The 71,804-nt window shown below is 36.9% G+C and overlaps 5 protein-coding genes and 1 pseudogene across 11 annotated transcripts in view; 3 read left to right on the forward strand and 3 right to left on the reverse strand.

The window, feature by feature from the left end:
* Positions 1-3,745: 3,745 nt before the first annotated feature.
* LOC103713275 (UDP-glycosyltransferase 87A2-like) lies at positions 3,746-9,754 on the reverse strand. Of its 2 annotated transcripts, XM_008800145.4 has the most exons (3): positions 9,183-9,754; positions 7,729-7,804; positions 4,776-4,882 (listed from the first exon to the last, which is right to left on the reverse strand). In XM_008800145.4, the coding sequence occupies exons 1-3, from the start codon at positions 9,706-9,708 to the stop codon at positions 4,879-4,881; spliced, it is 606 nt and encodes a 201-aa protein (XP_008798367.1). In that variant the 5' UTR covers positions 9,709-9,754; the 3' UTR covers positions 4,776-4,878. The 2 variants fall into 2 exon arrangements, with proteins under 2 accessions (XP_008798366.1, XP_008798367.1); XM_008800144.3 differs by lacking the exon at positions 7,729-7,804 and having other exon boundaries at positions 3,746-4,882.
* A 10,077-nt stretch (positions 9,755-19,831) lies between these two features.
* Positions 19,832-23,518, forward strand: LOC120108655 (BTB/POZ domain-containing protein At2g46260-like). Its single transcript, XM_039122323.2, has 5 exons — positions 19,832-20,162; positions 21,391-21,494; positions 21,660-21,723; positions 21,801-22,077; positions 22,211-23,518. Exons 1-5 carry the CDS (start codon positions 19,946-19,948, stop codon positions 22,998-23,000), a joined length of 1,452 nt encoding a protein of 483 aa, XP_038978251.1. The 5' UTR covers positions 19,832-19,945; the 3' UTR covers positions 23,001-23,518.
* Positions 23,519-31,329: 7,811 nt separating this feature from the next.
* LOC103713277 (octanoyltransferase) lies at positions 31,330-43,733 on the forward strand. Its single transcript, XM_008800147.6, has 6 exons — positions 31,330-31,524; positions 32,816-32,866; positions 32,956-33,025; positions 34,256-34,296; positions 43,101-43,160; positions 43,251-43,733. The coding sequence occupies exons 1-6, from the start codon at positions 31,459-31,461 to the stop codon at positions 43,308-43,310; spliced, it is 348 nt and encodes a 115-aa protein (XP_008798369.1). The 5' UTR covers positions 31,330-31,458; the 3' UTR covers positions 43,311-43,733.
* Positions 43,734-54,867: 11,134 nt separating this feature from the next.
* Positions 54,868-55,476, reverse strand: LOC148714546 (uncharacterized). The gene has a single exon (XM_088713576.1). The coding sequence runs from the start codon at positions 55,474-55,476 to the stop codon at positions 54,868-54,870; it is 609 nt and encodes a 202-aa protein (XP_088569702.1).
* A 2,401-nt stretch (positions 55,477-57,877) lies between these two features.
* Positions 57,878-59,179, reverse strand: LOC120106366 (protein IRX15-LIKE pseudogene; annotated as a pseudogene).
* Positions 59,180-62,768: 3,589 nt separating this feature from the next.
* LOC103713278 (ATP binding microtubule motor family protein) overlaps positions 62,769-71,804 on the forward strand; it is a 19,205-nt gene continuing 10,169 nt past the window's right edge. For 2 of the 6 annotated variants that reach the window (XM_008800148.5, XM_088715269.1), the window contains exons 1-11: positions 62,769-62,960; positions 64,726-64,848; positions 64,937-65,039; positions 65,190-65,233; positions 68,953-68,982; positions 69,109-69,231; positions 69,308-69,333; positions 69,476-69,557; positions 69,649-69,690; positions 69,762-69,795; positions 69,930-70,005. In XM_008800148.5, coding sequence (XP_008798370.1) covers positions 64,735-64,848; positions 64,937-65,039; positions 65,190-65,233; positions 68,953-68,982; positions 69,109-69,231; positions 69,308-69,333; positions 69,476-69,557; positions 69,649-69,690; positions 69,762-69,795; positions 69,930-70,005 — 674 coding nt within the window. In that variant the 5' untranslated portion in view covers positions 62,769-62,960; positions 64,726-64,734. Of the gene's footprint in view, positions 62,961-64,725; positions 64,849-64,936; positions 65,040-65,186; positions 65,234-68,952; positions 68,983-69,108; positions 69,232-69,307; positions 69,334-69,475; positions 69,558-69,648; positions 69,691-69,761; positions 69,796-69,929; positions 70,006-71,804 lie in introns of all 6 variants that reach the window. The other 4 variants (XM_088715265.2, XM_088715268.2, XM_088715267.1 and 1 more) reach the window with 3 other exon arrangements.

A 71,804-nucleotide genomic window follows, 5' to 3' on the forward strand; every position in this document is an offset into this window, starting at 1 on the left:
AGCCAATATCACTATGAGTAGGAATTAACCCTATCAACCTCCAAATTCTTTTTCACCAAAATTCTTAATGTCTATGATCAATGCTACACATAATAACTCACATAAGCAATCTCAAAATCGAAATTTCTACTCAATTTTGTATTTTACAATGACAAAAATTTCTAGTTAGATCATAAACCGAGACTTGAGTTCAAATTAACACATCCAATAGTCTCCAACAATTATAAGAAAAATTCAGTAGCCCAATCTGAATATACAAATTCAAGTAATTAGAATTCTCCACCAATTTGCTTACTAGCCCTAAAAATTTAACCCACCAATAGAAATACATCTATTTAAAATATCCAAACATGTCAATACCAAATATAATTTCATATACAGATTTAACCTCGAAGAACAATTTGCTTTAATATTATGAAAAAATCGTTCTTAGCTCACTCCAATGCTATAATAGATCCATGCACAAACTCTACTCTAATAATTACCAACAAAACCAAAAGTACTATTACATCTGCACCCATATCATGTTTGAACTTTCAGATCACTTACACAACATCTAAACATGATATAACTAATATGCCAAGGCTAACCTTCCTATACATGCCTTAGGTCTACCCTCTCTTATCATGATCAAAGACAATTTATACTTTCCTTCCACACTCATCGAAAACCAAATCCGATGCATACATTTTATCACAATGCCCAGTGATCTCACACCTTAAGCACTGAATTTAATTATCATGTCCCAAATGATCATAACCTTAAGCTATGATATATTTCTGTCACGATCCCTAGTGATCTTAAACATATGCTCAGATTCCAACTGGTCACATTTTCCAATAAGCTTAAACCTCAAACTTTAATGCCACTAAGGCCACAGTCCCTAGTGGTCTTAAACCTTAGATTATAATATCATTCTTGTTATAATCTCAAGTGATTATAAACCAAATCTCTGATAGTTTTTCTATCATAATTCTCCACTGATACTCACCTGAACATAAACCCTAGGATACCTTAACCTTAAGCTCTGATACCACTAAATCTGTCACGCCCCGAACCCGAACCTAGGCCCGGGACGCGCCAGACGCCGCACACCCGCACGGCGGACCGCACGGGCGTGCAAGGCTGAATAATCAGACACTCAAGTCACAACATCAGATCACAATATCAATACTAAAAATCTATCATTTATGATAATCAAATCAATAATTCAATTTCAAATGTCTCAAATAAAGTTGATAACATTTATTTACAAGATCAATTACTTATGACAAAATGAATCTAAATCTATCTATGTCCAGTGTCATAAGTCCTTTCCTCCCGAATCCCCCATCAATCATCTCCTGCAATTATGTCAAAAACAGGTATGAGCTACAACAGCTCAGTAGGTAACAACATGCATAAAGTCACGATAACATGTATTAAAGCATATGCAATGTAACTACAGGTCATGTGCACAAAATAAATATGATAATCCGCAAACCAATCCGATACTCAAGTAATATATATATACCATCTCAGTCTATCACATCACGCATAACATAATCCACAGATCAAACCGCATGACTACGGCCACATCACCCAGTGGCATGGTCACACCGAAGTGTCAACACTCTGCTCCTAATGGAGCCCTGCACCGCAGTGCTGCACCCCAGGGTGCCCAATCTCTGCTCCTCAGAGCATGCTCCGCAGAGCCAAAACACCCCATAGTGCCGGAACTAGTTCCTCATACAAGTCGACAGGGCCAACGTTTCCACCCTATTGGCGGGAATCCTAGACAATAGTCACGCGGTCTCCAAAATCACATCCACAATTTCTAACAATCAAACTTAATATAAACATAAGTTTTCAAAACCAATATCTACATAATAGATTTTCATATGATCGATTTCCAGTCAAAAACATGCTTCTAAATAATAATGATGCCAAGAATATAAAACATATCAATATGTTGGAAATAATCATACACATATGCATAATACATGTAAATCATACTTTGAGCAAGGTTACCTACCTGGGATCGCTTAAAAATCCCTGCCACAGATATCACGAACCCCTGGTTAAACATAAATATTAATTATTTAATTAACTAAGAAACATAATTTAAATTATTCCCAATTCCTTAAATTTCTAAGTTCATGGATCCAAGAATGGGCCCCTAAGATCAGACATAGACCCTAAGAACAGGTAAACCAAAACCCCAAAAATCAGGATCCTTTAAACCCAAAACCAATTGTAGCCCAAAACAGATTAGGCCCAATTGAACCAAACTAGATTCAGGTCCAGATCAGATCTCAGGCCCATACCAAACCAGCCCACAGATCCAATTAGGTTCAACTCAGCCCAACACAGATTCCCCAACCCAACCCAAACCAGATTTGATCAGACCAGATTAGATCAAATCCTGATGAATCAGTTTATACTCACACCAGGCTAATCCAAATTCCTGACTCAGGTTCAGACCCTAACCAAAACCCATTCACTCCAATTCGGATCAAACCCTATTCACAGCATAGGTGAAACCGGTTCACAGTTTGAACCCGGTCCAAGATCTGGTTCACAAATCAAGCACGGAAATCGATGCAAGGAAAAACATCCAGCCGGAAGAAGAAGAAGAAGAAGAAGAAGAAAAAGAAGGAGAAGAGGAGGAAGAAGAAGAAGAAGAAGAAGAAGAAAGGAAGAAGGGGGGGTGGCTGGTGGCTCCGGTCGGCCGCCGGCCGTGGCCCTCGGCGGCGGCGCTCGGCCAGCCGCCGTCGGCCACTCCATCTTCACAGGCGGCGCCGGACGGGAAGAAGAAGAGAAGAAGGAGAAGAAGAGAGGGAGGAAAGAGAGGGACCGGGGCTGGGAAGCCCGGTCCCCGTTCGCCCACCTCCGGCCGAACCCATTTCGGCCGGATTGACCCCGGCCGGCCACTGTCGGCCGGCCGAATCCCACAATTTTTTTTTTTCTCTCCAAAACAGGGGAAATGAAAACCGATGAACATGCCCACATTCCTTTCCCTTAAATCCATAAAAATAGAAATAAGGTTGTCTTTCTCACCTCCGGTCGTCGACAAGTGGCTCCCCGGCGGCGATGGCGGCTCCGGCGGTGACGGGGCTCCGGCAATCCTCTCAAGAAAGGGGGAAAAGGAGGGAATGAAAGGTTGGGTTTTTTAGAGAGATGGGGAGGGGCTCCTCTGAGAGTTCACGAAGGGAGAGAGCGAGAGAGAGAGAGGGAGAGAAAGAGGGAAGGGCGTGCGGGGGTTTCGCTGGCCGTTCGGCCGGCGTGGTCTTCGTGGGGAGACCATGAAGAGAAAACTGAAGTCGGCATCCATTGCCGACTTCAGTTCTTTGGGCCCAATAACGGGCCCAAATTCAGATCCTTACAGGAAGATAGAGGATATTTTAGTTATTTTTTAATATTTCATGATTATTTCATTAATATTTCAGTTATTTTTTAATTTTGTTTAATATTTCATTAACGGTGTATAGTGCAGATAGACAATTGGGTTATACTGCAACAAAAAGCTTATCATGTCTAACTGAAAAAAATAAAAAAATGGAGTCAAATGTTTCTCGCTTAAATTTGAAGGGTGGTTGTAATTCTTTCATATAGTTTCTGTAACATAGAGGGAAGGCTTTTTTGAGCTCTGTTAAGTATTCTGATTGATGCTTGGATACATCACGAAGAAAAATAAGCTTTTCCCATGTCATCCTTGAGACACATGGACAGAAGATGACAATGAAGTTGGTAATAGATGGCTATGTGAGACAACTGCAAATTGAGCATAAATATAAATTGGGTATAGCAGTCATGACCTTGCATTATATCGAATTTAAGTGTGTACTAAGATAGGAATTGATGATGCCTGAGGGGAAACAAACCCTTTTGTACACAACCACAATCTTCGTTTGCTAACAGTGACCTATATCAGCTGCAAATCCACAATAGATTTAGCGAGGTAGTGAATCATACTCTACTTTGATAAGTTCTCACTCAAGTTGTCCTACTTGAGTTCAGGTGGTCTTGTTATGATAAGCGAACTTTTGCTTGCAACGTATAACATCTTGAAGAAAAGCATCAATGCTGGTGGTCGACGAACCACCGTCATTCGATGCTTTAAGGGATCTCTCTTTGAACTCTCTTGCTCTTCTTCTTAGCTCCCTACTATCATCTGCATCCAAGTCCATCAACTTCTGCACTACATTTGCTATCTGCTCTCTTCCAACAACACCTTCTTCCTCCTCATTCTTTATCCGAAATCCGACCTTCCAATCATCCACAATCAGCTTACTGTTTGGGTATTGATCCCACATCAAAGGGTAGGTCACCATTGGTACACCAGCGTATATGCCTTCTAATGTGGAATTCCAGCCACAATGTGTCAAGAAGCCCCCAACAGAAGGATGGCATAATACACTCAATTGATCACACCATGGCACCACAAAGCCCATTTCTCCACTTAGCTTCTTAATTTGTGTGCAGTCTCCACGCATAACCCATAAGAAGGGAACACCACTCATCTGAAGCCCAGTTGCTAGCTCAACCATATGCACATCTGAAATTGGTAAGAAGCTGCCTAGTGAGACATATAGAACAGAGCTCCTTTGCTGAGAGTCCAACCATTGGTAGTAGGGATCAGGGGGATTGGCCCCCTGTGTCATATAAGGGGTGCAAGGACCTACAGAATAGATGGGGATTGAGAGTTTGGACCTAAGAGTGTTTATGGCGTGGCCCTCGAGCTCATCAAAGGAGTTGAAGAGTAGACTTTGAGCTGTGCTGAACCAAGAGAGCACTTGTATGAAAGTTCTGATCATGTTTTGGCCGGAAGATTTTGAGAGAAAGTCAGCCAGATGTGGAGAGGAGTTTCTGGGAATGTAGTCCAAATAACCATTTGCTCTACCTGCCAGATAGAAAAAAAAACTGTCACATTTCATGATAACAGAAGTTATCGTAATTGCAATGCTTCTTTGATGATTTTTTTGAAGTTGATGAAACTTATGGAACTATTCAATGACAATAAGGCAAATTCAGCCACAGATAGGGCTTGAAATAAAGACTCCCTGGGTTGAGAGACCGGATTTACTTGAAGTCCTTTGGGGCATATGGTCAAAAATAAAATAATGGGCTGAGAAATATTTCATACCAAAATAAAGAAATAAAAGAAAGAAGAAACTCCTATAGGAATTGAAGCATGTGAACCGGACATGCAATATTGAATTGGTACGTGCAGAATTAAGTATATATCTTTTGATGATGACTATGAGTCAAATAATAGCATCAAAAAGTCACGTTTCAATGGTTTAATGGTTATACTAAGATGCCCTTGAGTTTGGCCATATTATTTTTAGTGTAGAAGCACATGCACTGGGGATGTAAATCAGTCCTCACAGTTGCCTGCAATATAAAATTGTTTTGAGTTGATTCCAAGCTATAATTTGAGCTCAGAAGTACACAATAACCTCCTGGTCATGCATGTTTTACGAGACCAGCTCTAACTATTTCCAATGGAACTGCTCAATGTGACTCTGTTCAAATAAGGTTAACTAGAGGATCTACACACATTCATTTAATTTATTCAATTGAATTAAGAAAGTTACATGTTCTTCTGTTTATCAAAATTAGTGAACAGTTAAAAAAGGTGATGACGTTTCCATTATAATTCGAAACTAAATACCGAGAAAATTGATAGAGTAAGTGGAAGGTTTGAATGGCCAAGGGTCAGCCCCCATCCTATTACCTCATTTAATACCCATGCAACAAACTTTTGCTTCTTTTAGGCCACCAATGGTCATCCGCGGAACCAGACACGAATGAAGTTCAAGGCAGGAAACAGCTAGTTTTGGGCTGTTAACTTGGACCAACGGCAAAGTTTTAAGAGTCTACAAAAAGTGAAGGAATGGGTCATGTGAGAACAGCTTGAACTTTGTAATGAAAGTCTTAGTGTGTGCTAGGTAATGCTTGAGTCCCTGTAGCTTGTGGCTGAGTCTTCAACAGTCCACTAATCATCCTTATAATCACATTGTATCAAGTCCTTGCTATTAATTAAATATTATTTTCCTTTTCCAGCCCATCTTGTGTGCTCTCAAAAAAAAAAAAAAAAAAACGAAAGAAATACTGAACATTGTCCACTGTATAAGAGTGGAGTTCTTCAACAAGTATACATCATATCCATTATCCAGACATGTCAGTGAAATACATGCACAAGTGGAGAGATCCATCCTTCCTTTTCCCATGTCATGCTTCTTGTCACATTACATACACAAGAAGAGTGACAGTGTAGAAGAGAGAGTCTTGAGTGTGAACCAAACTGATACCAGATTTATACCACAGAACTACCCATCTTTCATTCTTTCATGCTTGGGGTTGTGTCTATTTTCATTTCCAGATGCCAGTGAACAGTAAATTGTTCACCAGATGCCGGTGAACAGTAAATTGTTCACTTGTAATAAACAAGAACTAGTTAACAGTCTAGACCTTTGTATGGGACAAGTGGTAGGCCTTAGATCCCCTGAGAGGTAAGTTTACCATCGACTACAACTTTGCATGATGCAAATAAACTCCTCTAATCTCATTCCTAAACAGTTAAAAGACTAGGCTTAGTTTCAAGTCAGATGCTTGAGAGTGTTTTAGAGACGAGATTTTTATTTTGCCCTTAGATTTCATACCATTATTTGACAATTTGGAACTATTCACAGGGGAGCACACCTTTTCTTTTATGATGATCGTATATGATATTATCCAAGACCCACCATGATCTGTATTGGTTGTTGGATTTGACATAAGGAAGAACAAAACACTGAAGGCCTATTTGGATATTTCAACAGGATTGGGCTAAACATCTGTAGAAAATGGGCATGTTGGCCCATCTATCTTGCACTTTTTAGGAGTCTGTCTAATCTCAATCCAAATCCTAATCTTTGGGCTGTAGGAAGAAAAAAAAAATTATGAAGATCTTTTTTAAAATTCTCATAGAATTTGGGCTAGGTGGTATGTTTGGTGGATACAGAGCCATGCTTAAATAGATGGCCCAATCTACCTATAGAATTTTTGTTCCAACCCTATAGAAATTTTCAAACAGCCCGGAGGGCCCAATTTTTATATTCCCCCTGTCTTATCTTGCTACGCATGTTCACATGCCATCCACTGAACAAACTGTAGCACTTCAATAGGACAAATTGGGGGCCCCAAATAATTCAGCTTTTTCTATGACTGTCATTTTCTTAATGACGGTCATTTTCTAAATTATGCAACTTTGTCACCGATTTGCGGCCCCATCCAAGCACCGTAACACGCTAGGCTATTAGCCCACTTGCCAGGAGCCCCACAACATGGATGTGGCCCTAGAAGTTTGATTTCTCTCCAAGTTAGACATGAATAGGAGAGATCTAGTCTTTCTATCATGACCGTTCATATAGTTTATAACAATCATGATTAGATAAGTAATATATGAGATGCATGACAACAATATGGAATATTGGAGCTCTTTAATCAATATCCCAGTTGGAGAGGATCCTGACCAACGACACTTGCTAGTTAGCTAGAGTGCAGCCTTTAGATGGCAGTCAAAGTGTACATGTCATGGAGCAAAAGCACATGCCATGGAAACTAAGAATTCAGCACGCCAAACTTTGGTTAACGGAGCCTCTTAGTTTTATTCTCTGTTTGGGATTACTGTTGGTAGTAGAGCTTTTGGACCTTTTAGCAATAAAGTTTTTGAAAAGTAGAGCTTTTACAAAAGCTGCTTACCATTTGGTAACTAAAGTACTGTGGAACTTCAATTCTACCAGGTACGTGAGAAAGTGACTAGCAAACCTGCACGAATCTGAAAGGAGACTTCAGACAGCATTGGTACCTTCTGAAAGTACATTGTTTACTGTATATGTATTTGTAAAGAAATAGAATTTTCAGTTTCCTTATGATAGTAATGTTAAGCCTTCTTAATCTAAGAGACTAGATTATCTAATAGTAACTTAATGTAATTGACAATATATGTGTGATGTTGATGATTCCTTGCACATGATTCTAAATTCATCTTATATGAATCGGTTGTCGATAATACCTACATGTTGTCATATATGCTGTACATAAATAATGAGCAACTAGTATTAAGCAACAATTTTATATATATTATAACCGTTATGATAGCAACAGACTAATAATGGCAATGAAATTTCACTTTCTCATTGTCACAAAATATTAATAATGCAAGAAACTATAATAATAATATCCTTATGCAAATTTGGCTAATATGGTTAAATATAAAGTGGCAATTTAGTCAATTTTGTTGTTCTTGCTCATCACTTCTTGCAGCATGGCTAAAAGTGACAATTGAAACAAAATCATAAATAAAAAAGAGTTTTTCAATTTCTTAAAAAGTAATGTTGATAACATTTCATGGGCCCTTATTGATCTCGAGCCATGAAAGCTACATGAATTGTCGTACCTTAATGAGACATTCTAGACAAAGGGTTGATGAAGATAGGTTTGCTTTCTTGCTTGTAGGAAGGCTAACAAACTTGACATCCCTAAAGCATGCCCATCTACCGATACTTGATTAAACTGGCCCACTACCATATTTCAGATCCTTGCACTGGATGTGTCATCAACATTGCTCCCCAAAACCACTATTTCCCTCATCAATACAATGTGACATATGCTCAAGGAAGAGAATGGATCTATGTCTAACTATTAGATTCTTTTAAATTTAAACGATTCATTTTTGTACATCAATATCATATTAGAATTCATGTTTTATAAATTAATATACTAACATAACACTAACTGTAGCATGTAAACAAATGTAAAATATGTAATGCCTTTACTTATATGTTAGCTTTTAGGTGCAAATCACAAATCCAAATGGGTCTCTCTAAATGGCGAATCTAGAGAAGAAAGCTAAAAGTAGCAGTTTGTGTCCCTCCAAACAAGCTTTTATTTGTGCTCGGTTCAAAGATTTAAGGTATGAGTCTAATCTTCCCATCTCTCCCTTGACTTTCGAATAGAATATCCTATTTACAAGAGTCTATTTGGAAATCACTCTCTAGCCGAACACAACTTCATCAAAAGTAAAAGCAAACCTCCTTTTCTCTTTGTAATTCTTCTTTTTATTCTAATCCCAAACAACCAGTAATTAGTGATTACGTTCTAATAATGCGCATAATAAAATAAAATAAAACTAGACGGGAAATCTATGCACTTACCGGAAGCGTGGATCTCCGACAATGGGCGACCGTCGTCGAAGCTCCTGAACTCGTGGAGGGCGAGAAACACCGCCGCCGCCTGCGGGAAAAGCGCCGCCACTGGAACCCCTCTCCGCCGCCCTATCCCCGCCGCCCAAGGCAGGAGCGCGTCGGCCACGACGGCGTCCGCCGGGGGGTTGAGCGCCGCCACTAGCGCCTCCACGGGGCCCCCCATCTTGGTAAGCACCGCCTGGATGAAGTCCGCGTAGTCCTGCCCACGGGTGCTCTCAGAAGGGACGACGTCGGGGATGGCGCGGAGGCGGAGGTTCGACGCTGGCGAGGCAGCGGCGGCGGCGGAGGACGAGAAGGAGGAGAGGAGACCGAGCCATTCCTCGGTGACGACGACGGTGACGAGGAGGCCTTCGCGGGTGGCGAGACGGCGGCAGAGGCTGAGCATGGGGTTGATGTGACCGCGGCCGGGTAACGGCAGCGCCACCACATGGAGGAGGCGGCGGCTGGAGTTCCCGTTCTCGTGGGTGGCTTCCATTGGCGGGGGGAGACTAGGGGCTGCTGGGGGTGCGGAATGAGAGATGGGTTGGAAAAAGATATTTTGAGGCTTTTAATGACAAGAAAACGGAAATTTGGGGGGTGGTAGAAAACTTTTACCGATGAGTACGGTGAAACGTAGATACCGTATATACTTTATATTATAGATAGGATGGATCATTGCCTTTGCGTCTGTTACGTTAGTTAGGCTAAAAATATTATTAGGTTTATAGACTGAACCAATATAGTTAAAAAAATTATAACATTATAGACTGAATAAAATTTATATTTATAAATATTTAAAAATAATTTTGGAGTTCATCGGCTTAAATTTTAATGGATGAAAAAAAATTACCAGGATCAGTTGACCAACCTCTCGAATGGTATTTATAAATATACATCTAGTTTAGCCTGTAATTCTATAATTTTACTAATTATATTAGTTTATTTTATAAATTTAATAAAATTTTAAATTCAATCGCCTAAATATTTTTTTGGATGATTTTTTGGTAATTATATTTTTAAAAAAACAATTACACTGTATTATTTTTATTTAATTATAATTATTTTATTTTTTTAATAAAATGGTGGAAACTTTTTTTTACCAAGCTGCAGGAAAGCAATGACAACTGAAGGTACCATGATTTGATTCACCGTCCTCAATCATACTGCATCCGCTCTATCAAGAATCCAAGGAAAGCAGGACAGGAAGACAAGTTGTATAGTTGTTAATGTTTATAGGAGCTATCCTTGAATCAGAAGGATTTTCTATAATTTAAGTTATAAAAGTTATATTTCAACATTTTAAAATTCTAAATTTTAAAAAACTATATTATTAAGCTAGTAGTCATGTAAAAATTTTCATAGTCCCAGTCTCGTTGAAACTCTGAATTGGGGGTGCCAAGTGGATAACTATACTTAATAAAACAGAATTTTGAATTTGAAATAGGAATACAAGTTTCCCATAAAAAAATTAGAAAGTTATGGATGGAAAAATAACCCAATATCTTTACTAGATGAGCAAGTTGAATAATGTATAGACAAGAATAAGGTTGTAAATGGGTTAGATTTGGGTTGGAACCATTCCATATCTGCATCAGAACTCAATAAAAAAAATAATTTTAGATACGTGTTCACATCCATTAACATGAGTAAAATCCGAACTTACATCCAATTTTGACATTTCAAGTAATTGAGATTCAATTTAGCATTTGACTTTTAAATAGCTTAATTAGCTAAGAGTTATTAATAATACACAGAATAAAAAGGAGTCATATCATGATTGTTTCATTGCAAGCAATTCTTAGCCTAGTGATAGAAGGGGCCTAAAAGAGGTCATGACCAACTATTTTAAGAACAAGGCATTATGTGAAGTACCCTGTCTAACTTGAAGACCAAGGAGGAAACTTATGGTGAACCAGTCATCAGATTGAATCTGATAATAGTACAACTATAATCTGAAGTATTCTAACTAGTAGCCATAAAGTTTTCACTTGCGGCATTTATAACCCTCCATGTAAAAAAAGTTGCAATGTAAAAAAGCACCAGATTATTTTTCATCGCAATGTCATCTTTCCTATCATCTATAATCTAGCACAATATTTACAACAAAATGGTCAATCTATGATAAAATATTTTACTACGAAATACAATTTATCACTAATAACTACCATAAAACAACAAAATAAAAAGTGTGTCACGAAATATCATTTAAATAGTATTTTTGGCAATAAAATTATATTTCATCCCTAATTTTTATTACCAAATTTGTGGTACCAAAATATTCTCACTCTGACCTTTTGGTGAAAATTTTTTTGGTAACAATTTATGATGTTTTCATAATAAAAAGTTATTGTCTTGAATACCATAAATTTTAGTGATGATATATTCTTATCATGAATTGATTATTAATTTTGACAATGATATCATTCCCAAATATCTACCTATGGATATTAAAAAAAATAAAAAATATATGAGCAATCTTTTATGATGCATTAATTTCATCATTAATATTCTTATATTTGGTAACAAAATTATATTTCATATCAAACATATTTCTATTTTTTGGCAAGGACAACATTTCATTGTTGAATAATTATTTATTTGTGATGTCTACAGTTTTGTTGCATAATGTAGGCTATTTAGTGAGAGAATAGTATTTCATCATGTATTTTAGTATATAAATTTATGATGCAAATTATTTTTGTTGCAAATTATCTAATTAACTTTTAGTAATGACAATATTATATAGTTAATTATATTTTTATTGGCAACATATATTGTTTTATTGCTGAGTACTAACTATTTAATGATAATTTAGATTTTATCACCTATACATCATTATACAACTTTTATTAAGAAATAATTTTTCATTGAAAATTATTTATATATTTTAGCAATGATAGTATTTTATTGTTAAATATATATTTATTAGCAATATATGTAGATTTGTTGCAAAATAATGGCTATTTAATGACGAAATGGATCTAGTCACGTATACATCATTGTATAACTAATAATTTTTTATACTAATTATTTATAATTTATTTTTTGTGATAAATTATTTTTGTTGCAAACTAATTTGGAGTTTCTATTGCTAAATGTGAGATTGATTTTTTTTCAAACATATATACTTCAAAATATTTTTTATTAATTAATATTAAATATATCCAATATATTTTAGATGTAACGATCATATATTGACTATTATATTTTCTAAATATACTTAAAATACTTTTACCAGCTTAAATATGTCATTCACAACTTCATTCAACCACAATCTATTTGCTAATAGTTTTATATACACTAGTGATTATTAATTAATTAAAAGTGTATTGCAAATAATTTATTAATAAAGGGGGTGCATAATATATGTCTTTTAACAACTTTCATTGAAATAGAATCTTTATTGCTTATTAGTTTTTAGAGGGATAGTAAATTTAATGAAATTGATTATATATTATATTTTATTAAAAAAATTTGATAGGTTAAGTATGCTATTTAACTCAAATCATTTGCTAAACAAGTTATATGAGTCAATTTAGCTTTGACGATTAGATAACTATATGTTAGGAACGAAGTCTAGTATCAAATTTGCCAGAGTAATCTAAGATGTAATAATGAAACTTGCATGAAGACCGCCTTAACCAAATTTGTGTTAGTGATCCAACCTATTTTATATTAAAAGTATATAAAAATTAAGTTATTTATATAAAATATGAAATATAAAGTATTAAAACTTTTCTTTATTAAATATCATTGTTTCTAGTTTACAACATGAACAAAAAGAATCATAAATTATCTATTTTTAAAGAGCTTTAGAAAAATATATGCGATTATAAAAATATTATTCAAATAACTAATCATAATGAATTATTAGTGAAATATAAAATGCTATAATAAATTTGTAATGAGGATATTTTGGAACATAAATAAGTTTTGAATAAGTATAATAAACCATAACTTTATATTACAAGCTAAAGTGCTCATAGTGGCTAAGTGGTAGGTAGCAAACCAAGATATCTTTGATTTGATCCCTTGTATAGGTGTACGCATTTTGTCATGTACTTACTTTTAGTGATCTCACAAAAAATATTGAATAATATTGAATATTTTATGACAAATTATTATTTTCATCATAGATTATTTTAATGGTGAGGAATTGGCTGCAAGCCTTACTATGGAATTTTTTTCCTTGCTAAATACATTATGTGTCGAAATTTATTTGGTAGCAACAACTTTTTTTGTGGCTAAACATATAAATTCTTGTAGTTATTTTATTGCCCTTCATTCATAACCAAAATACGCTCCAACAACATTGTAAAAAGAGGTTTATGTTTTGTAATTGTATTAGGGAAATCCTTTCATCCCTTCCCCCCATCTCGACCCACACTAATCAAAAGGGAACCAACCCTTCAATTGAATTTATGGGAATTCGAAAGGCATTAGGAAGTTGATTGTGGTATTATTCAAGCCTTGAAGAATAGTTTGTTTGGATTCTTTACTCCGATGTCGAAAGGTATCCATTCCTTCACTCAAATGTCAATTAGTTTTCTCCTTCAATTTGATGATTTACATTCTACTTATTGGTTTTGTTGTAGATTAGCTTGATTTATAGGGTTAGTTTTAACAATTTGTCTAGTAATCATTTGTTCAAGCATGCATGGTGTTCAGAATATTAGTCTTTAGAATTTGTTATATGTTTGATGTTTTGGATGTACAATATTGTGTGTTGGATCATGAATTATTTGCATGTTATTGGATATGTTTATTTTTGGTTGATGTTTGGCTCTTTTTCTTGTATGGTAAGCTCAATATCATGTTACATAGGATCCCTATTTCTCTATGCTTTGAAAATATGTGCTTGAAATAATAGAGTAGTTCATCTTTTAGAAAAGGATATTGGAATAGGTTACATTCTCGTTTATCCCATGATTTCTGTCCACAAATCTTTCTTTTTGTAAATCATCCACAAATTATTCAATGCTAAGTTGATTACAAATTGCCACATGTTCCCTAAACTGTTAATTATTGCATTGTTTGATGATAAAATAATTTAGTTATGAGTTTGCGACCTTCCTCATATTTTGTTGAATTCTTTGTGATAAACTAAGTGCCATGAGTGGTATGTGGTCTCTATTTTCTTAACTATTCTTTATGCTTTGTACTATTAAATTCACAAGCATAGACAGTTATAAATTCATTTTGAACTTGCACCATTATGGGTGCCATAAATTTCTATAAAATTGTAGTATAGTAGGAGTTTTACTGACCAATATGATAATTGTGATCCAGATGAAATAAGATTGATTGAGACTGAGAACTTAACATGATCCAATCGAGAAGAGAAGTTTTTCTTTAACCTACTTAACTCAAAACTCTCAAAAGAAAACTCTCAAAAGTAGGATTAGGTCCTCTTTTCTCTTATTGGTGGTCTAGAAAACTAAAGTACATAGCATTTATTTATAATGGTGAGGTCCACCCTTATACAATTTAGGTTGAATTCTTCTTTCTAATTTTAGTGAGACTCTCTTTTCTAAAATAAACATCAACAGTAGAAATTTTCTAAACAAAGCTAAAATTTTTAAAGAGGCAGATCTCGACTTCTACATCAACTCTGCCTTCTGTCGCTTTTCTGATTCTTCTCAGATAGAGAGTTGCACCGGTTAAGTTCTTATCCAAAAAGAAACTTTTATTTTAACTGGTCCATTTCAGACCCAAACGATAGAATTTGGGCTCAATCGTTAGGGGTGTCGCCCCCTAAATTACAATAGAGGTAATTTTATCATGTTAATTGTAGGGTGATCACACTTTCTTCATGTTAAACTATCAAACACAAGAATTACAGTTGTAGTTTTCATATACGAACAAGCTGAACAGGTGCTTGCAAATTTAGATATAGTATTTTTAGTTGTAGGTACTTGGGTTCTAGAAATACAATAATGAAATAGTCTCAAGCCATTAATGATGATGACCCTAAAGGGTTGATTTTGATAATACAAAATAATTGAGTTAGAGATAAATAATTTATTTTTTCGAAGTTTGATTAATTTCAGAAAGCCTTCAATTACTCTTAAATAAAGATCGTCTATCTGAAGCTCCACATCAAGAAATTGAACTCTAAAAAAGCAATGAAAATAATCCTTGGAAACTCACTTGTAAAGACAGAGAATTTCATTTTGAGATAACTCAAGAGTCAACTTCAAGCTTGCAACAAGTCGACCCTGGCACACTGTCATTAACTGATATGCCTTCATGAGCTGACTCCAGTAGAAAAGCGAGTCAACCCCCAAATGGCCATAGGAGAAAGAGAGAGAGCCAAAAAAATAATCGCTTTGGTGAGTCAACCCATGAGAATGACGAGCTGACTCTTATTAAATAACAGTCGGCCCCAGAAACAAACAAATAAATCCTTGAACAACCATAAAAAGTAGTAAAACTTAGTCTGTGGAATAGTCAACTCCTGAAAGTAATAAGTTGACCTCAGGCATCTAACGAGTCAACTCCTAAATTGAGAGAGCCTACTTCCCAATGGCTACAGTAAAAAGATAGAGCACAACAAAAACTACAACAAGTCCGAGATGACTCTTGAAGATCACGAGTCGATTCCTGAAAATCTCGAGTTGACCCTAGAAAATGGCAAGTCGACCCCTCTGCACCTTACAATAGTAATGACTAGTTTTTCTATGAGTCGCAACGGCTATTTTTATCTCACAATAGCTATTTTACTTATTTAACAGTTGGGAGAGTGTTCAAACCATCTCTAAGAGTATAAATATATGGGAACACCAAAGAAAAGGAGAGCTCAAGCACTACAAAAAAATCTGCTAAATAAAGAAAGAGAGAAAAAAAGAAGAGGGTTTCAAAGAGAAAATCATTTAAGAGCATTCAGCGTGAGCTAAATGATCGCATCTTCTACAATTGAGAGCTAGTGAAGCGCATTCAAATATCATTCAAAGCCAACCAATAGAGTCAAGTTCTATTTATTATTGATGTATTTACTGTTTAGGAGCTATACTTTTTATTCTTGCACTTAATTCTTTTTATACTTTGTTGTAACAAGTTTCAGAGATTAAAACTTAAGAAAAAGGTCCATCCAAACTAGAAATTGGATTATGAAAGTTTTGATTGATTATTTGGAAAATCAACTAGGTTGATCGTGAACCCGTGTAAAATAATCAATTAAAGATTTTGGTTGATCGCTTGGAAAAATTAACTGAGTTTGGTTATGAACCCAAAAAACAACTTTGCTATAATCTAGATTATAGATTATAGTTAAATTTTCAAGAAGAAAGTCTTGAAGAGTGGACATAGATGGAGGGTTGGCATAGAGTAGTAAAATCAGAAGCTCGGAATTGCTGTCTATTGTCTTTTCCTTATATTGTCAGCAGTTAGGATCTTGTTATTAAAGATTAGCCAGTTAAACTTTTGCACCTTCTTAGGAATCAGCACTTTCCAATTAACCCTAGAAAGTGGAACAAAAGGAAGGCATAGAAATTTTTAACAATGACTATCGTGGACGGAGTCAACTTCCATGAAATATTATCTTCATTGGTTTAAAGAGATATAGTGCCAAGTAATGCTGTAAACCTTAATAATTCTTCTATGTTGGACATTAAAGAAAATTTAGTAGCCATTTTACTTGAATCAACGTACCTGGCATCCTACTAGGCATTTTTTGTGCCATGGTCAAAGAGATAACAAGTCAATAGTCTAAGTCAAGTATCATGGCAAGTAAAAAGTCACATGAGTTGAGTCATTTAGTGAAGTAAATATTTGAAGTTGAACTGAACCTCCATTTTCTAATTGATGATAATACCAATCAATTAAAACATTGATCCTACTAAATAGACGAAAGGAATCCAAAGTGAATTAGTTCATTAGTACCTTTTGAATTTATTATTGGAGGATTTGTCATATTATCTATATTATTGAAAAGCAATTTTGGCTCTCTCATCGTCGTATGTAGTGAGAAGCCGGTTTACCAAAAAAAAAAAAAGCAATTTATGTGCACTGGGCAGTGAGACAAATTTATATGAACTTATTTCATCGCACATGCATTCGTATGTGTCTGCATTGAATAGAAAAATAATTTCTGGAAAATAAATATCATGAACCTATAATTTTTAGGTTGCAATTATATACTGGTCAAGGTTGGATGTCAAGCTTGTTTATATAGCGGGTATCCTTTTGGGAATTCACTTGAGAAAATTGTATAAATAATATTGGTGATTAAAAAGTATAAATACATATCTATAATATCAGTACCACTACAAAGTTTACCAAAAGACATGCCTTAGAAAATGTTTAAAGAGCTTTGTGAAGCCTTGACGAGTAAAATATGGCACAACATATATAGGGCCATATAAATTGGTGGAACAATATTACATTTAGTCGTAACACCAAATTCTTGGCATTTCCTTCTTCAATTTACTAATGTGATATTTTGAAATTGATGAAGCAGAAGTTGTTCTACTTTTCTTCTGGAGTTTATATATATATATATATATATATATATATATATATATATATATATATATGCTTTTCTACCAGTCAGAATCCCTATCTTCTAATGGGGACATTGTAGATCTGCTATTGATTCAGATGATGTCTAAGCTCTTTCATGTGCTAAGAATTGCATTAGCCTGCTGACAAGAACAATAGAATGGTCACTTTCCTGCTTCATTTGAGCATCCTATAGAAATACGTTGGGTTGATCTAAGTCACTAAGGCAATTGAAGATTACTTACAACCCTATGACTTAATCAGATCTTATTATTAGAAATTTAACCTTTTTTGGTTGCACAACATTGGATTCGAGCTATAACATTGGACACTAGGCCAAGTTTAGTTGCATAATATTGTATCCAAACACGACAAAAAAGCAATATCTAGTAATATTTATTGTTGATAGTAAGAGTGGTCTATAAGTCAATAATGAAATGTAGCATTTCATCTAAATGACGTAGATAATATTTTCCCTTAAACTACCAAAATTATTGTATTAATTTGGTCTGTTTCAGGTTTGATCATGATCCAGGAGGTAGAGTTGATATAAAAGTCGAAATCTACCTTCTAAACAATTTTAACTTTTTCTACTTTATTTCCACTAATAATTTCTATTTTAGGAAAGGAAATTCTATTAGAATTATAAAAAAAAATCCGACCCACATTGTGCAGGGCTCTAAAGAATATGATAGGTCATGTCACGTGGCTGACCAGGTTGATGGATTTGGGGCTTGATAGAAGTGGAATCAAAGTGAGGTTGTTGATAGTAGGGGTCCAAGGAAGGATGAGAAATACCACAGTGAAGGCTAGTACGACGGGTGGTCACAGCAACACTAGTCCAAGATCCTCTACTAAGGTCAACTTGGGTCCACAAAAAGAATATCTAGGACCCTCCTACTGGTCTATTAAACCACGCAAAGAGAGAGAAACAGAGTAAGAGAAAACAAAAAAAGAGAGGAAAGAGAAAGAGAGGAGAGAGGAGAGAGAAAGAAGAGAGGGCTCTCTTCTTCTTCCCAAAAATAGGAGAGTGCCCACTCTTCCTTTCTTCTTGGATCAGGGGTGACGACCGCCAAGGTAAATTTGTATTGGTGGAAAATTCTAGTAATTTGAATTTTTATATTTGGATCAGACTACTAGAGCTTTCTCATAATTGTTAGGGACGGCTGGAGGATGTACTTTCTTATTTATATATATATTAGGATACATGCGGACATATATTTAGTCCCATATAATTGGTTATTTGCTAGGTAGATTTTGTGTGCTCATACAAAATCAAGAAACTCAAATAATACCTTTCGACTAGTTTTTTGGGTGAGATATTGAGTTGTTACAAATGGTATCCAAGTAGATACGGCCATGGGCCATGTGAACTAAGAAACACTGTAGTACGGGCTCACTGAGGCTAACGGATCGATTGTGGTGCTTGTTATTAGATATGAATGGATTTAGACTCTTAGCCTGACGAGGACATCAAGACTTAAACGGAAAAAGTATGTTAGAACTCGCGCGGCCGTGTGTTTAGTCATACATAGATTATTTGCCAGGTAGATCTTGGATACTTATACAGAATCAAGAAACTCAAATAATATTTTCTAACTAGCCTTTTTAGATGAGATACTGGATTATTACAATATTTGCAATTAGACTAAAGTTAAAAACAACAAGAATTCTTAATGGCTTTGCCCAAAAAAAAAAAAGGGCAAACACCCAGCCATAAAAGCGAAGGTAGTTAATTAAATAGCTTAATTAATATAGTCACGAATATGGAATTGACATCTTCATGTTTCCCAAACCACATGCATCACACATGCTAGTTCTCCACCTGGAAACCAAAAATTTTGAAGTACCTCCAACCATGCAGCGCTGTTACAACTATTTTGGCTAATGACACCCTCTCAATGAAGTTTACTGCTACTATTTTAGGCAAAAATACCCTCAATGATGATCTTAGAAACCAGAGAGAGCAGCCCCTACACATCGCCATCGACACTATTCTCACATGCCTGTCACGTGCCAGCCACCTGTGAGGGAGTCTACAGTACTGTGGGGTTCTTCTGCGACTTTGGCGGACTTGCTTTCTTTATCTCCCCTACTCTTTTCCTCTCTCACGTAAGATACTCTCTCTCTCCCGTTCCTCCCTGCGACTTTGGCGGACTTGCTTTCTTTGTCTCCTCTACTCTTTTCCTCTCTCACGTAAGATACTCCTTCTCTCCCGTTCCTCCCTGAAACCCATGGAGGCCTTCCTGAGATCTAAGGAGTCTCCCTGCAAGAAGAGTGAAGAAGATGGAAGTCAGGCTCTGAAACGCTTCCAATCTCTCATCGGCAAATGCGAACTTCGCCATTGCACGGACAGTTTCCTCATCGTAAGGATTGCTAAACCACAATCTGATATCGCCACAGAAGATCTTCCGAAGCACGCAGCAGAAGAATCGATCAGCGTCAAGGAAGGTGATCTCTTGAACTGTATCCATTTCTTGAAAACAAATCGAAATGGACGTGTCTAACATTTGTTCTTCATGAGGAGATCCCAAGAAGAAAGAGGATTACTCTTATTCAGATAAACGTTCCCATTTTCGAGCAATTAGTTTTCTTTAATTTTCTTGAATATAGTTTGTTGGATGACTATACGGGGAAGTGAATGCATAGGTAGGAGATCTGATATAGGTTATATGTTAACATCCCAGAATTTTTCTTGGATATTGAGATTTTTGCGCGAATTTTGGATCCTGTAATCTGTTTATGTTGATTGTTTCTTGTCCCATGGTTTTGATCATGTCTTGTTTTAACTTGGTTTGGTGATAGATGATTAATGTAATTTTCTTTTTTATTTTTCCTGTTTAAGATTTACAACGGGAAAGAATTTTGCAAGGGATGGCTGTTGGTGAGCAATGCGTGGTTTTGAGAATCATTAAATGTCACAAATATTTATAACAATGATTATTATATTCATTAAGTTTCAGAAATATCAGAAATTCTAAGAATCAAGAAGTTATTAGTATCCACGGGAAGAAGAAGAACGAGAGAGACATTAGACCATAGGCATCTCATCAATATTGGATATATTTATCTTCAGCTTGGTGCATATTTGCATGCATTCAATTATTTTATGCTTCTGTATTCTCCAGTATGTTCCTGGTCGACAGGAAGAATATAAAGCAAGAAGCAGGGTTTTTCTGAGAAAGAAACTTCATCAGGGTTTGCTTAGCTATTTGTACTCTGGTGATGATACTTCCACAGTATGATTCAGTTGTACTTAAGCATTAACCTTTGTCTAAATTTTATGTAATTTTTGTTGAATTTCTGATCACGTTTGTCTTGTTGGTGATGTCTTGTGATGCTAGAATAGTTTTGATTTTTGCATTACGCATTGATCATAGCAAATTGACATGGGAGTGAAAATAATATCGACATATATTTAAAGTCACTGTGAATCGAATTTCAATTTCTAAGCCATATAATGCTGTGAATGGTTTGGCTCTGAAATTGCTGTCAACCCTTGCATTTAGTTATAAAGTCATTGATGGTCGTGCTCTGTTATTTATGAATAACAATTTAGAAACTGTTGACAATAGTTTAAGATTTGCATTAGTTGTTACTTATCAGCCTTCAATGCAGCACTATTTTTGCTATTGCTAAAGATGAACACAGTATTAACTGCATCATTATGTCATTGCAGGGAATGAAGCTTCTTTTAGTACTTACATCCCTATGATTTTGAGGGTTGTGGCCATCAATGTCAATTCTGATCTCTTATCCCAGAATAGCATTCAGTTCCTCAAGGTAGCAAGAAAACTTAGTCCATCTTTGTCCCTCATTGCCTTGCTTAATTCACTTGACCAACTTTTCTTCTACTTGGAAGCTTTTCATTCAAATGAACTAAATTCAGTTTCACTTGCTTACTCGTTGCCTCATTTGATTTACTCAAACAACTGTTCTACTTTGAAGCTTTTCAATGAAATGAAGAAAGAATCAAAAGTGGGACATCTAATTATTCAGATTGAAGCATCTGGTATCTCCTGAAAATTTTTTCTTTGAAGTTGATTTAATGCACCCTGTCGTCCATGTGACATTCTGAACTTGGCGCAGAGGAAGATGCCTTTGCTGGTCTTCTAGAGTGCATATACTTCCCCACCCAGTTTGAATCCCCATCTTCTTATGCAGAGATTGTGGATCTGCTATCGATGTCAGAAAAGTACCAGGCTCTCTCATGTGCTAAGAAATGCATCAGCCTGCTGACTGAGAGACCAGAATGGGCACTTTCCTGCTTTGAGCTTGCTGCAAAAGTGCACTGGGTTGATCTAAGTCACTTGCTGACCAAGTCAGTGAAGCAGTACTTTAATTACAACCCTTGTCACTTAATCAGGTAACACATATGTATCAATTAGTCTTTTTGAGTCAATTTATTTCCATTCATTTTTCCATGAATGACCGGGTCTTGATAAATATTATGAGTTTGGAAATAGCTGATTTACCTACCCATTGACTCTAATGGCTAGCCACAAGAATGAACTCCTGAAGCTACCCTTTGTTGGAATTGAGGCACTCTTCAGCGGCGTTGCTCTTGATGTGGAAACTGAGGATGTTATCTATCAATTCATACTGGACTGGGCTAAGACCCATTGCCAGAATCCAGAGGACTGCTGCTCTGCCAAGGAATTGCACCTTGAAAGCTTTATCCACTTCCCTTATCTGGCATGCCATAAGCTGGAAGAGGCGCTGCAATATGAATACTTCGACCGAGAATCCATAAACAAGGCTGTCATTGAGGCTCTGAATTTCAAGATCGGGGCACCATACCGCCGCAGGCTTGCCTCAGAAGGGTGTGACAGCAACCAATTTATCGAGCGGGATTATAGGCAAACGCCCATAAGGGTTATCAGGCTTTCAGCTTTTCAGCTTGAGTGTTGCAAGGTCTATTTCAGCCTTACAGAGAATGAAGTGTGGGAAATGTACCCAGAAGGCAGAAGAGAGTTTGAGACTTTTCGGTTTGGTCCTCATCTCTTCAGTCTAGTGGCTGCCTGCAGCAATGGAACAAAGAGACACTATTTTCAGTTAAGCATTACTGCTGAAGGGAACCACTCACATGAGGTGGTCTATGCCATTAAGTATGAGGTAATGTGCCAAGAGAAGTTTATGCCGATTGAAAGAGGCACTTTTGTAGGAAATGGAACTTATTTCTGCGACAACCTGTTCAACAAAAGCTGGGAGGATACTTTTACTGATGATTGCCGTTTCTTACTTGGTGGCATTCTTCACCTATGTGTGGAGATTACTTACTTCCAGTAAGATGGCTGACATGATTGTCAATTTCCTGCTAGGATTTATCCTCATTCCAAAAGGTACGTAGGATGGTAGCATCGCCTTCGATATGCTCAAATAAGTAGGCAATGTGGGAGGTGTTTCTAAAGATGGAGATCTTAGGAAGCTTTTAGTGTAATCAAATTACAGAAAACAACTTGCATTGTTTGAAATAGCATAAGAAGCAGTAGTGTAGTTCAAAATAAAGAAAACAGCTTGCATAGTTAGAAGTAGCATATATTATGCCTGTATTTGGTTTATCTGGAGTTCCATTCCTGCATGGATTGTGCAAAATATGCCAACAGCCCAATGAGAAATGCAGCTGAGAAATTGTAAATGCCAAGCAGGTTAACAGAGGTAATCCAACTTTTCTTAGCAAATAAACAGTGCAAGAAAATATGATCAAATGATTCTGAAGGTCCAGAGCAGAAGGAAGAGCCATCGATATTAATGCTCAGCTTTGGATGAAGACGGATTCTCTCTACTGTTTAGTTTGTATCTGTAACCAATCCAGAGGAAGAGTTTCACTTTGCACAATAACGCTTGCTCGGAACTTCTGCGCAACAATGCTTGCTCAAATTGACAGCACCATAACCATCCAATATTTTCCCTGCAAGTTTTTAGGGTTAGCTTTGCTTATTCAAATTGATAATCATACCATATGCTAATACTAGTGTTGGGCAGACACATTGCACATGAGAGAGAGTATAGTATGATTCCAACTTTGATAGATATATTCCAACTTCTAGCTAGGAGGAAAAAGAGAATCCAAATACTGGACTCGGTCCAATCTCTCTCAACCAAAAAGTAGCCCAAACACATGTACAACAGATTAACAAAGAGAAATTGAAAATGGAATTTCATATTTGGAAATCTAAAAGGAGTTGAAGACTTCATGAAAAGTGAAAGAATCAAGTGGAGAAACTGATTCAGGCCCTGTTTGGCAGAGCTTTTGGTGGGCCAAAAAACACTTTTTGATCCTCCAAAAGTACTTTCGGATGGAATAGAGATATTTGGTAAAAAAATTAAAATGTTGTTTTAGATTTGTTAGAAAGCTAAAGCAGCTTTTTAAAAGAAGCTCTATTTTGGATTTTCTTCGGAAAAACACTTTTAGCATGCATCGGAAAGCCGTTTTAATTTATAATTTTTTGGACCAAAATACCCATGATAAAATATTATAATTATTTCAAAGGTGTGAACATAAAAGAGAACCAACAAGCATAGCAGAATCAAAAACAAATACAGAGGGCGAAAATGGTTTGAATATTAGTATATTCATATATTTGTATCCATATTTTTTCAACAAATATAGATATGGATATGAATATTAAAACAAATATCCATATTTGTACTAATGGGATATGAACGCAAGTTGGATATTAGTTATACTTATATTTGTTATCTAAATACAAAAATAAATCGGATATTATTCAGATATAAATCAAATTTTTAGCTAAATTTAATAATGAAAAGTATCATAATCATAAAAGGATGGAAAATGAAATTATCATGTTGCCATTCTAAACAAAAATGCTAGTAAGTATACTGCAAAGTCAAAATCAAGGGAAGCTTTCCCGGGATTGGGGGTACCAAAATATACGTTTTGTTCCATAAGTTATGGAGGACGATTTGTGAGTATGTTCTTAAAGAAGATGAAAATCCTATAACTTGGGAAAAAATCTCACTCGTCACTAAAGAAGCAAATCCACAACCAAAACCCGAAGTAGGGATCCGGGAAGATAACCCAAGCTAGAGAAGCCAAACTGAATTTCAGCTTCAAGATGGTGTAAAAATTTTCTTAAGAAAACAAAGGTGGATGAAAGGTAAGCCAATCGAATGAAATTACAATCCATATGGTATGAATCTAAGACCTACCCTTCTTCTATTTGCTGCGGACTGTGAAGGAGCTAGCCTTCTCAGGTGCCTCCAAAACCCATTCTTCATATTCTAAACAGCTCCATGGAGTTAAAAATTGTAAGCATAAAAAGTTAAACTTATGTTTAAGAACTAGAAAAGTCTGCATCATGAGTCCACAAGAGAAAAGGAAGAGCCCCTATCAACAATGATTGGATTTATCCTACTAAATTGTGAGGAAGCATTGCACAGGTCAGAGAGAGAATATGATAGCGACCTATTTTTATATTGAAAGTATGAAGGTTCGGAATAACATATGAAAGTTTGGTTAGGCCTAGTCTTCTATCAGGCTCTTGCTTTCATCTAGTGTTCTCTTGTTTTGGATAGTCTTATTAGGTCTAAACTCCTTAACTTGCAAGAAGTACTCTCTCGCTTGATTTAACGAATATAGGTAGAGGTGACAATTTGGCACCAGATATCCGGAGGTGTGGAAAGAATAGCAGCAATAAGTGGAAAAACCATCAGAAAATGACGATTTCTTGTAGAGGTTTCTACAGAATGACCCCTTTGTTCTAGAAAATAGATCAAAATTATAGGTGCATGGGAGCATACTGATGGAATGAACAAAATACAAACAATTGACATAATATGGTCATGGATCTTGGGTTGTAACTTGATCATGCGCAAATTTGTTGATGTTGCACCAATGAAGTATCCTTAGTTGTTTCTACAATCTCATTGGGAACCTATAAAAGAATCACTTATCTCATTCCAACGAACGATCCTATACAACTCATCTATCTACTTTGATGTTCGATCATGAAAATAGTGACTCTTGAATGGGAAAAAATCATTGCGATGAAGGAGAAGAAATCAAAATTTAGATCCCATTTCTTAGGATACAGATTGGCAAGGATTTAATCGATATTGAAAAGCTTACAGCTTTGTTGGCACAGAAAAAACCTCTTGGATTAGAAAGGCCTATGTGCCGCTGAGCATGCCCATATTTACCACCCACTGTCCACTTCTATGCAAAAAAAAAGGTCTTTACCTTCTTTATAAGCCAATTATCAATTGTATAATTGGTCTTTGATGTACTGCTTTCAAGCTCAAGTCATTCTGTGATCAAAAGCTAGTCATAAACTCTTTTTGCAAGCTCACCCACAAAAGCCCCCTACTTAGGGATAATAAGTATGGGCAAGAAACCCCTCAGTCTGTGCACTAGGACCTTCGCAATAGCTTTATATGGAGTAGTGTAAAGGTTGATCAGTCGAAAGTGGCTCGGCTCCATAGGATCCTGCCTCTTTGGAATCATAGTAATAAAAGTATGCTTCCAGTCATGTGGCATCTTAGCAGTTGTGAAGAATTGCTGGACAACCTCCATCACATCCTGCTTGATGATATGCCAATACATTTTGAAGAAGACTGGAGGAAAACCATTCAGCTCTAGGGTCTTATCCTCGTCCAATGACCAAAGAGCCTCCTGGACTTCCATTACTAAGACCAGGTTAACCAAAGCTGCATTCTCCTCCTTCAAGACCCTCATCGATGGAGCCGGCTCACCGGCCAACCCTCCGTCGCCTGCTTGATCCGTCCACCTAGAGCTGAAGAACTACTCCAATACCCTCATGATGGCATCAGAATCCTCTATCATCTGTCCATTACTATCCTTGATACTACTAATTCTATTCCTCTATCTTCGGATGATTGTCGACTGATGGAAGAACCTGGTATTCCGATCCCCCTCCGTGATCCACTATATCCTTGATTTCTATCTTCAATGGACCTTCTACTGCCTAAGGAGTGAGTGATGCCTAGATAACTATACCCTGAGCTCCCCCTATTCTCCTTCAGTCAGACCCCCCTCCATTCTTTTAGAGATTGGAGATTGGCAATAGATGCTTTCATCTCCTCCACCCTCCTGAAAATGTTTTCCATCTCTTTCCAATTCTACCTGCGCAGCCGGCGCCTGGTCATTTCTAGCTTGCAGGTCACCTTGTACATAGCATCCTCCCACACTGACATCTGTCAAGCCTCCCTCACAACATCCCACAACTGATGATAGCACAGCCATATCTTCTCAAAATAAAAAAAGACTGCAACCCGGAGTAAGAGCTGAGGTACTAACCGAGACAGGGCAGTGGTCTGAAGTAATCCGGGGCAGGTGGCTGACTCGATAGTCCGGGCACCTCTAAATCCTGCTAGCCGTAGCAAATGCTCTATCAATCCTCTCCCACACTCATGTTTGGCCCATCCTATTGTTGCACCAGATAAATCTCATCCCGATAAACCCAAGGTCAACCAAGCCATTAGCCATAATGAAATCTTGGAACTCCCCGTCTTCAATCTTGTTGGTGAAGGCCTTCCCCCCTCGCTTATCCTCAGGACCATCAATATGGTTGAAGTCCCCTGCGACCATTGTTGGATAACCCTGTCGAATTAAATTGGTTACCTCACCCCAAAACACCATCCTCTCTCTATAGTCAGTGCTCACATAGACAATAGATAGAACCCAAGCAGGCTCATTTCCTTCAAAATTTACCATTATAGATTGCTAGTTATATTTGTGGAAAATATCAAGATTACAACTCCCGAGTATCTAAGTCACAATAATTCCATCCGACAGCCCTAGGATTCCACTGCTAACACCCCCAGGATGTTGGTATGGCCTGCCTCGTGTGCTGAAGACTTCCACCCGATAAATAGTTTTCAAACAACATGCACCTCTGGGTCATATAACTGCACCAATCTGCGGACAGCCGGACTAAAAGAAGGTTTTCCACCCCCCAACAATTCTATAGAAGCATCTTCATTCAATGTGTCGGGAAGGGAGGGACTGATCCATGCCCTTCAGCCCTGGCCCCACCACGACCTCAATCGCATCCTCCTCTGCCCGTGCAATTGGTTTGGCCCCTACAAGGCCCGCTGCAGCTGCTAAACCATCAACCAATGAGAACGCCCAACTGGGCCAAAGCAACCCAGGAGGGCACTATGTTCCCGCCCATGCCCTCCCGACTCATTAGAGGGGCCTCGACCTCTAGCTCCCTCCCAAGAGCAGAGACCTCCCTAACCACAGCAATATGGCCAACCTCGGGCCCTAGCACCCCATTCGAGCCAGTATAGGGGGTGACTGCTACCGGAGTAGGTGGCCTCCCCTCGGATTCCACCGCAAGGCCAACCTCTTGTGGTCGGGTGGGGTAGGGGGGGCATCGGACTCGCCCTGCTTGGCTTCAACATCTCCCGCTACTTCAACCCGAGTAGTCTGAGTATCGGCCACTTGAGACGCAAACGAGGGGCTTCTACTCCATAACATTTTTCATAATAATATACTATCCATCAAATTCATGCATCATGAATAATACCACACAAAAGTCATAAATATAGTAATTTTATAATTATTTTTAAATTTAAAAAAAGTAAAACATTACTTACGCTAAATTCAACTTTTCAAAAAATTCAAATATCATTTATAAATTAATTTCTTCCAAATCATTAAATTCAACTCGACTGCCAAGAACTAGGATTACATCTTTCTTGTGGCAGGGTCATAACACTGACTAATGCTCTTGCGGTGAGTTGCACATCAACTTGTAGCAAAGTCCTTCAAGACCGCTAGTATGCTAGTGGTATGTCACTTAATCTTGTATACAATCTTCAGGATAAATCATTTGCCAACGTATTAGCCTCCATTGGCAGAGTCTTCAACATAGTTTGGTTGCGAGTCTAAATTTGTTTCAATTCAAAACTCTTTTTTCTCAAAATATGTTCAGTATTCCAAATCAAAAGATGCGATATCAAACTCAATCAAATATAATCCATATCCAAACCAATACATTCAATCAAGAATCATATAATATTATAAAAAAGGGCATATAACACCATGCATCAAATTCATAAATCAAGAATAATTTGACTCAAAAAAATTTTATAATTTGCTGATAAATCTAGAAAAAGGTTACATTACTTACCTTATGAGCGTAATCCAACTAACATATCCAATTAATTATGAAAATTCTTCTTAGAGCTTGATATCCAAAAATTATATTTTTTCTTAAAATTGCATCATAATATATAAAAAAACTTAAATTCTAACACCCTCATAGGGTAGACCAAGTGGGAGTGCCTGACACTCCGGTCGGTCCGATCAAAGTGAAATCCATTGAATCTTGCAAGGGTTAGGACACAGATAGTTTAATAAAGATCGAGACGATCAAATCTAATACAGTTTGGCGGGGTGAGGGTGAGGGCTGATAGCCGCCCAACGACTATGGATCAGGGCCATTCATTAGGGTCAATTCAAAATTATTCTGAAGAGTTTCTACTATATCTAACTATCCTAAAGAGAGTAGAGAGAGAAAGTCTAGATAGAGAGTGAGTCCACTAGAGAGAAAAAGTCCAACAAGAAATAATCTTAGTCCGAGTTCAATCAAGAGTTTGGCTTTGGTTGTCAATGGCACGATCAACCTAGATCAATCCAACATGTCTGGCCATAAATCAAGAGAGAGAAACTATATAGAGAGAGAATAAGAGACAGAATAAGAAAAAGAAAGCGTGGGGAAGAGAGAGAAAAGAGAACAAGCTTTCTCTCTAACTAAGAAAGAGGAAGGAAGAGAAAAAGGGTGGTGGTGGTGGTGCCTAGGGTTGGGGGACCCACAATCAAGCAATAGGCGGCTGACGATGTCTAGTGGCGGTAGCACCAAAATGGATCAAAATAGGAGTTCCGACCCCTTAAATCATAAAAACACAAGGCAAACCCGGCAATTGGACTCCTACCAAGGCCATAAGCCATTGTGGAGAAACAAAAGGAGGCTTCAATGACAAACATCAACAACGAAGCCCACCAGAAACAAGGAAATATAGACTTCATTTATGAAAACAAAGGAAAACAGGGCATTGCCCTTCTTGGCTAAATTTCAAAGATCACCGACCGGAATCTAGGTTTCAAAAGGTCTGGCAGGACGAGGGAGGTAGCTTGGTCGTGGCAGGTTCCTTATTGATTCTCTTGGTGGTGATTGGCATGGCGATTGTTCGAAGGCGATTGATGCTTGGAGAGAAAAATCGAGGAAGACACCAGCGGTGAACTTCGATCGAGGCCAGTTCTCCAGTGGGGCATGGAGCGGATGGAGAGAAGCTTAAATAGACCAAAGACTAGGGGCGGTAGAGTTTGAGGAGGACTTGTCCTCCTCTGCCGTGTTCAATTAGGGATCTGCCCTGGTTCTGGTTCGGATGGGCCGTTGGGCCGCATTCAGACACTAGGCTGGCCCAACAGGTCGGCCCAATAAAGCTAGGCCGCACATATACATTGGATTTTGAAGTTCGAAATAGGATGGTATAACCGACACTATAATGTTCCAATGTAAAATCTGCACCTATATAGATACCGAGATATCAAGACCTTGTATACTGGTAGACACAAATCCATATAGATGAATAATGACAATATTGTATTGACTATATTGACAAGTGTAGATGGTACTATATGTCGATAGATATTGACAATTTTTTTATTTTTAAGCTACCGGTCAATTTCAGTATGTATAGTTAGTACTTACATTATATTAGTATCATACTATTTTGATGGAAAAAATGGTGGAAGGTTTGATATCACTTATTATACTATTGATATCACTTCTCTATATTGTAATTTTTTTAATTTATCTTTAATTATTTATTTTTGATTTTTTTTTTGTAAATTTTTTTTTCAAAATAAGATACTTTGGTGGGAGAAGGAATAGAAGATACGCCATTATTCTTTTATTTTATTTCATTTTTTTATAAACCTATCATAATTTTATTTTAAAAAAACTTGATCTCCAAACTTTTAATCTAATAAGGACTTTGACTGCAGCAAGACTAGAAAAGTTTTTTTTTAAAAAATTTACAATTTGCTTGACTCGGATTCTTGGCATATCCATGGGTCTCTATTCTTACGTTATTTTCAATTTTTTTCTTTTTTTTTCTTGACAAAAGGGGAAGGGGGAGGAAGGGACAAGCCCACCTCCGCGTAGCAGCCCCCACTGGGCCCCCATTCCGTCAGAAGAATGTTCGATGCGGACAGAAATGACCGTGTGTTGGGCACCCCGGCCGGTTTTACTCATACCCTTTCCATCCGTGGACCCGGCTTGTTATCCCTCTAGGCTCCGGCACGGTTATCCTCCGTGTGAGTACGTCATACCTGGCACCACCAAGGCTACCAGCCGACCAATAGTGCTTCTAGACCCCATGTCCAGGCGTGGGGCATTCGGTCTCCGAATTTAATCGACGCCCACGTATTTCGAATTTGGAACCATTTGATTAGAAGCAAACGCTCCGTTCCAACTGGGCTATCATTTTAGTGGCGTTATTTTTAATTTTTCACCCTGACCTGTTTGTCACGTTTCTTATTTTCATTTTAATTTTCATTTTTGCACCCTGTCCGGTTCGGAACGTGGGCTTCCGCTCCGCTCCAGGTCTACAATATTCCCTAGCCCTGGGATACACAACGCCATAGCCTATTCGCTCCCATCGCATCGCACCTTTTTTTTCCTAATCCGAAGCTCTCAACCCTGCGAAGTTCTGGTCCTCGGCAGCCGACGGCTGGACGGGCGGAACGATGGACGAGCGCGAGTTCCGGCGCCTCCTTGACCTCTTCCCCGTCGTCCGGCCTCGAAATTACTGCGTAATCTCATCTATTCTCTCATTCCATTACTTCGGGTCGTTTTCTCTCAAATCACCCCTTCTATCCTTTTTACTCTTTTTAATAGTAGTTGCTTCTCCAATTTCGGTTTTGTAGAAAAATTTCGTCATGCTTCTGATTTCTGTTTATAGATAAAATTCCCCAAATTTCAGGTTCTACCATCTCTTTTCTATTTTAACTTACCCTTTGTATGTTAGTTTGGTAGATGTGTCCGGAGCTTGGATATTGGTAGTTTCTTCTTCTCTTAAAAATAGATAAAATCATGGTCTTCAGATTTTACCGTTCATTTGATTTGGTTATAATATGTTTTATTCATTTGTCAGCTTAATAATTATGCTGATATCCAAATATCCAACACAACTACTATTTGGGTATGTTGAAATTTTTCCTTGATATTTCTTCTGCCTTGAATATGACGCGTGTGTTTGTGGTCTGGTTAGTTGATTGGTCGGTATTTTGGATCATTGTGTACGTGTAGTTAGCACATCAACTTTTTTTTAGCAGAAAATGTACAAATTATTAATGTCGTTTTTGCTAATGGAAACTTCAGACTAGGTTTTAGGAGAGATATGATCAGCAAAAAAAAATTCTACATACTTGTGTCAATTCTTCAAACATAAATTCAGATTCAACTCTAGAAGCAGCTAAGATTTCACTAGCATTTTCTAACTTATATTTGGTACCGTTTATCATAAGGATCTAGATATAAGGTGCTTTTATTGTGACGTTGCACTGATTGAAGCGATTAGTAATTCGTCTAGACTCTAGACATTATATTATATTATTAAATGTGGATGAAAATGTCTTGGGTCTTTTCGGTATCCATAAAGGGGACGAGGGCTTTGTAGGAACCACAAAGGTGATCGTGTGGTTGGAGTGTTAGATAAATGGAAGCGTGGAATTTTGTGGTTATAAAGATTTATTTTCCTTAATACCATGGTTTTATGTGATTGAGAATGTTAGATAAGATCATATGGACATGCATGATTCTCCTTAATTTCTTGTAAGACAGTATTAACAAAGTTATATCTATTCGTAATATTAAAGGGATGAAAAATTTGATGTGCACTTATTTCCATTAATACCAGAATCTAATGTGAATGAGAATATTTAGCTGAGACAGTAAGAGGGGGATGGCTCTCTCCAACTTCATTAGCTAATACATGTTGATATTATTTGTTTTTTTATTTCTTTTTCGTGAAATGCAACTTCTTTGGTTCCCTGCTTTTTCTTTATCTCATTAATCAACACATGCTTTTCATTCATATGCCAGGCTGACTCTGAACCATCAAGAGGATCTAATTCGCATTCACCACAGGATGAGGTATAGTGAATGTCTGCATTCCTGTTTTTTTTTTGGATTCGTATTACTGATTGCTAACCATGAAATCAAAAATTAACTTGTCACAACAGGTAGCAGACTGGAAAAATGCCAGGAATGAGATGGATGAGAAAGATGTTTCAGAAGGAACTGATAATGAAGGTATAGTAATGTTTATAACATGCATTCACTTTTAACTTGTTACTTAACACTAGGTGATATGTTGTTCAATTATGTGATAATCTTAAGAGCTTGTTTCTAACTATTCCAGCATTGATCTTCCTTTAGTGCTTCTGCATAACCACCTTTTAACATGTTCCTTTTGTACAGGTTTACAAAGTCTAAACCACTTTCTGAATGTAAAATTGTTGCATATCATGATGACACAATTAAAATATTTATAGTTAATCAAATATTGCTAGAACAGTAATCATAAGAAATTGACTAATGAACATCAGTCGCCCTTGTGCTTTATCATGTTATCTCGCCTCCTATGATGCTGCCATCTGTCTATCATCCCTCACCTCTTTGCTTGCAATAATCATTCACAACCTCTAGTCTCATACACACTTATAATAAACCACATTCATCCTTCCCACTCCAAAATTTCTTTTTGTTCCTTTCTCTCTCTTTGTATTCCTATTATACTACCCTTGCCCTTTTCTTGCCTCTCCCCCTACTCAGCTTTTATTACTCTATTCCATTTTCTTTTGTATTATGCCCCCATCATCATCATCATCATCATCAGATAACATAAAATCCATAGGAAGGGAAGTAGTAGCACATATATATTTGTTGTAAAATGGTTCTTTTTCCTTTTATATTAATGCATCTTAAATGCTTGAGACTATTTAGACATTATAATCCCCTTGTCCTTCTCATCCAGAAGTTCAACTGAAGTAAATGCATGCATCAGTGCTGATCAGTATTATGTTTCCTATTTCATTCTTTTATCATATTTTCTATGTATATGAGAAAACAATTACATAGTTGTCACCATGATATGGTAGTTGAAGTATAAAAGCTCTTTGGAGGAGTCTTATAATGGTTTAAATGCAAGAAATTGGAGTGTCAAGGCACTCTCATGTTGCCTTGATTCTGTTACTAATGCCTGCTGCAGCCTGCAGATGATTGCATCCAGGTTTAACTTTTCTTGTACATTTTGGGTTTTCATTGATGACTTGGAGCTACACATCTTCCAAAACGTAATCCATCTTCTCAAGCATATTAGTGACTTTCTAGTAATTACTCGTATGGCTTACATTATCCAAAATGTTGAGATGTCATGGGGGCATGAACTTATATTGAATAAGTTGCACATAGCAGTTACACTGGTGTACTGAATTTATGCTGGTAGGAGGATTATTGATGGTTAATTTTGCATCCTGACAGATACTTTTTGGCAAAAACTGAGGTTGGCTGCTGAAAGAAAGGTATGTTGTGCAATTTGTCATTGTAGCAGTTCTCTATTTCTGAAGGCACTGTTTTGGTCAAGATGCATGCATTTTTAGTGACATGCTCTTGACATCTAAACTACCATCTTGATATGCTTTTGTGTTTATTGCTATTAAATACATGAAAACTAGAAAACATGTCATGTATGCTTATAGATGTGTCACGTCATGCACCATTAAATAACAACCCCCACCTCCCAGCACCCCCCCCTTCTTTTTTTTCTTTCTTGATGTACGAGAGGCAATCTGCACAAACTACAATAGCTGGAGACAACCACATCCATAGTATCAAAAATGCCTACGCGGTTAAACCACTGGGATAGTTTCCCTTTGTGGGCTCCAGAGACCCATCTCAGCTACCCGGTCGGCACTCTTATTGCCCTGCCTAAAAACATGTGAAACTCAAAAAACATGAAGGATGGTGATATCATTAGTATGAACTGGTCAAATATCTCATAGGGCTGTACATGAACTTGGCAAGTCTTTTGGATGAAGCCTGCATTTAAAGGCTCACTGCAGCAGGCTGAACTAAAATTTTAGGCCCTGTCTTGAATCTTCTGCATTGATTTTACATCACAATCTTGCTTCAGGTAAACAAGATGTGTTAACCTTCTAACTGGAAAAAGATTAAGTCACAGAAACAAGCATGTAGTGGAGTAATGTGCCACTCATATCGGCATAATTTTACCATGTTCGAGAAAATAAATCAATCCTTGATGACTTGATCTTGGTCTCATATTTAGTGCTATTTAAGCAACATCAGGAATGCAACTTGCGCTTGGACCTTGAGAAGCTAGCTGTCCATGTCTTGGCCTTTATAATTTTGAGATTTATCAGAACACCCTCACGTTACCCCCACTGGCCTTTAAATCCATTCATGTTTTGTATTATTCCGGGAACATGAAACATCAAGTCACATCAGCTTGGTTTATCCAAATTTTTATCACCTTGCATAAAAGGCTTGTCTTTTCATTTTTACTTGCTGGGTGAAAAATAAAACTTGATTGAATTAAAATGTGAAGTTAGTTTCCAATTTGAAAGCTACAATACATTCTTCAATTTTAAAGAGGTTAAACTGTCTATCTTCCTTTCTTTCCTCTCTTTATTCTTGTTCTACTGTTTCATCCTCTTGTACTCTATTTTTCTCTCTTTTTCTCATGTTTCCTATTCATCTTACTAAAGCTTACTAACTAATTATACTCTCATTTATAATGTTTTAACTTTGATTACAATACTTGATATAGCAAATTAAGATTGTACTCACCACAACAAGCATTTCTTCTTCTTTTTAAACTGGATGTAATTTTGATTTTTGGAGGAAAGTTGGATAGATCAGCAAATTTTAGAATCCTATGCAAATCAAAATGCTATACCTTATTTCTTGGACAAGCGGGCTATATGATGGGGTATAAATAAAGACAAGTATGGGTATTCTAAGTCTGAGGAATCTTTAAAAAAATTTGGTTTTGATAGGCTACTGTTGTATATGCATTTCATACATTTTCTGGTAATGAGTGCAGAATTAATAACAATCCAAAAATTAAATGGGATTCCAAATAGTGAAATATATTTTAAAGGTATAGTAGCTCTCATGATTTCTAAGATTTGTTTAGGATATTTACTTAGTCCCCAACTCATATGAAGGAGTTCATGATCGGAGGTGACAAATTGCAATGGTTTAGACATTGAACCGACATCAGCACTGAAATTTGTGAAAACCATTATTTTTAATTCAAGCTCCATCTAGGAGAAAGCATTGGAGAAATTAGATTTTAGGCATCAAAAAAGAGGGAGGAAAAGCCACTAATAATTTATGCAAGCCTGATGAACTGCATATTAAGTAACCAACCACCAGCTGTATCTCAATTCCCCTGTTTGCTAGCTGACTTGCAAGACTTACTTTATAAACCCAAGTGGCTGCACTTACGTAAACTATGTGATCAGTAGAATATTGTACAATATAAGGTGGGAACAAGTAGTAGCCACTGGTTCACAACCACAAAAGATGGGGTCTAGGATGATGGCAAAGGTAAATAGGGGAATGGAGATGGTCAGACGGCAAAGTGCCAAGGAGTGACTTAAGGGGGGAGGGGGATTTTCCATCATGCTGGATTGTGCTCCTAGCATGTAAATGCCATATGTCTGTTTAAAAGCAAGGAGTTTGAGAATTGAAGAAAGCTTGGGATTGTTTTATAGTTTGAATCTGAAAATTGTGCCATTAAAGCTGGAAAGTCATCCATCATGCTCGTGTTTTTTGGTTTCAGCATGGGTTTATAGTTAGCTAGCATAGAAATATCTAAAATGTTTTAGTGGCTTATGAAGATGTGTAAGTAATCTTATCTGATTGAAATAAGCATATAATGGCACTACATATCCTTTTATATTGTCTTGTTGTATCTAATACATATTACTGAAAATGCTGCTACCATACTATATATCAAAAACTCAAGTCAACAATTGGTATTAAAGAGTTCTATGTTAAATATATTTTGCAAATGTCATTCAAAAAGTTTGTGGATAACTCAAATCTGTAGTCTCAAGATATCACTCTATATTCTTGTGCATACTGGTCGGAAATCTATTGTTATGGAGAGGTGTCGACTCATGCACAATTGATACGTATCTTTTCATGGCCTGTGATGAGTGGTCTCTATCATGCTGCAAGTCAACAAACAATATACACAATATTTTAGACTATAGTGCACCGATAATGTTTGCGAGGGCTTGCATTGCAAGTTCAGAAAAATCAAGCTCATTATACCTCATGCCTAGATAAGTCAACTCGTTCTTCCATGCACCAGTGTGAAACAACTACCAACCACTGTCTGAATGGAACTAAACCCAAAAGTCTTATCCCATTTATATGGGTTGACATTATGGAGGTACGATATAACAAGTTCTTAGAATCCCATATGACTGACTCTGAAAGCTTTTTTGGTTACAATTATCTGGCATACAGTTGTGCCAGTTACAGCAAGTAGTAAGATTCTTATATTTGGTTTGCTATGAGTTCATTTCAGTAATTTGTCGGCAGAAAATGTCGTTGCAACAACGACAACAGATTTACATCATATGGGTTGTCTGTAAGCTAGTTACAACCAGCTATTTACATCATAACCACATTTTCTTTAACTATTTAAAGATGCAGCCAACTAGACCCTTGGCCTAGTTATAGTATCAATTACTGTAATAGTGTAATTATGGCAACATTTAGTCTCAATTCCCAACTGCAAGCAAAACCCCATTTACCTGCAACCAACTAGACCCTTGGCCTAATATTTGTTCCTTTTTTAGGTCTTTGGGCAAGATTGTGGAACCTAGAGAACATGTGTTGGTTACTCATTCAAGGGTTATGCCATTGGTTTGGATGGGGCTAAAGTGAATTGGATTGACCAGGGTGGATCGGGCGGTGGGGGGGTCACGGAAGTGCAGATGTTGGGGGGCAGGGGGCTTGGGGAGTGCGCACACACCGAGATCCATTAAGGGTGCATTTGGTTTGCGAACGGAATCATAATTAGAATCGGAAAGGCCATTTCCTCCGATGCATTTGGTTCGTAACTAGAATCTTAATCGAAATTGGAATGGAATTTTTGAATACTAGAAGAGAGTAGGGATTGATTTTGGAGGAATTGGGGCATTCCCATTCCCTCTTGGAATTGGAATGGGAATGAACCACCCGCTCTCTCCCAAACCAAACGGTTGGAATGGGAGTCAGTCATTCCCATTCCCATTCCCATTCCCATTCTAGAGTCCAACTCCTCCCAACCAAACATATCCTAAATCCTATATGTATTGACATGTTTCTCTCTTAGATTAGCATGCTAAGTTGCTATTTTTGTGCTTGGGGCATTGGAGTTTAGTATCCTAATTGTGGATTGCCATCCCCCTGATTTCACTCTCGTATTGTTAGGCCCCTCCTAAAATATTGGCCGCAGATATTTGTACACCAAACCTTATTTTGGCAACTGCTCTCAGCTAATCCAGATAAAGTAAAAGGAAATCTCATCCTTCCTCTCCAGTCCCAATTTAGATTTAAAACTTCCACTTCCATTATTCAATCTCACGCTCGCTCGGACACCATATAGAAGTCTTTTCATTATGTACTTACCATATATGATACAAGCTATTTTTGAGAAAAAATATGTGATATGAACTTCATTATAACAGTCTTGTTTGGTACATTTTTATTGTAACGGTTTTCTTTGGGTATGTACATCCTTCATGTTATCACTCTCTTACCTTATGTCTAGGAGAGGGAGAGTAAAAGTACATAAAGAAGAGTATTTATCAAATAAACTCTAAAGATAGCTATATCCAATTCTTGGTCCTTCTAAACCCTTCTCTCATTTTCTATGATTCAAAGGTAACTCTTTTGTCCATTTACTTAATTGTATCAATATAATATTATATTTATTCGTCTATGTATTTATGCAATTATACAATGCCACAGGGTCAGAAGATAATTTTCTTTATTAGTTAAATATGTAATTATCAATGAGGATCCATAAAGCCAACCCCAAATAGTCAGGAAAAAGGGCTAGATGGTTATCGTTATGAAAAAATAGAGTTTCGTCAATTGTAGTGTATGTCATTGCCTAATTAATCATGTTAAATCTATTAAAATTATTCATCTACCATCTATACTTCCAAAGAACTATGAGAAGAATAATGCACTAAATAAAATTCTACAAATAGGTTTTATTGTTATTGGTTGGTATTGAATAACTTCTTAAATACTTGATATTGTTGTTACCCCCTCAACCCCCCAAGAATGCGTCCCTAGGATTGATTGAATTCAGATCTAGAGACAACACAAGAATAACCCAGCCCAGTGTCAAACAAAGTCATTTGGTTAATGCTTGTACTAAAGATGGATCCATTTTAAATGTAGATTGAATTTTGGTTATATGAGAAATTCGATTCAGTAAAATTAATACAATATTTTATTTCCCCCTAAGATCTTCTACCTTCCCCAAAGTAAAGAACAGAATTGTATTAAATGCTAGGATGTAAATGAGCTGAGCACAAGGGAGCCAAGGCTACCTCAAGCTCGGCTCATTTTACAACTAGGACAAGCTTGAGTTAGCTCATTTAATTTCGAGCTAAACTCAAATTGTTCATAAACAACTCTTCTAAGAGACCTAGTGAGAGCTTGAGGTCTTCCAAAACAATAGTTTCAATTTGTAATGATAGTTAAAATGATATAGATATATAAATTACATATATATTCATCTTTCGTGCTAAATCAAGCTGAGCTTGAGGTGAGCTTAGTCTAGCTCTAGCTCTAGCTCAACTTTCTTGCTAACCAAGAAAGCTGAACTCAAGCCAAATTTCGAGCTGAACATGCACTGGAACACAAACAGACCCACTTGTTTGACAGCCCTATTAAATGGTAACTTCAATAGTTTCTTAGCGTTAGGTTGTGTGGTTAACTATTGCAACATTGGTTGTAGAAGGTGTCTCGAGTCAACTAACCAAATCAAGATTTGGCTTAGGTTTGAAATTCTCTGACCAAGTTAACATTTAAAAACCTAATTGATCAGTAGTATAAATCTTAAAACTGAGCAAACCAACCAATATCAGAATGGAGCAGGCCGGATTCAAGTTTTTAACCCATTGAATATGATGTTTTAGATTGTGCTGAAACCAGATCCCACCCAATACAATTTATATAGAAAATTGGAACCAATTTTATGCAATTTTATGGCCCAAGATGAGAAATAATCTCCTTTATAAGAAAGGATCATTAAATTTACTAAGGAAAAGAATGGTCAAATTGAAGTTTATTTCCTAATAAAAACATAAAACAACAAGATCCTTCAAAAGTCACCTTGTCATATATAGTTCCATGTTTAGAAGTAGCTGAAAGTGGTGTTGCATGGATTAGATCGGAGGAGACCTCTATTTTACAACAAAACAAAAGTTTAGCAAAAGAAGAAAATGAGAAAACCATATTTCTGCTCATACCTTAAATTGCTATCTAGTTGAAGTTGACCCTCATTGTTTGTGTGATGGCATCATTGCCTTAACATTTCACATTCCTTCTATTATGTTAAGGAGCTGATACATGTGCTGACATAATACCGTTGAGGTTATAAGCGATAGGCAGAAAGACGAGAGGTATATTTCAAATTGTGGAGAGACATCCTTATGACAAGTTTCTTAGGAAATATTCTAATTTTGGAGTTAGCGAGAAATAATCTTTCTTTAGCCACGTTTCATGGCCGATTTTCATTTCTTTCATCCTTGTGCTCATTCGGAGTGTTAGGTCAAGCAGAAGATAATATCACCCTCATTTATATTTTAGTTCTCACTGTGTTTAATGGGGGATCATTCCTTCTTGAGCCTTCAAACTTACTGCCTTAACATAAAACTTACTGTTATCTTTGTGGTTGATGCTTGGATTTTGTTTTGAGAGTTATGTGTCTGATAACAGTATTGGTGCTTTGCAGGCCTCACTATGACAGGCATGGCATGGTATGCAAGCCTACAAACTACGAAGTGTTAGTAACTGAAATTTGTTTAGTGAAATGGGATAACAGACCTGTCCTAGGCACCTAGCTAATAAACTGAGTACCTTTACCAGCTACCCGTAGACTATGGATGTCAAGGTGGTAGTTGGTGGAAAAAGAAATGGTAGAAGAAAACAAGCTTAGCAAGAGCCACAGACACTGTCATACAGACCACATGTTTACAATAGCATCATAGCCATGGTATGCCACACCAATCTGTACATATCGTATTAGGCATATACCGTACCGTAAGGGTATCGAATTTATACATGATACATGTGGGGTGGGGTATCGAGTATCAGTATACTAAATTGACCACGTACCAGGCGTACGGACATTATACCAAGATGGTACTAGTATTGGGTCCGCACCAAGAATTTGAACCTTGCTAGGAACACATTAGATAAGTAACCCAAGAGATTCTGGTACTATTAATCATCAATGCTTGGTCCAAGCCTCTCGTGAAATCCTACTAAGACTTTTCACTTCTTTCTAGACTAAGCAATGGACAAATTGCATGGCTATTTGCTCTCTTTCCTTAGGAGGCTGTTCCTTTTACCTATGATACTGTAGTAAAAAAGCTTGTATAATCTTTAGTTCTTAATATAGGCAGCCATCTAATGTGACACTTCGAAAGGTCATTGGATAAACTAAACTAATGGTCTCGACTTCCGCTATTTAAGTGCAGTTATACAAACCTACTTAAACCTTTAGAATTCTAACATAAGAAAACACAATGGTGATTACATGTGTGCACATGAGCATGCACTATTGCATATGCTTGTCTTAACTTCTCAATGGAGCTGATGAAATGTTAATATTTGTCCAATCTGGACATGTATTTGCTCTTCACATTAGAAAGAGAAAACTAGTTAAATGCCATTTCGAGATTTCTGTCGTCTTACTGTTCAATGACTTCATCCTTATGCAAAATGACCACTTATTACTTAACCTACCGAATCAACCATTTCAAGCAACTTGTTATCTTACGACATTCCTTAGAGAGGACATTGAACCATTAGTATGGCCCTCCAAATTGGATTAACCATAGTGTCACTGGTTACAACTACTATAAGAAAAGGGCATCTAGTGCACGAGGCTCCCCTCACTATGAGGTTTCAGGAGGCTCAGATGTATGTAGCCTTATCCCTACATGCGGAGAGGCTATTTCCGTATTTTAAACCTATGACGCTCAGGTCACAATGGAACAGCCTTTCCATTGTGTCCCTTTGGTTAAACTACTATACAAATATAATTAACAATTTTTGACCTTACATTCATCTGCTTGAAGCATGCAAGGACTTCTGGTGCTCTAGATACACCTTTCAGAAAAATTGAGGGCATAATATTGGTATGTGTTAAGTTCACTAATATCTTTTATGTGCTATGCATGCCCTTTTAAGAAAAACTGGGAGAAACAAATATGGGAGTGTACCAAAAGGTTTTCCTTTTGCTTTTGTTTCATAAAGCACAGACCCGCAACTTCTCTATTTTAGCCTTCAAGTATCCGGCTTCTTGTGCGCAACTCCAGGCATTTGCATTATATATGGCTGATGAGGCAGAAAATAAAAGGCTTAAAGAGTCAAGATGGTCTCTGCATTCTTGTCACAATCTCTACACTTCACGACCATTTTTAATCTTCTGTGGCTGCTTTCTGGACCTTTTCCCAATTTATCAAATGAGTCACCTTTGATGGAAATTTCAAGAAAAGTCTCAACATGTAACGTATTCCTATGGAAGTTTTTTCATGATAATTTCCATTATGGGAAGCAGCTTGCAGAAGATATGCCACTAAATTCTGAAATATTTTATGTCAACCAATTATTATGAATCATAACTTATAAATTACAAAAGCACAATAAGAGAAGCAACTAAGTATATTTTTTTATTAGTAAGGATAAATTAAACTAGTTCCTTTATCTCAAAAGCACTACCCTTAGATCATGGTTATGGTAATTGGTGACATTGCATGTCCATAACCTGGCTGAGCTATAATATTAGTGCATGTGGTGAACAAAGTAATAATATCTGAGGTAGTTTAGTGAATTCGTATACAAATGTATAATCCTTATTCAAATTTCAAATTCCAAGTGCTGAAAGGACTGCTGAGCAAAGAACAAGAATTCTTTACATATCATGCATGCCAACTATTTGTAGTTTTCCCCCATTTTTATCGTTATGCTATTCTCTCATATATTGTAGACACTGCAAAAGTGATAGAACACATCTATTCATTGTGCTATAATTGAGAACATATTTTTAATCCTTCAGGTGGGACCAGCAAAGGCAGAGCAGTTCTGCAAGGCCTTTCAAAAGGCTCATGAGAAACTTGTATGAGTCACAATATCGTATTTTTGTTGGACTCATTGTTTATCTTCTTCCCTCTCTGTTGTTTAATCAGATTATTTGATTCTTTTCCAGGTGTATGAAGAATTAAGTTTAGATGTTGCTCAAAGATTCATGAATGCTGAGGGAAAATGATATGGTAGATCTTGGTATACCTCAAATGAAGAGACTGCGTCGATTTGCATGACATCCTCTGCTCTCTGGGTAGGAAATTCAGTGTTGAAAGAAAAGGAAATTGACAGTAGGAGCTTGATGATGGTGGTATCACATTGACTGGAATGCTTCTGTATTATTCTTCATCAATCAATACCTATTTGGTGTTTGGTAAGACTTGTAAAGTTAAGCAGAATTGCCAATTCTATGTTGTAATATAGCTATATCCTATGGATGGAATGTCATTGTTTTGTCGGAACAAGCATTGGTCAGTCCAAGTATATGCTCTCCTAAATGATGTCTTCTATAGAAACATGTGAATTCCAACCTAATGACTGATAAAGCTTGTCAAAGTTTGTGGGATGCTCAACCAGCTCATATTAATATGACTGCAATGTTGAATCAGGATCTGCAATGTTCTGGATGTTTGTTTTTTCTATTTCTTGGAGATATTAGCATATCCATGTACTTTGTTTCACTAGATCTTTATTTACTCCAAAAATTTGTCTACTCTTCCTATTGGTGACTTACCTAGCTGATAAATAGAGAATGGACCATAGAAAAATCCAAATGCACGAAATCGGTTCTGTTCTCAGATTCTCATTGGTCCTTACAAAAATCCTGCAAATTCAGTGTTTGATGCTGTAACACAATGGGTGTGATGCTGTGTTGTTAAAACGGCAAAGCGGCCAAGAATTTCACCATTCTTCGCGCGGCTAGAAAAAATCTCCGCATGAATAGCTCCTACAAGAGAACGAAGCAGTTAAAAGGAGTTGAAAAAGTGGATTTTATAAGCATAAGCCAGTGAAGGTGGCAATATCTTAGGCATTCATAATCCATTCGATAGGGTGAGTATTGATAACCTTAAGGGCCTGTTCTTTGGTGGACAAATATCATGAAATAGTTGGTCCTTTTTTATTTTTTTTTGCTGAAGTAGATGACACCCAAAAAGGTCAAAAGATGACAAGTTTCGGAGCGCACCAGAAAATTCTCTCTTTCAGCCAAAGGGTCTTTCTAGAATGGTTAGCCATAAAAGAAGCTATCCAATTTGCTGCCTCTTGGCCTCGCGGTACACATGCTTCGTCTGAAAGGCCATTCTCCCACTTACCCTCGCCCAAATATCTCTGAGCAGTGGGTGGCTGTCGTGCATCCCATCTACACTCTATTGGATCCAGCGAATAACTGTCGCTGAGTCGCCCTCTAGCACAATAGCAAATGCTCGCAATAAGCATCGGGCATAGCTCAAGCCGGACCAAGCTGTCCTCAACTGCACCCCGGGACTAAGATGACAAAAATCTGGTATCTACCAACTGCAATCATCCTGGTATCCGGACCTTTGATAATAAAGCCCGCCTCTCCCCTACTCCCGCCATCCAATACGCAACCGTCAAAAGTTGGTCAACTTTTTCATTAACCAACTTACTAATATTTTTACGCTTCTTTAAATAGGTAAGTTATTCTTATAAATAGCATTTCCCTATTCATGGGGGAAAGTCTTATCCAAAGTTATTTTCCCACCAATTGGAAAATAAACTTTTTTTAGTTTGGTCCTAAAATACTCGTATTCCTATATTAATACATTATATTATATTATATCTATATTATATTATACTATATTATATAATATTATTAATTATTACATATTATATTATATATAATATACTATATCATTATTATATATAATAGTGTTTATATGATAAAGGATATTATGAAAAATATGGAAAAATCTTAACTTATCCGGAAAAGTTGTAATACAAAAAAACATAGGTAATAGATTCAGAAGTCATTTTTCAATACATAAAAAAATATGGGTAAATTATTTTTCTGTCTAAATGTTGTATGGCAGATATTTACTCAGGAAAATATAAATTTCTAGATAAGTTTTTTACCCTCTAAAGAATGGGCCCTAAGTATTTTATATTTGTACATAACAGGCTGACATATCGACTCAATAGTGCATTGGAAAGTCACAAGCAGGTGCCGAATATATCTCAAAGTCTGCATTTTACAAGTGGACACTCAGTTTTCTGAATTTACCTTATTACAATTCCATCACCATTCATGCTTATAAATATCTTATCTGTAGGCAACTATGTTAATTTTTTTCTCACAGGATATCATTTATCTGCCTTAATAGTGACCCTTTGTCTGTAACCGTGAAACCCAATGGACTGGGCCTGGTCCACTTGACCGGCCCAACCCAAAGACAATAGGGAGGAAGACTCTGGCTAGAGTCTTCTTCCTCCTCTCCAGTCGCAACAAGGATTCCTCCTTGATCGCGATGAAGATGAGAGGTTCATCGCAATCGTGATACCGCTGGATAAGGTTAGGAAAACTCTATTTATAGAGCTCCTCCTCCCTCCTTCGAATTCATCGAGATCGAGCTACTAACTCCAAGCTTCTCCTCCGGTCGTCTTTTTCGACTTGTTGCTGGAAGGAGCCGCTGGACCACCTTACCAGATCGAGGTAAGTCTTTTCCTTCTTCTCTCTCTCTAGCTATGTTTAGAAGAGTTTACGCCGGCGAATTACCAGGAAACCGTCCGAAACAGGGGTGCCCTATTTCGGTCCGTTCTCCCTCTCCGCCGACCGCCGACTACTATCGGTCGTTGTCCACAGTGGGCGGCTGTGAGACCAAGGACCCACCACGGACTGGTTGTGGTGCTAGTCACGGGGAGAAGTTTCCCTATTTCGCCAAAAAAGATGGGGGAAAAGAAAGAAGTAAAGAAAGAAAAAATAGAGAGAGGAAGAGAGAGTTCAGCTTCTCTCTCTCCTACTCTCTTTTCTCTCTCCTTCCCACTTTCGCTCTCTTCCCCATGCTTTCTCTTTCTTATTCTCTCTCTATAAAGTTTCTCTCTCATGATTCATGGTGAGACATGTTGATTGATCAAGGTTGACCTGTGACCCCTGATTGAACCCGAACTGAGATTTTCTCTCTTCTTCATCCTTTCTCTCTTTGTAAAGTTTCTCTCAACTGGACTTTTTTTCTACTGAACTTTCTCTCTCTACTAAACTATCTCTCTCTACTGGACTTTTTCTCTCTACTCTCTCTAGGATATTTGGATCTAGTAGGAACTCTTTACAGTGATTTTGGATTGATTCTGGTGAATGACCCTAACCCATAGTCGTCGGGCGGCGTGTTAACCCACACCCTGATTCTTGCTAGCACTGTTAGATTTGATTATCTTCGATTTCTGTTGAACCATCTATGCTCTAATCCTAGCATGATTCGATGAAATCACCTTAATAGGACCGATTCGGATGTTAGACACTCCTGCTTAGTCAGCCCTGTGAGGGTATTGGAATTTAGAATTTTTATTTTTAAAATAATTATGATGACATTCTGATAAAAAGTAAAATTTTGGAATATTAGGATATGAGAAAAATTTTCGGAATTAATTGGATCTATTAGTTGGATTGCATTTGCAAGGCAAGTAATGATTTGCCTTTTCTGTATTCTTCATTTATATGATATTATTTTTGCATCAAATAAATTGTTAATAAATTTATATTTGATTCTTAAATTTTATGAGATGATGATTTGAATGAAAAATAGATATGTAAATTGAAATAATATTTTTCAGACTATTGTTATATTTACTGTTCAGGCATCAAATATGTATATTTTGATCGGATTATGATATATTTATTATTTTACAAAAAGAACTTTGATGTGTATCATATATATTCTGGACCCTGCCAATTGGGAGTTATGCATTGACAATTTTGGCCCCACCACAGGGTATAAGTATGGTATTCTGACCCACTTCGCAGGGTATAACTATGGTATTTTGGCTCATTCCGTAGGGTATAGGTGCGGTTATGATGTCTGGTTTGAAATATCTATCTATATTTCAGAAACATCATCCAATCCACTCTGAGAAATCCCATTCGGTTAAAAACCCAGAGCCACCCAACCAGTAAATAGTGAAATCTCCCTCTTCTATTTTGTTCTCTGCCGAATTATTGGTTAGAATTCATGTCCGGCTAAACATTGGATGAGGGTGTGGTCCAACCTAAGTCTCTTTTGTTAGCACAAAAGACTTAAATCCACTCTACCACTTGGTTGTCCTATTAAGACAATTAAAGTATATTATTACTACTCAGATCAGTAAGCATATTAGCTTCCTTTGGAGCTTTTTGGATGCAAAGACAAATGTTGCCCTGAACCGGTGTCGTTAATTCGATCGTAATTTCTAGATGAGGTTGGCCTTGTAGAAGGGAAATGCTTTACTATTCGTGTACGTGAATGGTTGCTTGTGCCCAAATAATTCTTGGTGTACAGTAACATAATACTCAACAATTTCATTTTTTATTTATTTATTTTTTCCTCAACTAGTTCAGCCGAAATCCAGATAAAGATGGGACTTAAACGGCAGACCTTGGTATCAGAGCTGACTTTATCAACTGTTTTTTGGAGTCTTATGGAAACAGTAGGGGCTGCGAAGTCAGGGGAGGAATATGATAGAACCACTGTGGTCAACGAATAAACTAAAATCTGAATCCTAGAAGTAATAGTATCCTTACTTCTATTCAAATAATAATAAGAATAAAAATAATAATAAACTACTCTATCCGTAACCCGGCATTAAAGAGACTTGAATCACTTGCATCATCCAAGAGAGACCGGAAGACCGATAGTCTTCTTCCTCAGCGTCGGGAGAAGGTGAATTCATGGAGAATGCCTCGGCAGAAGCTGAAGCAACCGAGGCAGCTCAGAAGAAGGTGGCACCACCTCCTTCGGAGAAGAGGTGATTCTGAGGACCTCCGACGGCGAGGTGTTCGAGGTGGAACTCTCAGCGGCATCTCAGTCGGCGACGATCAAGAACATGATCGGAGACAGCTATGCCGACGGCGGTATTGACCTCCTCGATGTCACTGGCCCGGTGCTTGCGAAGGTGGTGGAGTACTAGAAGAAGCACGCGGAGGGTGGTGGCAGCTCCGAAGACCTCAGGAAGTAGGGGAAAATGGAGAGGGACCTCAGGTTCGAAGTCATCAAGGCTGCACACTATCTCAACGCCGAGCAATTGCTGGACTGCCTGGGGTCCAACTCTTAGGCGACTTAGGCGGTCACCTAAGGCCCCCGGCTGAAAAAAGACTCATCGTAGGAAAGACTTCAAAAATAAAATGGAAAGGAAAAAAAAAGGTTCTCGTGTGAGTTCGCCTTAAGCCGGCCTAGAAAAGGCCTCAAAGACAAAATGACCTTAGGCCCCTAAATACATTGAGTCGCTCTTGGGTGGGGCCGAAGTTGGAAGGGGTAGTAAGGTCATGGTGGATACCGAGGAGGAGGGAAGGGTAGATGAGGAGGGGTTTGCAAGAAGTAGAAGGCCAACGACGATAAGAATGGTGGGGAGCGGATGGGGCGTTTTTGGAGGAGAAGGGAGGAGGTGATGAGAAAAGGGGGCATCACTTATCGTCATAGTAATGGTCATGGGGAATGGGAGTAGATCGCAATGCAAGGGATGAGTGGTGCTGGAGCAATGATTTTTCATAGATTTACATAATATATTAATAAAGTATAATAAATTATTAACGTTAAATATTATCTTAATTGCTCATAGTTTTTGTTTAATATAATCTAAGATGGAACATGTTTCATTATTTTTTAAATTTTTTAGAAGAATTATTTATGTTTTCTTGGCGCTTTCCCCTTCGATCACGAGAGATTTTGATTGTGTGTGATGTGGATGACCGATTAGGAATTATTGCTACCCACTGCTACTGTTTATGCTTATGCTACCATTGGTGTCTATGTATCATTTTTAAAATTATAGTAAGATACATAATAAATTACAAAAACCACTTTACACTTACAACTAATAGTTTGTAAAATATACACTAATACCCAGTTAAATTAGCGGCATTAGTGAAGCCATTTACCTGATATAAAAAGTCAAAATTGCGCCTGAGTGATAAGTAAATTATAAAACACCCCGAAATTAGGGATAAATTATACTTCCATCCAATAATTTGAAAAAGCTATGCTTATTCTCTTGAGGCATATTTTTATCTAATACTTTAATTTATAACTTAACAGAATATTAGCTAAATCGTTAATTTAAATGGGACCTAAATACCATATGAGAAAAAATTTAAAAAATGACTAAACTAGCCTTAAGTGATATAACATTCACCTAAGGAGGAGAATAACATGAGGTGCCATGGGTCTGAAGCTTGATTTTGATGAATCATCAGAAAAGAGCTAGAACTAAGAAAAAAGCAATCTAGATCTCTTAGGCAACTTGATGCCTTTAAAATGTTCTACTCTAGAGAATTAGCATCAAGATTTTTGTCGCTTGAACTAGTCTATTTATGATCTACGCCAGGCCATGGAATCACAACTAATGCACCCTCAAAAAAAAGAGTACTTACGCACATATTGATTAGAATCCTTTTGATGATAGGCTACGAGAGCTATCAAAGTTCCATATGTAGACATAGAAATCCTCATCTACAGTGACAATGTTAAGACATAGGAATCCTCAGAATCAATAAATAATACACAGGCATCCTCGATCTCTATAATGTGTTGGGCAGAAAAATGAGAACAAAACCTAATTAGAAAGAATGCTTGTTGCCAGATGTTGGTCAGAAAGAATGCTTGTCGCCAAACACCGGTTGGGAAGAAAGCTTGTCGTCGGTCACTTGTCGAGAATAAATGCTCGTGGTAGGGTTGCAAAGCGAGAAAGAGACCTTAGCCACTCAATCTCGAAGAGAAGAAAACTTCTGAAGATAGAAGACTTTGAACAAATTCGGGAGTCAAAAAAGTGAAAGAGAAGCTTTATTTTTTTATAGGAGTAATTTTGACTTTTTACAATAGATAAACAATTTCACTAATGCTGTCAATTTAACTAGGTATAAGTGTAGATTTTACAAAATATTGGGTGTAAGTATAATAAACGTAAATCTCTGGAGGGGTTTGTAATTGACTTCTATGTCTTTAAGTAGTTGTTATCCCAGGTAAGGTTATTTTTGGTCATTTTTAAAATTTCTTTTGACGTGGTATTTGGGCCTCATTAAAAGTTAATGGTTTGACTAACATTTGATAAGTTATGCGTTAAAGTATTGGATAAACGTAGGTTTTTCATACTACTAGTTATAAATATAATTTACTCTTAATCTCATAAAAGTTTTTGCAATTTACTCTAAGATATATTATTGTTTAAAAAAAATTATTTTTGTTAATGGCCTTTTGTGTGTTACTAAAATATTTTTTATTGTCCTTTTCCAAGGCTTTGTATTCCATCGTTCAACTTATATTTAAAGTTACTTGTCAAATGCAAATATAAATATCTAAAATTTATATATGTAATTCATATATTGCAGATAGTGGTTTTAAATTATTTTTCAAATGATAATATGAATATCTAAAATGCAGTAAAAATAATGTCTACCTTACCATTTTCTTTCCAATAACCGACTTTCTTCAAAGGCTGAACGAAAAAAGCCATTAGCCTTCTATGGATAAAAGGCTTTGCACTAGGTTTAATACAAATATCTCCTTGATCCTCCACGATAAATCTATGCATCGACTTCAAACAATTCCAATATTACTAATATGAAAGTCTGAGGACGATCGACTAAATGAGATTTTCCTGTAGTTTCAGATTTTTATTATGATGAGAGACCCACTTAACATGCTGCCAGTTACGCTAGCCATTCATCCAATAGAACTGCGAGACATATACTCACGGTCCATATCTTCATGCATAAAGAGAACAATAAGAAAGAGGTAGAAGAGAAGCCATGTCGCAATCAATAATACCACCACTCTTGCACGATAATTGGCGCATTCTACGTACTTCTTTCGTCCCCTCTCTTTGAATTCTTTGTGTGAATGCTTGCATCTAGTTGGTACATTGAATCTTATTGGTAGATTTTTCATGTTTACTGGGAATGATGATCTAGATTTTGGAAACGTCCTCCTAATCTCTTACAATAACGTCCACTCTAACTGCCTCGCTAACTTCTTTGATATTGTGCATCCTAAGAAGTTGAAAAGCCTTGAATAGAGCTTCAGGTTTGAGCTATTTATTCCGCATAACAACGAAGGTCGGGCACTGCTAGATTGAGCACATTTTCACAGCTTGAGTTTCATGAATGTAATTTGTGATTCTATGTTCGGGTGATTCAACATCTTTGTTATCGTAGAAAGCCATTACTGAAATGAAAATGTCACGTTCTAGGAGAAAAAGATGAGGAAGGAAGGAAGGATGAAGAAAGAGAAGCTTTAAACAACGGTCTCGATGTGCCATTTATTCAGAAACATTCATTAATAACCACTGGCTTAAGCCGCCACATCAACAATAACAATGGCAATAATGTAATCTGTTAATCTTCTTGCAAAAGCCTCCTTTTTGGTTGGAGCAACCCTCCATGTGTTGAAAAAATAATAGATGAAAGAAGGAAGAACCTATCAGTTGAGGCGTGATTTCACTGTCCTTAAGAATAGATTGCGCCCCTCGGAGAATGAATCTCGGTGTAACAAGTAATGACGGCCTATCCTCCAGGATACAACAACTGGATCACTCCAAGCGTACACTCGCAGATGCAGAAGAGACGTTTTTAAAATTACCAAATTCAAAAAATTAAACGGCAAAAAGAAACCATTCAGCTTCAGAACTTGCCTTTTCTAAAGCAATATACTCGGACTCCATCGTAGACCGAGCGATGCATGTTTGCTTGGATGATTTCCAAGATACTGCACCCCCACCAAGAGTAAAGATATATCCACTCGTGGATTTCATCTCATCTGAATTAGAGATCCAATTTGCATCACTATACCCTTCTAGTATAGCTGGAAATCCACGTTATAACAAACTATAATTAATAGTTCCTTTCAAGTACCTTAGTACTCTATGAACTGCACTCCAATGATCCTTACTAGGATTATGAGTATACCTACTCAATCTTCCTACTGCATAAGCAATATCAGGATGAGTGCAGTTAACTAAAAACATTAAACTACCAATGATGCGAGCATATTCTATTTGTAAGATACCATTTTCTTTATTTTTCTTTAAATGTATACTAGCATCATATGGAGTAGATACGGGTTTACTATCATAATGTTCAAATTTTCTTAAAATTTCTCAATATAGCGTTCTTGTGATAACATAAGTCCATTAGAACTTCTTGTTATCTTAATTTCAAGAATTACATCAGCTTCACCCATATATTTCATATCAAAATTAGAAGCCAAAAATTTCTTAGTATCTATAACTATATTCAAATCAGTTCCCATTATAAGCATATCATCAACATACAAACATATGATCACAACAACATTATTAACAACCTTACTATAAATGCACTTATCAGCCTCATTAATTAGAAAGCCATTAGATACCAGTACTTTATCAAATTTTTCATGCCATTGTTTAGGTGCTTGTTTTAATCCATATAAGGATTTTATTAATTTACAAACTTTGTGCTCATTACCAGGAACAACACAACCTTCTGGTTGTTCCATGTAAATTTCTTCATCTAATTCTCCATTCAAGAATGCAGTTTTTACATCCATTTGGTGAATTACTAAATTATGAATGGATGCTAATGCTAAGTACTCTAATCGATGAAATTCTAGAAACTGGTGCAAAGGTGTCAAAATAATCAATATCTTTTCTTTGTGAGTATCCTTTCGCCACTAATCTTGCTTTAAACTTATCAATTGAATTATCAGGTTTTAATTTTCTTTTAAAAATCCACTTACAACCAATTGATTTAGCACCTGGAGGCAAATTAACTAAGGTCCATGTATGATTAGACATAATAGACTCTATTTCATTATTAATAGTCTCCTTCCAAAAAGGTGCATCAGCCGAAGTTATTGCTTCTTTATAAGTTTGAGGTTTATTATCAACAAAAAAAGTGTAAAAGTCATTTTCAAAATTTTTCTCTTTTCTAGTTCTTTTACTTCTTCTTAAATCAACTTCATAATTTTCGTGTGCCTTCTTTTCTTGTTTATTATGAGACAGAGAGTCAATTTTTTCTTTACCTAGTTTCATAGGAAAGATATGTTCAAAGAAATCAGCATTTTTAGATTCTACTATAGTGTTGGGTTCCATAATATTAGATTCATATTTTAATACCAAGAATCTATAAGCAGCACTATTTAATGCATAACCAATAAATAAGCAATCAAAAGTTTTAGGTCCCAACTTTCTTTTTTTTGGTTCAGGTAATAGAACTTTGGCCAAACACCCCCACACTTTAAGATATGTAAGGTTAGGTACATGACCTTCCCATAACTCATAGGGTGTCTTACCAGATTTCTTATAAGATATTACAAATAAAGAGGTACTGTTGAGCTTATTAACATAGCATTCATCATTTCTTTTAGAGTTCTATTTTTACGTTCAGCAACTCCATTAGATTCAGGAGAATATGGTGGGGTTATCTCATGAATTATACCTTTATCTTCACAAAATGTATTGAAGAGATTATACTCATATTCTCCTCCTCTATCAGTCCTTATTCTTTTAATTTTTTTATTAAATTTATTTTCTACTTCAGTAACATATTGCTAAAATTTTTCAAAAGTTTCATCTTTTGTCCTAAGTAGATATACCTTAGTATATTTAGAATAATCATCAATAAAGGTTATGTAAAATCTTTTTCCTCCTCTAGTTGGAGTGTGTTTCAAATCTCCTAAATCAGAATGTATTAATCCAAGCAATTCAGTTTCTCTTTTTATTGACTTATGACTCTTTTTAGTAGATTTAGACTCTACACACACTTCACATTTATCATTCACATTTCCAAAGGTAATGCTATTTAACAAGCCTAGGTCTTTCATTTTCTTGATATAAGAAAAATTAACATGTCCTAATCTACCATGCCATACATCAACAGAATCAATCAAATAAGCAAAAGATGATGCATTTTCATTCATGGTTTCGGTTACATTCAAGACAAATAAACCCTGGTTACAATAACCCTTCCCAATGAAAACATTGTTCTTAGTCATTACAATTTTATCAGACTCAAAATACACTTTAACTCCAGCCTTTCCTAATAAAGAAACAGATACTAAGTTCCAACGGATATTAGGAACATGCAGCACATCATTCAGGAAAAGGACTTTTCCTGATGTTAGCTTGAGGAGTACTTTTCCTTTGCCAACCACTGGCGAGGGTCTCGAATCACCCATGAACACTTGTTCTTCGCCTTCATTCAATGGAGTGCAGGAAGTAAACATACTCCTGTTGCCACAAATATGTCTGGTAGCCCCAGAGTCTACCACCCAGTCCTTTGCTCCCATAACCATGTTGGTTTCAGACACAACTGCTGCAATAATATCTGTCTCCATCAAGTTAGCATTTGGTTTAGCAGATATATCATTCCTTTTTCTAAACCTACATTGATTAGCATAATGTCCAGGTTTTCCACAAACAAAATAAGTTCCTTTTCTTTTAAAACCAGGACCTTGGAACTTAGGTTTCTTATCATTTTTGAGATAAGGCTTCTTGAACTTTGAACGAGACCCACCTGGTTTGCTGACTATTACATTGGCTTTGGAAGTCATTTCCTTGGCCAACTGTTATCGGTCTCTGACTCGATTTTGTTCTTCAATTCTAATATGAACAATAACATCTTCAAGACTCATATATTTCCTTTTGTGTTTCATATTGTTTTTATAATTTTTCCAAGACTCAGGTAATTTTTCAATCAGACAGCCGGCTAGGAAAACTTCTTGAAGTATTATGTCTTCATTTTTAAGATCAGTGACCAGCCTATGAAAATCATGGATTTGGGATGACACATCCCTATCCTCAGACATTTGAAAGTGCAGAAAATTTTCTGTAGCATATTTCTGTACTCTAGCATCTTCTAACACATATTTTTTATTCAGATTTTTCCAAATTTCTGCAGCTTCTTTGTATGAACAGTAGACATCAAAAAGTTCATTGGACAGTGTACTCAGAATTGTGTGCCTACAGATCTTATTTCCATGTTCCCACTCCTTGAATTTAGTGTCAAAATCTTCAGACCCTTCTATCGGTTTTGACTGATTTAAATACCGAGCAAAATTAAGCATATCCAATGCAGAATAAACACGTTCTTGCCATCTCTTAAAATACATACCATTGAAACTCTCAATTTTAGAAGTATCAGGAATTGATCTAGCAGTAATCATAGCAGAATCCATGTTGATCTATTCTTAAGATTGTTGAAAAATTAATAGATAAAAGAAGGAAGAACTTATCAGTTGAGGCGTGATTTCACTGTCCTTAAGGATAGATCGCGCCCTGGATCACAGAACATAGGAGAGTATCCTCTCGGGAACACAGAAAATAGTCGCACGACGCGCCCGGTTAAATGTTTCCGAATTGGATTCGCCAATTTTGGCTTGGACCTTCATTGGGCTCGTGCGCGCATGGGCTACTTACTTTCTTTGCTTCACCAAGTTAAAAGGTTGAATACTACATAAAGACCTTTAGAGTTTTATCTCTTTCCAATGTAGGACTAAAGAAAGTACACTAGACAAAAGGCAAAAGACAAGAAGGGTAAAATTGGAATTTTGAAATATTCCAACAGCATGCACTTGCTATTGCATTGACTATCATTGCAATGTGGGGTATGAGCATCCGTGCAGCATCCAAACTTGTTTGGAGCGACAGAAGAGGCTGCAAGAAAGAAGTACAATGTCAGCACACAAAGTTTACGTCTTTCCTCAAAAAAGAAATATTTCACGTCAAGTATGCATGAAAAGAAACTGCAAAGAAGAAAAAATCCTACATGCTGCACTCAAAACAGAGAGGACAAGAATGGTTTTAGGTTGTGAGGAGAAGAAGGGTTGGAAGATGAAAAGTATCTAATTACCTGTTGCAGCCGAAACCAAGCACAGTATCAGAAAGACAGCCACAGTAGCACGAGACATGGTGCAGTACGTAGGTACTCCTCTTGCTCCTTCCTCTTTGGATTGTTTGAGTCGATGCTTGCTAGCTTCCTTCTAATGGGTAAATATATATACATAGTGGTATGAGGAGATTTTTGAAACGTACTCCTAATAAAGAATGCAATTTGTGACCTTGTTGGCTCCCCATTACTTTTTTGCATCACAGAATATGCATACATACGAGGAAATCTGTTTGCCCACGAACCAAATCAAAGTATATGAAAAAGGAAAAAAAACAGGCGTAAATTAACGAAAAAAACCAGGAGTCCGTTTCAAAATGGAAAGAAATTTTCAAAAACGAAAATTTCTCACAAAGTAAATTAACGAACAAAAGCCATCAAAAATATTTGCTTCAAAGCGGGACTCTTCAAAAATAATGCTCAAATTAAGCAAGCCATAATATTTATTCCATGCACAAAAAAGGAAACCCGTTTAAACACGACTCCTCATGAAGGAAAATTTTGCAAAACGTAAATTAAGCCATAATGTTTTCCCCACGTTCAAAAAGGAAAGGACTCTTCGGATTGGAAATTTTTCTATAAACCAAGTAGCGCACAAAAACCATGGAAACAACTAAAAAAATCCTTCAAAGCGGGGCTCTTTAAAAAGACAGCACACAGTTATTTATGACTTGGTTTATTTCACTAAAGATTCATTTAATATTTAAAGAAATCACATAAGTAATAAATATTTACATATAAATATTTATGTAATATTTATATTTATATAACTATTAATTATTTAACTGATTATAATATGTAATAAATATTTAAAAATGTATTCAAATTTTTTATATAAAATCTATCTAATATTTATGAAAAGATTAAAACTAGTATTAATATTTATTAATAATCTATTCTATGGATTTGATTTTCCATCGAGTCTCTATCAACTAATTAAGGAGTATTAACTGATTCTGTTTATAAATTTCTTACTCCTTGTTGTAGCAAGTTTCAAGGCCTGAAACTTGGGAAAAGGTCCATCCAATTCTTGGTTTGGATTGTACTCGTGCCTAGGGGCTCGACCAGAAAGGTTTTGGTTGATTACTTGTGAAAATCAATTGAATTGATTGTGAGCCCGTCTAAAACAATCTTGCTATAATCTTGGAAGATTATAATGGAATTTCCAATAAGGGTCCCTTGAGAAGTGGATGTAGGAACTAAGTTTGGCTCTAAACTACTATAAACTATTTGTGTTTGTATTATTTTTGCTTGTTCCCATCTTGTGCATTTATTTATTACTCATTTCACTGTGCATACTAAAATTCAGAATAGTTTTACTTAAGAATTGTTTTAGTTCATAAAATATTTTAAAAAATTCAATTTACCCCTCTTCTTGAGTTGTCATTTTGGACAGCAAAACCGATAACTTCTCTACTCTTTCCAGTGCAATCGGTGCACTACAAGAAAAAGAAGCTTTGGCGACGCTTTTTGAGGCTTTTACCGACGCTTATAAGCGTCGGTAATTTTCTTCCCGACGCTTTTCAAAGCGTCACCAAAGCGTCGGCCATGTCGGAGTGGAAAAAAATTGCTGACGCGTTTGAAAAGTGTCGCTAAAATTCCTAAACCAGTTCAATTAGCGACGCTTTAAAGCGTCGTCATAAATTTTTTTTATGGAAAAAAAAATATAAAAATACCCAAGAAAACCTTGCTGTCCCCTGTAAAAAAAAAGAAAAAAAAAATTACTGGGCGGCCTCAGCGATGGTGCTGTTGGCACAGAAGTCGTCGCGGGTGGCGCCGTTGCCGCAGGGGATGAGGAAGTGGGCCAGCTGGCCGGTGTTGGCGACGAGATTCTCGTTGCAGAGGAACTCCTCGCTGCACACCCGCTCCACCTCGCGCTCGTAGTCGTGGACCAGCACGTCGGTGGGCCCCGGGCCGGCGGAGCGGGCCATCACCGCTGCCGTGAAGATGGCGGACATCCTCCCGGGGGAGGTGGAGGCGTGGCCGCGGGGCCCGTCCACGAGGATGACGTCCCAGGGGATGTCGTAGAGGGCGTTGGGGAGGTCGTTGAGGGCGAGGCGGCAGTTGGAGAAGAGGAGGTTCTGGACGGGGCGGCAGTCCCCCCGGCGGCCGCGGCGAGAGGCGGCGATGAGGTCGGGCATCTCTCGGGCCTTGGTGGTGTAGGCGATGTCGTAGGCCTCGAGGCCCGGGAGGTGGCCCTCAAGGTGCGCGATGTAGTACTCGTTCTCGTCGAGAAAGACGGTGCGGCCGCCGTGGTTGAGGGCGCGCCAGAGAGGGGTCTCGTGGCCGAGGCCAAAGACGAGGAATTTGCAGGGAGCGCGGCGCCGGAGCACGGCGGCGATGGTGCGGAGGTCGGCGTCTCCCATCTTGCCGCTGGAATTTGAGGCGGCGGCGTAGTTGACGAGGGCGTCAAAGACGGGGTCGGGGAGACGGGAGTTGTGTCGGAAGGAAGAAGGGGCACGAGCAAATTGGTTAGAGGAGGAGAGGCCGGGGTCTCGAGGGGTGGTGGTAGTGGTGACGAAGGCGAGGAGGGCGGCGAAGGTGAAGAAGAAGGCGAAGGCGATGAGCCAGAGACGGTGATGAGACCCCAGGAGATACAACATGGGCGCCGCCGTGGATCCACCGCCGGCGCCGCCTCCGCCACCTGCCTGCTTGGCGGACTGCAGGAGGATGAGCTTGGCGTTGTTGATTCCCTTCATCTCTTTTGTGCGCTGCTCTAATTTACAATAGAAGGAGGGATCGGGGGCTTGGGTGGCCTGAGAAGGCATGAAGCCGACGCCGGAGAAGAGGGAGGAAGCTCCATCGAACTCCATCGACGCCGGAGAAGAGGGATCGGGGGCCTGGGTGGCCGCTCTCTCTCTCTCTCTCTCTCGCTTCTTGGAAGGAATCTAATCAAGAATCGGGAGGGGGTTAGAGATTTGTAAGGGAGGGGGTTTGAGGGATCGGGAGAGGGGAGAGGATTTGTAGAGAGGAGGGGGGAGGGGGCGAGCGGCGGAGAGAGAATTTGCAGGGAGGAGGGGAGGGGGGGATAATGGCCTCCGACGACGCTTTCTAAAGCGTCGTTGGGAGGAAAAAATAAAAAAAAAAGGATTTTTGCTTCCGCCGACGCTTAAAAGCGTCGGCTCAAGCTACGGGTTGCGACGACGCTTATAAGCGTCGGCGGAAGCCAGACTTCCAAAAAAATTGCCGACGCTTCTACTTAGCGTCGGCAGACAAAAGTCGGGAAAGATAGTTTTTCTTGTAGTGGTGGTATGCCCACCCAACAGCTTAGTCAAATAATTTGTTCTCTTCTCATATCCAAAAAGAGGTTGACAAGGAGGGAGGTAGGGGGCACATCTATGGCAATGAGATCAAAGGTGAGGATGCTCTCAACAACCATTAAGAAGTCTTGGAGCTGGCGGCTCTATGCAAGCCTAGAAGTGACGTAGGTTGGAGCACTCGAGGAGGTGGCAAGTGGTAGCGAGGGAGGTGGTGCCAGGGCCGGCCCAACTCTTAAGCGACTTAGACAGTCGCCTAAGGCCCTTAGCCCAAAGAAGGCTCACTATAGGAAAGACCTCAAAAACAAAATAGAAAAAAAAAGGTATCCCTGTGAGTTCACCTTAAGCCGGCCTAGGGAAGGTCTCAAAGACAAAACGGCCTTAAGCCTCCAAATATATTAGGCCGCTCGTGGGTGGGCTGCAGTTAGAAGGGGTAGTAAGGTCATGGTGGATGCCAAGGAGGAGGGAAGGGTAGATGAGGAGGGAGAATGGTGGGGAGCGGATGTGTGTTGGGGGGGGGGGGGGGGGGGTTGGAGGAGAAGGGAGGAAGCAATGAGAAAAGGGGGGCATCACTTATCGTCATAGTAATGGTCATGGGGAATGAGAGTAGATGGCAGTGCAAGGGATGAGTGGTGCAGGAGTAATGATTTTTCATAAAATTACATAATATATTAAAAAAAGTATAATAAATTATTAACATTAAATATTGTCTTAATTGCTCATAGTTTTTGTTTAATATAATCTAAGCTGGAACATGTTTCATTATTTTTTTTAGTTTTTAGAAGAATTATTTATATTGATAGATTTCTATGTATCATTTTTAAAATTATAGTAAGATACAGAGTAAATTACAAAAACCACTTTACACTTACAGCTAATAGTTTGTAAAACCTACATCAATACCCAGTTAAATTAATAGCATTAGCAAAGCCATTTACCTCATATAAAAAATCAAAATTGTGCCTGAGTGATGAGTAAATTATACAAAACTCCTAAAATTAGAGATAAATTATACTTCCATCCAATAATTTGAAATATCTATGCTTATTCTCCTAAGGTATATTTTTATTTAATACTTTAATTCATAATTTAACATAATGGTAGCTAAATTGTTAATTTAAATAGGACCTAAATGCCACATAAATTTTTTTTTATAAAATGACCAAACTAGTCTTAAGTGATATAACATTCACCTAAAGAGGAGAACAACATATGGCGCCATGGGTCTGGAGCTTGATCTTGATGAATCATCGAGAAAGAGCCATGTGCTAAGAAAAAAGCAATATAGATCTCTCAAGCAACTTAATGCCTTTACAATTTTCTACTCTAGAGAATTAGCATCAACGCTTGAACCAACCTATCTATGATCTTGCCAGGCCATGAAACCACAACTAATCCACCCTCAAAAATGAAAAGTATTTATGCACACATTGATTTGAATCCTTTTGATGATAAACTGATAGAGCTATCAAAGTTCCATATGTAGATATAGAAATCCTTATCTACGGCGACAATATTAAGAAATCATGTTTACGGTATTAGATAAGTAAAATTAGAATCAGCAAATAATAACTGGCATCCTCGATCCATGTGACATGTTGGGCAAGGAAGCAAAAACAAAACCTAATCAGGAAGGACGCTCGTTGCCGAATGTTAGTTAGAAAGGATACTCGTTACTGGATGCTGGTTGGGAAGGAAGCTTGCGTCGGTCATTTGTCGGGAATGAATGCTCGTGGTAGGGTGGCGAAGCGAGAAAGAAACCCTAGCTGCTCAATTTTAAAGAGAAAAAGATTCCTGAAGATGGAAAACTTCGAACAACTTTGGAAGTCAGGCAAGTGAAAGAGGAGCCTTATTTTTTTATAGGAGTAATTTTGAATTTTTACAATAGATAAACAATTTTACTAATGTTGTTAATTTAACTAGGTGTAAGTGTAGATTTGACAAAATATTGGATGTAAGTGTAATAAACGTAAACCTTTGGCGGGATTTGTAATTGACTCATATGCCCTTACGTGGTTGTTATCCCACGTAAAGTTATTTTTGGTCATTTTTAAAATATCTTTTGACGTGATATTTGGGCCTCATTAAAAGTTAACAGTTTGACTAACATTCTGTTAAGTTATGGATTGAAGTGTTGGATAAAAATAAACTTGAGAAGAATAAACATAAATTTTTTAAACTATTGGCTATAGATGTAATTTACTCTTAATCTCATAAAAGTTTTTGTAATTTACTCTTAGATATACTATTGTTTGAAAAAAAATAATTTTGTTAATGGCCTTTTGTGTGTTACTAAAATATTTTTTATTATCCTTTTCCAAGGCTTTGTACGCCATCGCTAAAGTTATATTTAAAGTTACTTTTCAAATGCTAATCTAAATATCTAAAATTTATATATGTAATTCATTTATTGCAGATAGTGCTTTTAAGTTACTTTTCAAATGATAATATGAATATCTAAAATTTATATACGTAATTCATATATTGTATGATATGATATTTACGTGACAGTTATGTAGTTTATAACTTTAGGACATACATAAAATCATATCAAAAACATATAATTTACTGAAAATATCATTAAAAAATCTCAAAAATTATCTAGAAGTTTTAAAATGTATCCATGAATATCTATAGATTTTTTTTATTGATTTGTCGATGTAAACTGTACCTACCCCTGATTGATGTAGGATAGATAGTTTTTGGAACCTTGATATTATGGTTGGAAATGGGCTGGGGTGGGCCGGGTCATGTTTCTACTTGAGCTCGGCTCAAAATATCTTTTGTTGGACTTCAGGTTGCGCTCAGGCCCAAAATGTAGAAAATTCAGGCCTGAGTCTGATCCAAGCCCAACCCGATCCTAGATTGGGCCAGCCCAATTTAACCATTTATATCAAAAACTGGGCCAACCCATTTTGGCGTTATTGCAATCAAGCAATATAATGGTCCACGTCCTCTTACACATGTAAACAGCAACTCAGAAATCAAGTGGATCAAACAAGGATTGTTAGACCCCCCCTGTAGCATGTATCACAGAGCCAGTAATAGGAAAAGTGAGGCTTGTTAATGAAAATTTTGTAAGAGCGCATCTTGGAACACATGAATCAAACCCGGAATGCCACGAAAGTTGAATCCGGGCTGGACTGGTTTGTCTTGGGCTTGGGCCGTATCCATGCTGAGCCTAGTGTGCCCGGCCCTGAAATATCTTTGGGTCTATTTTAAGTCCAAGCCTGATCCAAATTCTATCCGCTTGTCCAAATCCCGACCCGAATCGGCCCGGCCCGTGCCCACTTCCAGCCCTACTTGATACAAATAGACGGCCTACGGGTCTGGGCGGGTCGGGATGTTTACATTAACCCGGTGGCTTCCGGCCGAGATCCGTGAGATTTCTCCTTTCTGCTTTCTTTTTCCGGTGAGAGATTTCTCCTCCTGCTTTCAGACCCAAACAAGAACCCATTGAATACCCCGGTGTGCGGGAGTGAGAGATCGGCTTTGGCGAAGAGATAGACATTCCGCGGTAAGATGTTTTTTTGCCGTTTCTCCTGCAAATTTCTTTCTTTCCACATTTAATTTTTTACCTATGGCATCGAATATATCGCCGGCGAGGGTAGTGATTTTTGTTGCAGCCAGCAAGAGAGACAGAGGGGAGCCCATAAAGGAAGGGAGAGATAGAGTGAGAGCTTTATTGGAATTTTCTTTTTTTGAAAAAGAAACTCTGGACCGCCTTACTTGCAAACTTGAGATTTGTTTAATGTTAGCTCTCATAAGTGAATTGATGCATTTGTATTTTTTTTTTACCTTTTTTAGTTTTGCACGTAAAATGCAATTAGTCTTCCATTAGAGTTTCGGTGAACGAGTACATAACTCCATCATTATCATTAGACTGAATTTGATCATTCCAAATTCCTGATTATTTTAGTGTTATTTATGGAAATTGTTCCTCGAGCAAGTCATTTATGGAAATCTTTAGGGTTGCCAAGATATGGCGATTTGAGCATCGCGGGCCAATTCTCGGTAAAAAAGTTATCAAAATCATGGGACTTATGGTCGTTCTATTTAGACAGGCCTCGCGGTATTAGTGGATTTATAAACAATTTCATGAACTTATGTTTTTCTCTCTCTTCCTCTGCCAAAATGTACTGATCTTGATCACTTTTCTAGGGACAACAGTTTATCCTAATTATACTAGTCGGTCATCTAATCCTGGCAGAAATACCTTGAGCTTTTAAGGAATTTGTTTTCTGTAACGTTTCTCCATCCATACAATTGAAAGGAATTTTAGGTTTTCGTAATACTTTTCTGGAGTATTTATGTGGTCCCTTGAAGTCTTATTATTCATTGTCATTGGTGTTGTGTTGTTGTTATTGTGCTCTGCACAACAAGGCAAACTATCCCACTTCAGCTCATTTACATATTTATAATTTCTTAACCTTGGAACGTTTACTATACATATTATATATTCTATTGACATGTTGATGCAGTCCTAGTATTTCCTCAGCATGAAAATAATGCTTGGAGGTCCTCCACAAGGAATATAAGTTTTTCAGGAGGAAGTATGGCCGCTGCCCTGAATTTTCTAGAAGCACTCAACAGAATCACTGGCTTAGAGTTTTCCAGGGTTACAAAGCACAGTTATGATGAAAAGAAAGGGTTAAGTCTGATCCAGCAATCTTCCAGACACAGTTGTTTTGCAAAGAAATCTAGAATTAACCTTCAAATGTGCTGTACAAATGAACAAGAAAGCAAAGCACTAGAAGATATTCAAGCATGTATATGATTTAAGTATTAGAATATTTATTTTAATATTAAACCCAAATTTCAAACCTCCACCTCCACTCTGTCTGTGAGGTTCTGCTTCATGAGGTCAGTGATAGTCCATCTCCACATTGTTACATTTACTTCTGTCATGAATAGATATACCTTCCTACTTCAGTTCTTAATTTAAGTGAAAGAAATAAGGAAGGTGAATTTCCCAAATTAGAATTGCGTTCATCAAATTACATGGAAACAAAAAATCTTCAGTAACTTGGGAAAATTACAGCCATCCATACGACGTCTCACATGCATTGCATTTGCCAGACTCTAGTCATATAAATCAATGAACAAGTAAAATCATGAAGTAGGAATAGAAGAGGGAAGAAAATGGACTGATCATAATCTTTTCTTAACTTTCCCCTTTCTCTGCCGGGCAAGGTGATTAATCAACTAGAAAAATTTCAGGTTTGTACAACAATATGATTTTGGCATTAATATATGATATGCTTGTTGAAATTTTGTCACAGGTGGAAAAAATGTCAAATGTGACAATCTCTGTGCGTTTTAGGCCTTTAAATTCAAGTGAGAGAAGAGGTTATGATGATGCTATATGCTTTCAGGCCTTAGATGCTAAGTCTTTTTGGTTCACGGTTGGTATCCTTCTTCTGAATTATATTTTGTCTTGTTAATGTTGTCACAAAAGTATATGTTCTGATAAAAGGGTTTCATCTGTGTTAGGATGAGAAGGAGGATGATGTTCTCTTTTGCTTTGATAAAGTGTTTTACCCAGATTGTGGACAAGCAGATGTCTATGAGTTCCTTGCAATGCCTATTATTGGAGGTCTGTGCTTATTGCAAAAATTAATATTCTTATATGGTTTGTTCTCCATATTTTATTTATAATGCCTCACCTTGATTTTTGCATCCTAGTTACCAAAGTCATCTCCATAGCTTTATATGCCTGAGAGATATTTTATGTTTCTTAAAGCAGATGCCATGAACGGAATAAATGGAACGATCATTACCTATGGACAAGTGAGTTACAGTTTAATTAAACATACTCATAATAGGTGTTTATATGTATTGACCAATGTTATCATTTAATTTTAATGTATTATCATTTATGTCCGTTCACAGGTTGTGAAATGATAGCTTAGAAATATAGTTGTTTCTCATTTTTCTAACTGTTTTTCTTGCTCTTATATATAAATCCGTGTTTCATTTATCTACTTTAGAAAAAGGGAGTTTTGGTATCAATATCCAAAAACAGGTGCTTATTAGAAAACCTATGTAGTTAGTAGAAGGCTTGATAACAAGAGGTACCTTTAGCAGTAGTGCTGATTTTTGTTTGTAACTTCTAGTGAAATGTTGATATTATTACTTTTATGAACTTCAATTGCCACTGGTACTGACAGTGTTCTTGAAAGAATGCCATGTTATTTAAATGGAAATTACAGTTATCCAATATGTGATGTGGTACAAGTGTCTTTTTCCTTCATTTGGGTAATTGACATACATTCCATTGCCTGTCCATCTCAATTTTTTTATGATTCACTGCTTTTCTTCTTCATATTAAGAGCTACTAATGTATATCTAGCTTGTTTATATGTGTGGGGTGCTAGGAAATAGTTCATCTATGTGGCCCATGACATGAGCTTGACTAATCAGGGCTCCAGATAAGTGGCAACACCTTGTTCATATGATCAAGTTACGCAAACATTCTAATAAAAACTTTAGTAGCTGGAAGCGTACTTGCCTTGTAAACTCTGTGGAAACTTGAATCATTACCTGCTTCCTAGACACTTACTTGAAGTGCTTTTATAATGTTTGCTTCCTTGCATATGCACCAATGCCCACTCCTACACCTACTCCTTATTTTCACAACCGAGATAAGAACAATTTGTTGAATGATATTCTCTTAACCGACAGCAGTGAGAAGCATTTTATAATTCTTGTTGCTAAGATAAAAGCATCATCTAGCTAAGATCAGCTAGAGTCAAGATAAAATATATGACTTCTAGAAAAAAGCACTTTGGCTTGGTAGTTTATGCATAAAAGGTAGACATCATGTTTTTAAGCTCTGGACTATATCATACTCAAAGTGTAAGAGGAGATTTTCATATGGTTCTTCTTCAATTGGCAAAAGAAACGTTTACTAAGACGGGATGTGGTGGATTATAAATCAAAGTATCTGAAATATTAGAACTGTGCATGATAATTTAATTATTCTCCATATAAGTGGCCTAAAATAGAACTAAAAAAATTGTATCTACCTTGTATTACTTGCTCTATGGTCTTGATGGACAACTCATAACACTAAGTTTCTTGTTGTATGTTTTTGACAATGGAAATTTTGTTGATAAATTATCATTATCTAAATTCTAATTTGAAATATACTGAAATGCTGCAAGGATGATAGTCTAAAAGCAAAAAGAATGTATTGGTTGCACTTTCTAGGAACATTTTAAGATGATGATTTAAGTATACAATGAGCAAGTGGTTGATTAACAACCATATTATCTTTTGTTTTCTATAGAAAATGTTGGTGAGGACATTAGTACTTTAGCAAAGGAATTGGAAATGTTGAATTTATTGGTTAGATGCTTCTTCATTTATAGGACCATGCAAAGGACGCATAAAGACAAGTTTATAAAATTTGTATTAGATTATTGCTAGTGTATATGCACCATTCATCTAGGTAAGAAATTTGGAACTTACTATACTATTTCTCATAACGTACATCAAGTGCAAAAGTAAAGTATATATATGTGTATGCAAAAGCCAAGCATGGTTATATAACATAATGGAGATGTATTAAATGCTCTAAATAAATAGATAAAAATGGGAACCTAACTTGTGATGGAATGAGTAATGGAAGTACTCACGTAGCCATTGACAAAGATTTTTAGGCAACCTAGGTGCTTTATAAATTACATAATGTTTTTTTAAATGCATTGGATTTGATGCACTAACCGGAATTGCAGGCTTTGCATGAAAAGAGCAGCATCTACCTGATGAAACTTGGTTGACTTTGAAAATGTTATGTCATGCTATCTTTCTAGCTGCGCCTTTTAGCACTTTCAGTTGGTGGCTACTCCAGTGGCACTGCAGAAAGTTGGATGGAATGCTATTGAGTTCAAATAATTCTTATGGGATCTCGGTAACCGGCAATCAAGATGAAAAAGGGTGTCCCAGTATACAAGGCTCTTGCCATTATGGGGTTTGGGAAGGGTCAAATATATGTGGCCATATGTTCTTGTGCAGAGAAGCTGTTTCCATGCTTTGAACCCATGACACTAAGTCATAATGGAGCAGTTTACTGTCGCACCAAGACTTGCCCTCTATTACCTGGAAATCAAGATGAAGTTAAAAATTCTAAGACATTTTATTTGTGATATTGTAATCCATTTGTAAATTTACTTTCTACTAGTCTAGATGTACAGAAGATGCATCTTTGTAAGAGCGGATGAATAGGATGGACATAATGAATGTATCTTGAGTAGTAGATTATTCTACCTTCTATTTTGGGGGAAAACTTAAAATTGAACTTCATGGGTAGGCAATTTTGGAAGAGAAATGAAGAGGCACAATTTGTCAGTGGAGTAAACAGTTGGGAGTTGCATGGGAATTTGCTTTTAAAATCAGTACTTGTATGCAAATATTTGTGAGTTTAAATCTAAAAAATGAGTGGGAGCTCCTATAGGAACTTGCCTTAGGTGGGGCTGGCTTGATAGTATCTCACCTAGGACTAAACTGCCCCTATAAGCAGCTTGGCCTTTAATGAGCACATAGGCAGGTCTCTATGGGGTTGACATATAAGTATATAGTTAAATTGTCAACCCAAACACATGGCATTTAGAAGACAGGTTAAAATCTAATGCTGAAGGAAATCTGTTTATTAAATAGGTAGTAGGACTCGACCATGTAACCCATTTAAAGATCACATTGCTTTTAATGTAAAGAATTAAAGATCAGATGCAATGAGATATCACCACACTGAAGATTCATGTACATATGGAGTCTGCACACATACAACTTGAATACATCAAAACATGTAAATCCAGTAATGCATATGCAAATATGGCTATTGGCTAATTACTTCATCAGAGTAAAATTTAAAAGTGTTGCTGCAATATGTTTCTCTTTTCTGGGAAGGGCACTGGGCCTTTTTCTCTGTTGACTTTGGGCCTTTTGTAGAATGTACTTGTAAGGTCTACTTTTTCATACAAAGAGTTTTTGAAACATAAAAGGACAAAAGCATAATCAAATGTTTCTTTTCCTGTTTTTTTTGTGTCACATCCATTCAAAAGTATCTTGAGGCAGTCAAGAAAAAAGATCCTGAGTTCTCCTTGAACCATATAAAAAGGTCAGCAATGTGTGCACTGTGATGCATTGAATTCCATTGCTGCAAAATATCCTGAATTGTATGATAGCTACATATGTATCTTGATTTAGCTGTCGTCATGAAGCCTGAAAGTACACATTGTACCAAGTTTTACATCATGACAGTTTTATAAATTACTTTGCATTGTTGTATGGAATATCTCATTTGTGTGAGTGTGTGACAATCAAGCAAAGTGATGCAATGATAGGATAACTTGAGCTTATCAAATTCAAATGTGTGGTGAAAGCCTTGAAATTTGGGGAGAAGATTGTTTGGTTTTAGTTACTCTTTCATTAAAAGCTGAATACTAGTAGCATTTTATTTTTATAATGCTGGCTTATTTTAGCTTTCATTCATGATTGTGGAACAGACTGGAGCAGGAAAGACATACAGCATGGAGGTCAAGTGATGAAATCATAGTTCCATTCTTTTATCTGATAAGATCACGGACAAAAATCTACTAGATAACATGACGTAGGTAAATATTATTCTTCTGATCCATTACATGCACTCACTCTTCAATCAGGGCCCCAATATATTCGACTGTGATGAGCATGACAAAGGACTACTTCAGCGTGTTGTGGATGGGCTTCTTGAAAGCTTGAAATCTTCAACAGATATGGCTAAGTGCACGCTCAAGTTGTCAATGGTATATAAACCATTTCTTTGACTTGTCCTCATAATTGTGGCGATATCATTTATATATGTTTTCTTGTCATGTTTAGGTGGAAATCTATATGGATAAGATAAGGTTCGTAGCTTCTGAACTACTTTTGATGGATAAATTTCATATTCTAAAGCAGATAGAATCTCCCTAATGTTACTCCAAGCATGGAACAAATGAAATTTTATACTAACTTTCAGAGAATTAACTCTTCTATGCTATCTTTCAGAGACCTTTTTGATTTATCAAAAGATAACCTCCAAATTAAGCAGGGAAAAAACCAAGAGATGTACATTTCTGGGGCAACAGAGGTATAGCTTGATCGCTGAGCATGTTTTTGTTAGAAAAAGAAAGTAATTGTCAGTTCTGATGTTAAGTTTTTGTCCAATATTTGATATCCAGATCTCTATCTCGAATGCTTTGGAAGCCATGCGCAGTCTTTCTGTAAGATATCTTGGTTACACTTAAATGCAATGTTTGTTAATGTGACCTACCTAACTAATAACAACATGCAGCGGGGAATTGCCAATAGAGCTGTTGGAGAAACACGTATCCTTACTTTTGCCAATTTTAATTCTTGAAGTTAAGATGGGTATACAAATATAGTGCTTTTGTTTTCTCATCGTCATCATCTGTAAGATGTTAGGCTATTCTTATTGCCTTTCAGACTTTAACATATATAGAAATGAATCTGGCCAGTAGTAGAAGCCACTGCTTGTACATATTTTTAGTTCAAAGGGAATCTGTTACTGATGGGAGGTTAGTTTTTATTTGCTCATCCTTGTGTTGGATTAAGATATCTTTTTGTTGCCTAATTTTCAGATATAACACTTGGCAAAGGCAAACATTTACATACTCATGACTATCAGGCTGAAAACATATGGTTTCCATTCTCTAGATGCAAAAGTTATACTGTTGCAACTCTGAAAAATTTGATCCTGCTTTGTTAGATGGATTGGAGAGCCTTTTCTTTAATTTTATCTGTTAAGAGTTTGTACTTCATCTAAGTATGTTATTCTTCTTTTCTGGTGCTGCCAGAATTAAAGTTTGTCACAACTCCGTGTTTGTTTTTAAGGTGCCAAAATGTAGAAATATTAAATCATTGTAAAATTTGTATTGTGTTGCTAAAATTATAACTCTGAAGTTCCAATTTTGTATAAAAGCAACAAAGTATGTCCATGCTTCCACTTTATTATATTCTTTTAGTATTTGTGTTGTGTGTCAAGGTGTTACTCTTACATCGAGGTGCAAAAGCTGAACTTTTTGCATTTAGGTCCAATCTACATAGGTTCATATGCTTGTGGTGTAAACTTGTCACAGTAGGATGGACTTCTACAAATAGATTATATATGTGCATATGCCCATGCCATAATATAGACCTTCAACTTGTGGTGGATAGATATGGGTGATCAATTGTTTGTCAGAAATAATGGAATCTTACTTTCCTGTGAAAGTTCATGAAGAGAGAGAAAGGTGTCAGCTTAAAAACTTTTGACATCTGAAATGGAAGTTAACTAAAAATCTACTATGTTTGCTTGTGGAATACAGATTGATTGCAATATCTACTCGAATTCTACTCATTTTAGTAAGAAGAATAATCAAGAACCTTTTTGTGTCAAAGACAATGAAGTCATAGCCATGCTCTCTAAATATTATATATAAACTATCATGGTTCTTTAGAAAGAAACAAATGAATTTAGTTCTAAAACACAATAGAAATTAATTCTGGATGAGAGCATATACTGAATGAAGGAAAGTAAAATGATTATAACTTCTTTTTGAAAGTTTCTATTTATTCCGATCAAGTAGACTGCGGCCCACTATTTCAGCTCATATTGCTGATTTAAGATCAAACATCAGCTCGTGAGTTCTTTTGCAAGTGGTCTAGAAGAATTACCAGGACGTACTTTCAATTCCATTGGACTGGATAAATTGATTTAAGGGAAAGGGTTAGATTGGTTGTCTATGTTGCAAAACCCTTGATATTCATGAAGGGATTTAGATACTATAAGGTCCAATGTTTGAAAGCTTGGAACAAGTTTGGTTTATATCAAGCAAAATGACTTTGATTCTTTCAAGTTTAGCAATTTCGGTAGTGGTTCTGATAATCGTAGCCCCTGTTTTGCACAAATAATTATTAAAAATGAAATAATTAAGCAAAGTTAAGAAAAGTGTTAAAGTAAATATACTCGATCTCATATAAAGTCTAGTTTTTATGAGATCAAAGCTCTAGGATACCCAAACACATGTCTAAAATTTTTTATCCCTCCAATTTATTTTGAATTGGATATGATAATGCTTCCTATTCTTTCATATACTCAAAATTCTACTTTATAATATATATCAAGAATCCGAATGATCAAGAAAAGGACAAAAGTAACACTAGTTGCTCATATAAACAAATTTTAAACCATAATTTGATTTTGGCCAAAAAGTGACAAAGTAGTTTCTCTTAAAAAAAGAGTGTATAAACCTCTTCTAGCTAAGTGGTTGTTACCACCAAAAAGAAAGAGATTAAAGGAAACACCACATAGGTTAGAACAATGTTTGTATTTTGT

Source organism: Phoenix dactylifera, chromosome 2, assembly GCF_051530095.1.
Source record: "Phoenix dactylifera cultivar Ajwa chromosome 2, Ajwa_hap1_PhDact_Kaust_v1.1, whole genome shotgun sequence".
NCBI lineage: Eukaryota > Viridiplantae > Streptophyta > Magnoliopsida > Arecales > Arecaceae > Phoenix > Phoenix dactylifera.

What these genes read in the sequence shown, in the direction of transcription:
- LOC103713277 (XM_008800147.6), top strand. Translation starts at nt 31,459, where the DNA reads ATGGACGAGCGCGAGTTCCGGCGCCTCCTTGACCTCTTCCCCGTCGTC. An exon ending in CGCATTCACCACAGGATGAG is followed by an intron (nt 32,867 to 32,955) that starts GTATAGTGAATG and finishes TTGTCACAACAG; the next exon opens with GTAGCAGACTGGAAAAATGC. An exon ending in GGTTGGCTGCTGAAAGAAAG is followed by an intron (nt 34,297 to 43,100) that starts GTATGTTGTGCA and finishes TTAATCCTTCAG; the next exon opens with GTGGGACCAGCAAAGGCAGA.
- LOC120108655 (XM_039122323.2), top strand. Translation starts at nt 19,946, where the DNA reads ATGGAGGCCTTCCTGAGATCTAAGGAGTCTCCCTGCAAGAAGAGTGAA. An exon ending in ATCGATCAGCGTCAAGGAAG is followed by an intron (nt 20,163 to 21,390) that starts GTGATCTCTTGA and finishes ATGTCATTGCAG; the next exon opens with GGAATGAAGCTTCTTTTAGT. An exon ending in AACCCTTGTCACTTAATCAG is followed by an intron (nt 22,078 to 22,210) that starts GTAACACATATG and finishes TCTAATGGCTAG; the next exon opens with CCACAAGAATGAACTCCTGA.
- LOC103713275 (XM_008800144.3), bottom strand. Translation starts at nt 9,708, where the DNA reads ATGGAAGCCACCCACGAGAACGGGAACTCCAGCCGCCGCCTCCTCCAT. An exon ending in GTCGGAGATCCACGCTTCCG is followed by an intron (nt 4,883 to 9,182) that starts GTAAGTGCATAG and finishes TCTATCTGGCAG; the next exon opens with GTAGAGCAAATGGTTATTTG.
- LOC148714546 (XM_088713576.1), bottom strand. Translation starts at nt 55,476, where the DNA reads ATGGATTCTGCTATGATTACTGCTAGATCAATTCCTGATACTTCTAAA.